A 72,089-nucleotide genomic window follows, 5' to 3' on the forward strand; every position below is an offset into this window, starting at 1 on the left:
TGTAATATCTGGAGCTGGGGGAAATTAAATCTGAAATCTTGCTCTCCTCCTTGGTGTGCTCCCAGCATGTGCACGTGCACACGCACGCACGCACACACACACAAATAAGCTGGCCCACAGTAAACCACGGCACATACACAAACACAAATACACAGGCACACGCAAGCACGCACGCACATACACACACACACACACACACACACACACACACACACACACACACACACACACACACACACACAAACATATATGGACACAAACATATATGGACGGATGGACAGACAGACATACTGTACACACACACACACGCGCGCACACGCGCGCACGCACACGCACACACGCACACGCGCACGCGCACGCGCACACGCACACACACACACACACACACACACACACACACACACACACTCACATACGGACACACATGGTTAATCAGCAGCCCAGGGAGAAATCTAAGACCACATCTACACCCAGTGGAGGGAACCTGATACAACCGCCTCTCTTTTCCCCCTCCTGCCCGCATTCCCTCGCTTTCTCTTAATCATCAGTGCACACGATCTCTCTCTCTCTCTCTCTCTCTCTCTCTCTCTCTCTCTCTCTCCCCTTCCTCCTCAGATAGATTTGACTGAAGGTTCAGAAATCTTATGATTACACAGAAGTTAATGATGACTGAAATTGATCTCAAACAAGGACATCCGTGGTGTAAGGGGGGTTGGGGGGTTATCGTGAAAACATGAAGACTATATTATTTAGAACCCCCCCACATGCACAGTTCTGCCTCTGCCCTGCTATTTCCACAAGTCCTTTCAGTGTGCGGTGACAAACATAACCCTACTGACTGGTGGAAAAATAAATCATACTTTCAAGTGAAGACAAATGCCTTATCCGTTGGGAATAGCTGGAGGCTATAGTCATAATGTCTCTCTCTCTCTTTCTCTCTCTGTCTCTGTCACTCTCTCCCTCTCTCAATCCAGCTCTCTCCACCTCTCTCTCTCTCTCCCTCTCTCTCTCTCTCTCTCTCTCTCTGGGTAGGGAGTTTCCCTGGACTAGTTTTAAGTGTCCACCCAGCCCAGCCCAGCCCAGCTCAGCACAAAGCCAGCTCAGTACAGAACATTAAGCTCACAGCCATTGCTTCTTTTTCTCTTTTTTCTAAAGCCATATTCCATGATGTGGACGCTAGCTAGCAGCTTCAGAGAGGGAGCCACCCGCTGCTTGGCCGCCATTTTGAATAAACAAGAGAAGTTTCCCTGATCATCGGGCCAAACAGCTCTTAGGAGTGTTAAAAGACGAGAGGCTGTTTTGAGCGCAACGCACAAGCACAAGGTCATTGCTCGTGTTCAATCTTGTGACTAGGCCATAAAAACATGGATTTCCCAAATAACTGCCCTGAGTTCTTGGACAGAAGTCAGACAAGACTGGCTGGGCTCATGGCAGGCCAGCTGCAGAGGTCCATCTCTCTCTCTCTCTCTCTCTCTCTCTCTCTCTCTCTCTCTCTCTCTCTCTCTCTCTCTCCTCTCCTCTCTCAGTGCTATCAGATTGCCACTCCCCCTCCTTTAGCCCATTACACAGGCCTCTTTATGCTGTGCTAAAAGCTGCTCATGTTCAAACACTCCTGGGAAAAGCTCCTTAAAACACGTCAGGATGAGAGGCCCTGTCTGGTAAAATATTAATAGGAAGTTAATTGGTTGTTAATGGACTGGTGCTTGGGTCGGAATCGCTAGCCATTAGATAGGCCACAGAAACGGTCCCATTCAGGGGTGTCAGCTTACTGCCTACAAGAGCTAATTGTTTTCCGGTCACTGTGAGCGCGGGTTTGTGGTAACCGAGTGTTAAAGTCATTACTGATGTCTGACTTTTATGTATGGGCTCGTGCGGCTTTATTGTCCCTTGTGCCCATGTGCCAACCACATTTCCGTGTAAGCTTGGCATTGTGGGTATTCGGTTACTGTCGTGGCACATTAGCTTTCGTCCACCATCAGGCTGTGGACCGTCGCCTTTCATGCCATCTTAGATTAGAGGAGTGGAAGGTTCTAAAGTAATCCCCTCCGGTTATCAGGATATAGTCCAGAGTTGTCCTTTGTTGATTAACCGAGGGTATAGTTTTAACTTTGCTGTTTGTGGGCGGCATGTTTGTGCTCTGTGGTTGCTGCTCTGCCAGGGGGAAGGGGAGGGGAAAACAGAAAACCTCTTCTGCTACAGTAGGCATGTAATATTGATGTGGAACAGACTTGGAGGAACACAGAAATCAAATGGAATCTAAACTCAGGCCAAATGTTGACATCAACGCATACATTTTTGATCATTGCAAATACACAAGATGCCTTTTCTTTTAAAAGGAAGCCTCCGGGAACACGCAAAGAATATATTTAGAAATGAGTGATATTTCAGCGATACCCTAATTCCCGTTATCCGTTCAGCTTCAGTTCATTTATGAGGGACGACAGAGTACTTGTTCAAAGTGTTTGTTCGGGAAGTGGTACTTAAAATGGCGGGTTGGAGGTTACTCAGACAGAATGCTTTTTGCAGTTGGAGCTTTTAAATGTTGCTGTGGAACTGAAATAGACCATCTTTCAAAGTATACTGTAGGCTGTTTGCTAATGTTGGCCTGCGGACATATGAAGCCAAGCATTTTGTTCCACATCTCGACTATGATGGATGGACCGCAAAAAAAAAAGATGAAAAACTGGTCTGCTAAACTTTTGACTATTACATGGTATGATCTGACCTTAATAATTTTATACAAAATCTAAAACATTCAAGAGCTAAAGTATAGGGTAAATCATTTGTTTTTGTTAAAATAAATGTTAAATAGCTCTATATTGAGAGAGTAATCATTGTGTCATCATTGAGTGTTTGTTTGTTTAGCTCTTTAGTAAACAGAAAATTAATTTTCAGAATTCATACAGGATACAGGATAAACATGGAGTGACACAGAGACATGAGCAGACAAAACTGGAACTGGAACACTACTGTATAAAATTGAAGCTGATGGATTTTGTGATCATTAAAGAGCTAATCTCTCAAAACAGATTCTGCTAACATCAGAAACTGTCAGCACCACTGCCATTAACATGTAGCGTTGTCGTCAACGGAATACATATTAGCACCCGGGGAGGAAGTGGCCTAAGAAAGGGGAGGAGCCAAACCGAGTTCCTGTTTCTACACAAAAAAGGAAATAATTCCCCCGTTTTTTTAACGAATGGTTTCCCAGATTGTTAAAGAGCTGAAGGGCCGAGGAGACCCCTGTTTCTGAACAAACACGCAATAGTAATGATCACTATCAGAATACAGTGCTTTAACCTTTTAACAAAAAACTTTGTTTTAACCAAAAAATATCACTTACCCTGCCTTTAATGCTGTATTTATTCAGGAGAATTATTGTACTTATTATTTGGCAGTTCCAAATGCCTGTAATTCAATGGCAAGCTGTTTAAATGCTAAGTGCTTTTGTATCCGATTACATTACGTGGCAATAATGTCAACACATTCAGCAGACAGTGACCTGCTGAGCTGGAATGAACCACTGTTTGCAGACTACACTATCTCCACTAGGTGGCAGCAAAACACAGGAAGGGATTTTATGACCAGCAAACAAGCCTCTTTCTTTCACAGGGGCCATTACAGCAGTGGTTTTCAAACTTTCTCATGTCAAGGACCCCCAACTTGACACTTACCAGCCCACGGACCCCCATTTAAAATATATGCCAGGGACCCCCATAAGATAAGATTTTTACGGCTCTAGCTGTGATTCTCAACCATTTTAATTTCAAGGACCCCCAGTTTGAAATGCATTAGGCTATGGACCTCCATTAATGGCATTTCTATCTCTGGGACTCCAATTTATATTGTAAAAGCAATGTTAATTTAACTCTGAGAGTGTACACATGGAACCAAATAGACCCGTTAGGGTCCATTTGTAAACTCTCAGAGATACAGACCCGTAAGGGTCCATTTGGTTCCTAACTATCCATCATTTAGCTGGGGACCCCCTGGAACTCCCTCAAGGAACCCTGGGAGTCCCCGGACCCCACATTGAGAACCAATGCATTACAGTACCAGGCCTCCCCTCCACCCATGAGCAGTCAGTCAGCCCTCTGTGGTGGGTAATCGGGGTACTGTGTTGGAATCTAATACCGTCTGGGTGGAGAAAGAGATGAGTGTGAACCTATAGGAGGCAATTTAGTAGCAGAAGAAAGGCCTGTCTGTTTGTTTGGTGCTTTGCTAAACCTGCCTGTTCGTCTTGTCTGCATCGTCGCCGGGAAGAAACACAATCCACTGTGAACTCACTCAATTGTTTCTGAAATGAATCCAAGACACAGAGAAGCAGAGACATGACTGTATTATAATTAATTGAGCATTAAAAAGAGACATCTTACTGTACCATGCCGTGTGGAAAGTGGGTCATAGTGAGTGTGTGTGAGTGATTGAATAATGCATTTCAATCTGCTGACATTATTTACAGCCAAATGTAAACTTGTACTATGAATAAAGCTATGTATAAAGCAGGATGATCAAACTAACACATAGGCAGTCTCTTAGCTAGACCTTTATGATTTTCTATAGGTAGCAAAAAAACAACAGAGTTTTCTGAAAGGCAGTACCTAGCGATAGATGTATGATACACAGAATATAGCACTGGTAAATAACACTTGAGTTAAAGTGTAAAAAAATAAAATGCTGTAAAATGTTCATCGACAGAAAAAACATGCTAGAAATATTACACTCAAAAGAACAAACAAAACAAACAGTAAGAATTGGCTTCTGCTTGGAATTGGAAACCTAGTTGAGTTTTATTTTGTTTGTGAGCTTGGACTTTGAGTCAAATCTCTCTGGACAGAAATGGAGAGAAACCTAAACTAACATGACTGGTTGATTAAATCAGCTGTCCTGTTAACTGGAGAGATCCACCTGTTGACCGAATGGCCTTAGCTAGGCCTCCAAAATTCATTCATGTATCTATAAAAGTAAAGTGTTCCAAGAATGGACATCCACTTGCCTTTAGTGCCAGCAAACCAATTGTTGAACGCCACCATCTGTTTGCACTTACAGTCCAAAAGCCCAGTGCAGAGGTTATAGTGCTGCACAGACTAATTTGGGAGCTGTGGAATAGGATCACATAGAACGCCTTGTCTTGTGTGTACATTTTTAGAGTCTACAAACAACCCATGCAGTCACTGTCAAAGGCTGAATGCAACTCAGATTGATGTTGTAGGCTAATAATGCATGTTAACAGCAGTGAAATAGTTAGTGTGAGAAAGTTGTTGAGAGTTGAGAGGCTATTAGATTACAAGAGATTAGAAGAATGTGCGCTGCCATCCAAATATCCATCTGTGCCCTCTAATTTCATCGTCTACGAACGTGAAGAAGTGATGTGATAAAGGTTAAAAGTCCACCATGGCCTGCTGATACCCAGGCCCGGTAACGTCGGGTGACATTTCACCGCACCACTTTAACCCCTTCCCTCTCAGGTTTATCAGAAGTGGTCGGGGGATTATCTGTACAAGTGACATTATGGGACGAAGACCTCGGTTTTCCATTAGGCTGTTTTGTGGAAGAAGATGGGCCTGACCATGCCTGTGAGGATCTTGGGAACGTGAACGCTGACAATCTCAGAGATCATCTCTGGGAAGCTGACGCGCGTCTGGAAGGACTGGGCCTGGAGGAACAGATCGTAGGTGAACTGGTGAAGTTTCCTCACAATCTGAAAAACACACACAGAGAGAGAGAGAGAGTGTGGGGGGAGGGAGAAAGAGAGAGAACAGAGGTTGACATACAGTATCTTTCAAGTTCACTTGTCCCAAGATGGGCACTTTGAGCTGCAGCAAGTATTATATATATATATATATATATATATATATATATATATATATATATATATATATATATATATACATATACATATACATATACATATACATATACATATATACATATATATATATATACATATATATATACATACATACATACATACATACATACATACATACATACATACATACATACATACATACATACATATATATTTAAACATACAACCACGTCATATAACTACATGTAAGAGTGTCGTAACCCACCCACAAATTAGGGGCAGTCAAACTACAATATTGCAAAAATATTGCACCATCTTTCAAAATGTCATCATCATCAACATCACTATCAACCATCATCACCATCATGATGAGCTAGTCCACCGCCACAACAGTCATCCTCCTGCCAACAGCATTGAAGGCTGGATGGAAACGGGAATGAAGGAATATTTGTACCTGTTTTTACTAGTCACACGGCACTCACACTTTACATTTGGCCAAATGGCAACGGCTTGTTTTCAAAGTTCAGAGGAAGGGATTCTGAAGGAATATATTGAGCACCTGCTTATTAAAGTGGTTCAAGCTACTAATTGCACTTCTTCATGTTCTTCTTCACAATCTTATCAAGTGCATTCTTCTCTCATACCAAGTTTGAAGTACCAGCAAATAAATAAACTTTTATAGAACTCGATAAAAGTTCTATAAAAAACAGTATCATCAGACTCATTTTCAATCAATACCAATACCAAAGGCAGAAGATGCGCTGCTGGCCTTTCTTACACATCATTTCGGTATTAAAATGAAAATTTAGACGGTTGTCATAACGGAGCCAATATATTGACCATTGAGCAGATAACACTGCTCTGGGGAGCTGGGCAAGCTAGTACTACCACTACTACTACTACTACTACTACTACTACTACTACTACTACTACTACTACTACTACTACTACTACTACTACTACTACTACTGTTACTACCACTACTACAACTGTTACTACCACTACTACTACTGTTACTACCACTACTGTTACTACCGCTACTACTACTGTTAATACCACTACTACTACTGTTACTACCACTACTACAACTGTTACTACCACTACTACTACTACTACTACTACTACTGTTACTACCACTACTACAACTGTTACTACCACTACTACTACTGTTACTACCACTACTGTTACTACCGCTACTACTACTGTTAATACCACTACTACTACTGTTACTACCACTACTACAACTGTTACTACCACTACTACTCGATACCGATATATGCTTTTTCACCAAAAGTCAACTAATTGTCAGGTAACAACATCACATATCTAACAAAATAAAATAGCTATAATATCAATATGATATCTAATAAATGTAATACAATACAGCGATGTTGTTAGGTTTTCAATGAAGTGAGTCCTGGGACGCACTGGTGGTCATTTGAATGAGTCCCACTAATCTTAGATTAGATGTTGGCCTATTTGACAGTGCAGAAGCATAATTGCCTTGATGCCTATAACATTAATGAGCGTCAACGAGCGTCAGCTGGACACACACACACACACACACACACACACACACACACACACACACACACACACACACACACACACACACACACACACACACACACACACACACACACACACACACACACACACACACACAAACACACACACACACACACACACACACACACACACACACACACACACACACACACACACACACCTGCCCTCTGCAGTGCTCTAATTTGAAAATGACTGGAGTCTGTCTCATTTCTCTGCAAAAGCCCTTGAATATGATGGAATATAAATAAGGTATATATAAGGATATATATAAGGATTACTGTGATTATGGTAAGCTCAAATTTCATATCACACACACCATACAGTAAGAACTCCTGTAACCTATTAAAAAAAGGTAATACAATTATATCTTTTTTCAAAAACCGATACCGATATTTTCCGAAATTACATTTTTATGCTAATATCTGCCGATAATATTGGACCTAGTTACTACCACTACTAATACTGTTACTATCACTACTACTACTGTTACTACCGCTACTACTAGTAGTACAATTATAACTATTATCACTACTACTGCTACTATTAATGCTGCTGGGAAAAGTGTCTTTTTGCACCTGAGTGAGAATAGTCACGAGGAAGCTATTCTGCTACACCCTCAGCCCCCCGCCCCCAGCCCTCCGACTCCACAAAAACTTGAACGATGTGGACCATGTGGACTCAATAAAAATGTTGGCATTGAAAACAAGGCTGGCACGCAGACAGAAGCACGTTTGAGCCCCTTGAGTAAGGCAAGCCGAGCAAGTGGCCGCGCTGATGGCTACGATGTCAACTTAGTACCGTTTCAAACTGATAGTATGGAGGGAATCAGTTATACTCTGATATTCTGTATTCGGCTCAGCTTTTGATATCCCCACTCTGGTCATTCCTTTTTATGGCCGGTGGGGATATGTTTTCTCCCTGCTTCTGGTCAGACTAAATTAAATACATGCAATTCCTTTTGGGAAATGTAGACTGTCTGATATGTTGGATATTTATGTTTTACAATATCACAATTTAATAATGTAAGTGACCCTGTTGTTGGAAAATTTGTCAAACTTTGTCAAAATAATTATAAAATGTTTTCTTTAAAAAATAACGAAGATATCAGATCTATAAGCTCACGTTGTGAGATCATAGAATGGCTATTTTTGCTAATTATTGTAGGAAGAAGTATATTAAGTGGTTAATTATTTGTATTTTTTTTACAAATGGAACCCTAGTATCTAATGTGTGCAAATAGCATTATTGGCTATGGAGTCCTGGGTGCTTGTCTCTACCATGCTACACTGTAAGGCCAGGTATAAATATAATCATTGGCTCTTCCACATGTAAACGTGTTTGGCGAATGAAACAAATTATTCTCAGTAATTATACTGATAATAATAATTTATAGAGTAGGTGTAGAAAATGAACACCATGACATCCCACGAGGCACTGGTAGCAAATAAACAAATTACATAAAAGGAGAAGCCGGCACTTTCTAGCTGTACAGATGCAAATGAACTCAGACCCAGATGAAGACTTCTTTTGTGAATTATAATTTATAATGTATTAAAAAAATACTGATAATATGTATTTGTATAACAAAGAACCTACAAAGGAATAGCATAGTCCCTAGAGTGTACACTTGCATGCAAATACAGAGGGACCTCAAACTAAAAGCATGTTAAAAGGCTAATGGCTGTTGTTGTTTGTTTATTTTTAGATTTTTTTTTTTTTTTGCATTTCTGATTTATAGTGCAAAGAGACGACACAGAGGATGGGAGAGAAAGGCGATGATATGCAGAAAAGAGCCGTGGATCGGTGTCAAACCTGGGTTGGCTGCAGTAAGGACTTAAGTCTTATTTATGTGGTAAGTGTTCTTGCCACGTGAGCCACTGACGAACCCCCTTAAAAAGCTACCTTTAAAACGGCGAAGAAGAAATTGTTATAAAGATGACACCAAGCCTGCCTAAACTCCTCTGGTATGGCATTCCAGAGTCATGCCAGAATCAGGGTATCAAATATCAAAGATCAAATCACCTTTGGTCTTTAGCTTGGACTTTGGAACGGGTGGTGGGAGCACCCTGACAGCTCCGGCTAGGAGTGAGACCGGGCGGGCTGAACCAGAAGCAATCAGCAGGGTCTTCACACTCTATTCTAGAAACAGGCAGCCAGGGAAGACAAGCTAAAGCCGAGGTAATGTGATCCCCTGACATGCCTTTAGTCTTCGTCAGCACTCTTGGCTGCGAAAATTCTGCTCAAACCGGGTCTGGGCCTGTCACTTGACAAGAGAACAAAACATTACAGCAGTCAAGTTGGGAAAATAATGTAAAAGGTTGTGCGAACCTTGTTAAAAATAATTTAAGAATCAATTTATACTTTGTGAGGTTCCAGAGTGCAAGGAAAACATGCCTGCACTAGCATTTATCGTGTTACTTGAGGTTTAAACATGAATCAAAGATTGAATAATAACTACCCTATAGAGTCAGAAAATTAGAATTACGTGTGTGTGTGTATGTGTGTATGATATGAATCCTATATTAAAATTGCCTTGTGGGTGGACGTTGGGTGGACAGTGGACGGTGGGCATCACAAACATAACATGCCCATATATGGAGACTATTCTGGCGTTATATAACCCTTGCTGGTGTCACTGATGATGTCACGCTCAGTGGTGGCTTATCCAACGGGCTTGAGGTGCTGAAGCACAGGGCACCAACCTTGGGGGGGTGAAAAAACAGCGTGAAAAAAAACAAAAAACGGCTAAATGTAGAAGCAGCGGCTGCTAAAGGAGCGCTACAACATTGAAACGCGCCGGTGAAGCGTATTTTTTTTCCACACAGAATGCTTAAAAATGCTGGCAGAGGCTACCTGCCAGCATTAGAAAGCCCCTGGCAGTGAATGTGTTAACCAGGATAGCTCCCATTGATATTAACTAGGCCAAGACAGGCTGCAGCACAACAAATAATAAACTAGCTGTTTTAAACACACAAAACAATAAACAGACTTGAAAGAGCATACATCTCCACCATGAGGTATGTCCTATCTCTCCCCACCTGTCTGTCTGCGTGGTGCATGTGATGGCAATGTTTTGGGATTGTGTGCGAGTATGAAAAGGCACAGGGCAATGGGTGTGATATAGCAAAGGATTATGGTAAAGACTAAACACAGACAGTGACATAACATCCAATTGACGGTTATGTGGCCCTTCTCATGTATTTGTCTCCTCAGTGGAATGGTTATCCGCAACCCTTAAGTCAATTAGCTCCATTGTTAACTTAAAGGCAGGGTCAGTGATATTCTTTGGTTAAAACAAAAAGTATTTTGTTAAAAGGTTAAAGCACTATATTCTGATAGTAATCATTGCTATAGAGTGTTTGTTCAGTAACAGGAGTCTCCCCGTCTCTCCAGCTCTTTAATAAACATAAAATACATTTTCCGGTAGGTGTCAAAATCTCAGCCAATCAGGAGAAAGTACCCATTTTTAAGCTTAATTTGTATTCCAGTGTTACAGTTCCAATTTTGTCTGCTCATTTCTTAGTGTCATCACTTCCAATTTCACTTGTTTAATCTGTATCCTGATTGAGTTCTCTATCCTGGTTGGATAATATTGGAAATTAAACTGAAACGAAAATGCACTTTCTGTTTAATAAAGAGGTGGAGAGACAAGGAGACTCCTGTTACTGAACAAACACTCTATAGCAATGAGTACTATCAGAAAGAATATAGAGCTATTTAATTTTAACCAAAGCAAATCACTTACCCTACCTTTAAAGTCCTACATAACGAGCTGGCTGAATAGCAGCTGGACCTAACCATCAATTAGTTGAGTTGTAGGTTCCTTTTACAGTTCCCATGTTGTTCTTTGCTATTTTACCTGTCTAGTATGTTGAAATTGTACGAATGTATTTATTATTGATTATATCTTTCTGTATGTCTCTGCTCACCAAAACACATGGCACTCAGTTTACACACACATATTTGCAGTCAAAGGACCACAATGTAAATAAGCTCTTGAGCTTTTTCTGTGTTTTATACTTTTGACAAATACTGTATATGATTTTCTGTCAATTAAAACATCAATCAATAAATAAAGGATCTAGTTAAGGTTAAGGACAACATCAAAAGCACAAGTGGTGCTTGTGGTTTATATGAAGGGGCTGTATGAAATCATTTCAAAAGTTAACTCTGGATTTGGCCTTCAAACATGTACTGTTCTGGCTATATTTACAGTTGAGGCATTTATTGTTTGTTGCTGGATGACGTCACTAAAGCATATGGGACAGATGGAAAACACAAAAGTGTCTTATGCGCCCATAACAACAATGGGGAAGGATCATTTCAACCATTTCTATTGGACAGCATCAAGGCTGCACAGGCTACGTCTTCAGGAAACATCTAAGTGTTGACGGTGTCATGACCCAGCATCTGAGGGCACCTTAATCCATGCTAATAATAAAAGCACAAGTGGTCAACGGCTTCTGCAAGGGATGAAGCACAGCACTAGATAACCCTTAAATTCAGCATACTAATGAAAATGAGCAGCTATCTTGACCCAGACCATAATTGATTTGTATTGCATTTAATTTCTGATAGCTACAGTCTTATTCTATTTTTTCCCCCTTTTTTTTTTATGACATGTAACAGTTATGTGATTGTTTTGTGTCATTGTGTGTTGTGCCTGAGGACCCCCTGGAAGACGAGATGATGCATCTCAAGGGGTTTATCCTCCAATAAAAAAATGCATTATTTTTGTTTAAATGGCATATAGACTACAGACTGGCAGTCGAATGAAGTCGGTACGACTCTGGAGATCAGTCTATTGGAAGGTGTGGAAAAAAGTAGATTTCTGTGCACCTGAGCCGACACCGACAGATGGCAACTATGGTGCTAAAAATAGCCCATGACTTTATGTCTTTTTCAACAACAAACACGTGAACATGTAGATGCTTAAATCATTTGAGAAATTATAAACATAACTACTGCACTGCAGGGTGCTTAGGGCATGAGCACAAGGTTATCTGTATTTAGACTATTTTGGTGTCGTTTTGGAATCCCACAACACCAAAATAGTCTAAATACAGTTAACCCTGTGCCCATGCCCTAAGCACCCTGCAGTGCAGTAGTTATGTTTATCTTTTGTATTTAATGTTAATTAAAACTAACGCTTCGTGCCTGCACCAAGCAGCAGCGCAATGCGCACACGGCCACATCATTTTGCTTCAACTAATGATCAATATAATGTAGTAAATTGATTTTACAGACCTTTTTCACCTTAAAGAAAATCAGCAGTATGTGCTCGATTGTGTTTATATAAGATGTTAGTCTTTTCAAAAACAATGATTTGAGCTGCGCAATCAATGCCATCCGCTACAGACCACACAGTGACAGCAGAATTGCGGTGGAGAGCTTGCCTTAATAATGGTGTAGCTTCCCTGGGCAATTGAAAAGGCTTTCAGAAAGTTTGCTACCGTGCATTAATGTTGTTATTTGGCTAATTGGCTTGAATCACCCAACATATAACAGCCTTTATTGTAAAATATCAATTGAAGTCTTATTATAGTAGCGGGAGGATTTCTGTCCATTATTTTCCATTAAGCTACAGTGATAATATTATGCATATCTTGCATAACACTGCATCAGCAACAACATGCTAATGTGAGCTTTTTGTGCTAATGTTTTCCCTAAACCTTGATTGAAATGTGGATAAAATCCTTCAAAAAATCTTGCACAGTATAGACAATTTGGAAATCAGCCTGTAGTTATTTAAAATAGATAGAAGAAGTGGTCCTGCACACTGTCTTCACTTACAAAGGTTTATTTAATTAATTAATGTTTCGCTCAACTGACCTTCATCGGGTATCTCATGCCTGATAAGATACCTGTCAGAATAAAAATATATGTAACATAATCAGCTGCTATTTGTTTTTTTCTCCTTCATTTTAAGGCAGGAAGCCTAGGGCAAAGAGAGGGGAAACATGCAAGACGTACATGTAACAGGATTTGATTTCAAATTCAGGTCCTCATGCCCAAAGCATACGGTCATTAGCGCACTAACTGGCTGAGCTACCAGGCAACCACAGCTGCCAATTAAAAGAAAAATCGGATCAATAAGGTCCGGCCCATTTACCTTTGTAGGAGAAAAAGCACTGAGCTTTCAGTGCTTTATCTACTTCCTGCACAGTAGAAGGTAAAAAGCTAAAGCGAAGACCACCATTTACAGGGACACGAGGACAGTGCTTCAAAGTGGCAGACCAGGATGTCATTAGTCATGAACAGAAACAGTCTTTCATAATGCACAAAGGCAAGGGTTTGAGAGATATTACTTACAGAAGGGATTTAATGGCTTTCCAAAACCTCTTTGCGTCATTTAAATTATAAGCGGTGACTGACATAGAACTCAGACTTATCCTTTGTGATTAGATACTGTATTACCCTAAAAGCACAGTGCGCTGTTGTTTATTAAAGAACTAATTCAATAACTCAATTCAACTGTCTAGACTCTAGGTACCTCTGCATGTACTGTATATGAGGCATGGTTGAGGTATTAGCTGTTAAAACCATATTTCGGCGCTGGTTTAGAATCAGGGTATACGGCAGAGGGGTGTTTTGTGCGTGTGAAGTGAACTGTTGGGTCCATTACCGGCTGGAGGGAGTCCAGCAGCTGTGTGAGCTGAAACAGCCTCTGAGTGCGGGTGGTCTCCCCTCCACTGTGGCTGGCCAAGCGGTCCAGCTCCTTAATGTAGGAGGTCCGCAGATCATCGAAACATCGCTGGCTCCTCAACCCGTCTACTGGCACTGGGGGAACACAAAATCCAACTGTTTAATCCCTGAGAAGTTAATCCTGCACCATCATCCAATCTACATTGTACTGCCGGGGTGGGGTTGTTCTCGGGTATAAACCATGTATGTCCAAAACTATACATTTGTAATGAAATGAAAAGAAGAAAACCCTGTTCCAATTGACCCAATGGACTTATGAGATATCGTCAGCAGCAATTTTTTTTTTAAAGTATATAAGATAGGGCTTAAATGGTTAAATACATTTGTAAAACCCCACACTGAGATGTAACACATGATCAATAAAACAAATGATGATGAATATGGAGATATGCGGTTTCCACCTGACAGTAAGGATTTCAATCAATGATATGAAACAAAATCAATACACAGCCATGTTATTTGTTGTTGTTGCACAGGAAAATAAGATAAAACATAACGTTGTGTCTATTTCCTCACTGCTTCCTATTCAGGTGTTTTAAATAAACATATTTATAAAACATGAATGTAAATGGTAAAACATACTTTAGTTGTATATTTTTGATGTATGTTAGAATTCATGGTCAAATAATACTTTAAAACTGAAGAACTTACTAACATACCATCAAATGATGCTCCCCAGGAAATGTATTTTTATTGTATTTCATTTTAATACATTTGTATTGTATGTGTATTTTGATACATTTACAGATTTGGGAATGTTTTTAATCAAAATACATATTCATAAACATATTGATGCCCATCCCTGTTGACGGGCTCTCACAAGTAGACAGTTTGCAGAGCTTAGCCCTTTGATGACACAAGTGCAGTTAGGGACTGAGTGAAGAAGCAAGATTTTAGAGTACAGTTCCATGCAAGGATTTCCAGTATATACCCTGGAACAGTAAGACCGGGAAAGCATCTGTGTCATTTTTAGATTTATTTGGCTATTGGCTACACAGATGCGTTCCGGGGCTTAATGGAGTACTAGCTACAGCACTGTACAGTACAGTACATCCGTCCAATTAACTGTGAGCTCTTCCTGATCCCCAACAGCCTGCACCTTCCAGCCAAGACCACCAGGGGATGATACCTGTGTGAGTTGTGTAACCAGACTTTTCCCTCCAGACTGCATTCTGATACTGCAGTGTCAGATACTGTACAGTAGTTTGTACAGAGAATGTGCTTGTGCAAAAAATATTCATGCATGGAGGTGCACCGTAGCTGCTGTGGCTCGGTGTGTCCCTTCTGCGATGCAAACAAACCACCATAGCAGTTTGTTGACTTATTCATTAGCTATCTTTAATGCATATAACTGCTAGAGTGTGACTGCTTCAGTCTGCCAGTCAGTGACTGGGATAACAAGCCATCCTGTCCCAAGGTCACACAATGTTTTCTGCAGCTGGTGCTGAATCATCCTTCAAACATTTTGAAGTTGATTACTTTCTCAGCCTCTCCACAGGACCACAGATACTGAGAATCCCCGTGATTAGCAGTAATTGTATTGGCGTACTGTATGTGTTCGTCTGATATGCAAAATAGAAAAGAAAAATTGCAACACCTAGTGCAGGGGTCTTCACTGTTTTTCACGCCAAGGACCCCTTAAGCTGAGAGAGGGATGAAGCAGGGACCCCCCCTGTATACATATTGGATTCATGGTAAATGTGTGTTTTCAGACATTTAACGACTTAAACCCTCAATACTTTGTGAACTTTGGCTCCGTACTACACAAATGTTAAGAATGTTATTTACATTACAGTACAGATGTTGTTTAAACAGATGCTATAGGTTCATTGTTTACTTGCTATCCTAGTTTCTTTGAGGCACACCTTGTTCTCTCTGCACTCTACGTACAGTATGTGACTATTTACTGTGTTGTTTGTTGACTAAGGTTCAACAATTTCAGCAATACTGCAATAGGAATAGGAAACGTTTGGTACACAACCCACAGGCGTTACTGAACATTTGGAAGCATAATTCAAAATCTGAAAAAAGTTGGACGCAACGCTTTCTGTACTTAACTTAATGTATCAATACCAAAATGCTATCCCATAAAAATGTGATTATATATCTTTCAGAAAGGTTCATGAACACCTCGACAGATACCAATTGGCCCAAAACTGACCTGCACCTGACACACCAATGTTATAGTTCAAATGCTCTGATGTGGTCAAATGAATACATAATCTTAAGCCTTTTTGTTGTTGTTGCACAGCACACGTATTAACCACTTAGACCCTCTATACTTAGCGAAACAGACCTGAGTTGCAACTGTACTTGATACACGCTTTTTTTTCACTCTAGTCTACACCAAATCTCTTCACCGAAAAAATCTACCCAACAAGACGGCAACACCAGCAACAATGGACATTTATGAATGGACTGTGATAATGATTGAATGTCAGACATATGACCCTCTTGCACTGTAACTGTAAATGCAAATCTGCAAACACAAATTAAGTTTAAAGGGCAAGACCACTTTGGTAGAGGTTTGGGTTGTGTAGTTACCTTGCCATGATGTAACTCCAAAGGTGGGCAAGAAATAAAAAATAATTGCTCCATTGATTAGAAATGGAGCAATTATTTTTGATTTCTTGCCCACCTTTGGAGTTACATCATGGCAAGGTAACTACACAACCCAAACCTCTACCAAAGTGGTCTTGCCCTTTAAAACAAAGAAAATAGCGTTGCGATGCTTGTAGATTGGCTATTTTGGGGGGATGCTGGGGTTCAACTGGCTAACCCATTAAATCCGGAAAGAATCCGTTTCATTTTAAGATGTCTTTGGCTATTCAAAAATAGAAGATCTACAAGCTCATAGCACTGCACTGGGTGCCGCGCTACGAGCTTGTAGATCTGCTATTTTCTTTTAATCTTAAAAATTTGTGCAAATCTTTTGAATATATATAATTTTTTTAAAGCGAACATTTGTAACTCAAATCTTTGCTTCTGGGGATTCCACAAATGACTTCTAAATCCTAACAGTTTTATTTTTTTTAAACTCATGTTGCTATAATATCAGAGTGGTTCTCAAACTTTTGTCACGTCAAGGACCCCCCAAAATGATATGTATTTGTCCAGGCCACCCCCCCCATCTAATTTCTTTATGTTCAAGGGACCCCCGAGAAGCAAAGATTTTAGTTAAAAAAGATATACATATTCAAAGATGTGCACACATTTTCATGATTTTTATCCAAAAAATAGCAGATCTACAAGCTAAAAATCACACCCAGTGTGAAGTGGGCGGTGTGGTCACAGTGGTCATCACAGTGATGGAAGTGATTCACTTAAAAAAAAAACATTAAAATGTTTTTTTTAATGTCCATACTGCTATTCATAGGGCTGCACATGTGTCATGTGTTTCGCTAGCCAATCACAGTCCTGAATTTGCAAAGTCAGCCAATCACATTACAGCTCGTGGTGATGACACTAGCTGTAATGTGATTGGCTGACTTTGCAAAAGTATAGATTTGCATTGACTGTGGAAGGGTTAGCGTTGTAGACTGCGTTGTAGACTATTGGCCAATCACGGTGCAGGATTGGTCAGTGTCCAAACCTCACTTATAGGGGGCCCCAAAAATCTGATATGACACACAGATGCTCTCCCGGTCATAATGGGTTAAGGCATTTACACAAGGACTCACTGATGCTGAAGAGGAGCAGGGCCTTCATGCACAGGTACTCGTCCTGAGTGACCCTCAGCACACAGAACCTCTGGGACAGCAGCTTCATTCTGACACAGTGGTCGTACATGCTGGACACCTGCATCCGCTGGCTGAGAGACACAGAGAGAGAGAGAGAGACAGGGAAATCATTTGGGGACCCAGGCAGTGGTGTAAAGTAACTAAGTACATTTACTCAAGTACTGTAGGCTACTTAAGTACAGTTTTGAGGCATGTTTACTTTACTGGAGTATTTCCAATTTTCAATACTTCTACTTCTACTCCACTACATCTCAGAGGCAAATATTGTACTTTTACTCCGCTACAATTATTTAAAAACTTGAGTTAGTAGTTACTTTGCAGATATAAGTTATTACATTATAAAATACATTAAGCACTTTAGCCCTATTTTATACCCAGGCTATTTGAAAAATAGATCTACTGTACAAGCTTGTAGATCTGCTATTTTCAAACATTTTAGTACTTTTACTTTTGGTACTTTAAGTACAATTTGATGCCAATACTTTTGTACTTTTACTCAAGTAAATTTTGAATTCCGGACTTTTACTTGTAACAGAGTACGTCTACGTTGTAGTATTGATACTTTTACTTAAGTAAAACATTTGAGTACTTTTTCCACCACTGGACCCAGGTGATGGCAATTGCTCCCCCCCCCCCCCCAGTGTAGTGGTTCTCAAACTTTTTGGTGTCAAGGACCCCACAAATTGATATGCATTTGGCAACGGATCTCCATCTGAAAAGGTCCTGTGCCAGGGACCCCCAAAAAGAAACAAGACTATTCAAAATGTTAAAAAATATTTTTGAATAGCCAACATACAGTATAAATGGATAAAGTGGTTAAAATGATTGTGATGCTATGTTAACTACTTTTGCTGGGGACCCCCTCTGGAACCCCCTCGTTCGCATTTAATCTCAAATTCAGTTCTTTTACGGATATTTTGTCCACCTCTGAACATTCATCTGATTTTAGTGGGTGCATCTCAAACCACGCCTGTGACCATCCATCTTCATGTAATCTCTCAAGAACAGAGTCTGAGCTGCGCTACTGCAATGGAAAAAAACAGCAGAGGGTGCTGTTTTTTCCTTTTTTTTTGACGATGAGTTCCCAGATTGATCTTTATGTGACATGTGACACACGTTATAGACAGTCAAGGTGTGTACTTATCTGCAAACATGCATTCATTAACTGCAAACATGCATTCATTAGCCACTTTCAACCTGGTGTCCCTATTTTGAGCATGTTATTATGGGCGGACATTTTCAAAGACATTTTCAAGGCATAAATGTCAGATCTACAAGCTCACAGCGCATCGCAATGAGTTGTAGATCTGCTATTTTCAGAGAGAGAAAGTGAAAAAGAGAGAGAGACGGAGAGAGAGAGGAGGAAAGAAAGACAAGGATGGAATAGATGGACAGAGAAAGATGAGGGTCAGAATGTGGGGCAGGCGTCTCCATTACCATGCAGGCCAGCAGCAGCCAGCCAGCCCGGAGTGGCAGGGGTCTAATGCAGACAGAAGGAGTGTTTTACTAATGCTGCATGAAATATCAGCCAAATTGTAACCTGCTCCAGGGGGCCTGCCCTGCGCCCCTCTCGTTTTAGCATTCCGCGCAGTCGACTTCTCTCCCCAACGGCCCGCTCTGCACTCAGCGCAAGTCGCTGATAAGACGCGGTGGGGTTGCGCTTTATGTATATATCATGTAAACGGGCCGTCGCCAGGCTGAACCCTGTGTTACGCTCGTACAGCCACCGTGTGACAGCGCGATAAAAAGACACCTGGGATTGTAGGGAGAGGTTTGTGTTGGTATGAAACGGACAAAATGTGTCTATTTCTCAAAAAGCCCAGGAACATCTCTGCTCTTATTGACCAATGATGGTGTTCACACGAGATTTTAGCCTCTGCCAGCAAGGGAGGCAAAGGATTTTTTTTTAAATATATGCAACATATGTTTATCATATATGTGACATATTTTAAATTGGCCACCTGCATATACGTCTCTACATATATGTACATATATATCCATATATGTGGAAATATATAAGCTATATATGAGACATATATGTCCTGAATATGGCATATATGCAGCATATATTCTGCATATACTTGCCATATATTGCCAAAAAAAAACGGCCCCCCCTTGCCCCCCCCCTATAGAATCGCCACTGATGGTGTTGCAGTGATAAGATGTTTGTCTACTGTAGCAACAGCAGGCAGATGTGAGAGCAACATATCACCTCACGCTATTTGCTCTCTTTAGATGAGCTTTTTCCCTTTTTTTTTTAATGTTCTCCCACGCCTCCACTTATATTGGCAAAGCGGTACAAACGTGACGCAAAGCTCAGTGAATATCAGTGAATACCACAGAGATCACACAGAGATTGGGCACTCGGCACTGCACCCCCCCCGCCCCGGGTCACATCGGACACACTCACACACACTCCAAGTTTGAGGCCGTTCGTGCGGACAGTGCCCGAGTTATTGGCCGGATTCTCCAGAAACGTGCTTGATATTATGAACTTACTCGTTGAAGACCAGGTCCGGGGCGAAGTAGAGCATGTCACCGTTGGTGAGCGTGTAGGACCTCCAGCCCAGGGCGAAGACCATCACCCCCATCCATGACGACTGGATCACCGACATCTGGTCGTCCACGTGGAGTTCACGGAAACCTGCTCAGGGTCAACGACAGCGTTTGATTTTATGATGATATGCTCTATTGCCGTGTTCACACCAAAGGACGCCTTTATGTAAAAAAGCTTCTATTTTCAATGTTATCTCTATGCAAATTGGCGTTTTAAATTTTTTCATGCGCGTTTAAACGCCTAAATGTAAAGGCGTGCTTTTTTTCTCCCCAGACCCGAGCTTTGAAGCTTTTGTTTTTGAAGCCTAGAAACTGTTGGCGTCTTGAAGCGCAATTCTAGCCAATCAGAGCACAGCAGGACCTGAGTAGGCGTGGACTAGCAGCAGCGGTTTCCGAAATAAAAATCTATTTTTTAAAATAAAGGTTGTATGGATATTAATGGTGATTTGGCAAGAACATTGCATAGATATGGTCGGAAATAAAAGGATATGTGACCAACAAGTCGTGAAAGCAGATCTGCTATTTTTTTGGGAAAAATCGTGAAAGAATTTCCAAATCTTTGAATAGAGATTTTTTTAAACATTTCTTAACTAATGTTACAACTTCTGGGGGGGGGCCCTGGAACAAAATAATTTTAGATGGGGTCCACCAAATACATATCATTTTGGGGGGTCCTTGACATGAAAAAGTGTGAGAACCACTGATATATAGCAACATACCTTTTTTTCAAAAAACTGTTAGGATTTAGAAGACATTTGTAGAATCCCCCGAAGCAAAGATTTGAGTTAAAATGTATATATTCAAAGATTTGCGCAACATTTCCACGATCTTTCCCAAAAGATTGCAAGAGCTTGTATATCTTCTTTGGCTATTTTTCAATAGCCAAAGAAATCTAAAATGACAGAGATGCGTTCCCGGCTTGAATGGGTTAAGAGGAATTTTAAACTAGGCCTATTGTACATTCTGGTCAACAAAGGGTTCTGGAAATGTTTTACGGCCAGCTGTTCTATGGCCAGATTCAATTCTATGGAATATGTTTTGTATGGTTCTTTATAAAGAACCCCTATGGTTCTTTGTTATAGAACCACCCTATTCCATCTAGAACCTTCATCTGTAGGTGTGTATGGTATGGATAGATCAGGGCTCAGTGTCGCCTTTGTCACCTGAGTTAAACATGAACATGTCTCCCTCTAGTGGTAAGCATCTGAAGTGGCAGGTTTAACACAGCATGGGATATTTTCTCCAGAAGTGCAGACTTGCTGACAGTGTGTCTGATTCTCACTCCAACACTAATCCCTACTAAATGGCCATGACTTCTTCATGGCTTTGATCCGTGTGGGGTTTGAGTCACAAGATTACCTGGCAGGCACTTCTAGAAAAGTTTCTTATCTGATAGGCAAGGGCTAGTCTTGCTAAAGGCTCTTGACCTAATGACACTGACATGACCTGATTCACCTGGCATTGGGTTTTGTGTGTGTGTTATATTTACATTGCCTTGCTCCCGGTGAATACGATGTATTAGTAGTTATGCAAGTGTACACTGTGTACCTTAAGTTTATTTATACATTACTGCACAACTCTGTTGACATATAAACGGACTACACGGTAAAAATCCTCAGTGTGTGAAAGTGTACAAATCCCATAAGGGTCCATTTTGTTTCAGCTGGTGTTAGTTAATGGTACCCGTAGCATTATGATGAGCCATTAGAACTAGGACACCTAGTTTTGAAAAGCACTATAAACGTCTATTATGCATCTATGACGTATGAGTACAAATTTGGGCAAGGTTTCAACGAGATCACAGCCCCGTTGCCTTCCATAAAATGACAGATAAATTTCAAATTATACACACACACACACACACACACACACACACACACACACACACACACACACACACACACACACACACACACACACACACACACACACACACACACACACACACAGCTAGCCCCTTGCAGAGCCACAGCAAAATAATTAACATTAGTTGGAATTTACTGGACATAACCATTGATCCTACATGGCTTTCCTAGGTTCCAGACTGGTTTACCTGGCAAGCCCTTTGCCCAGCGCACCACATGAACCAGCTGCCTCTCTCCCAACTCGTTGAGGCTGCTTAGCAGTGATGAGGAACAGTCTGGCAGGAATTGGTTGTGTCCCGCGTTGACCACGGAGGGTTCGATGATTCGCAGGGTGCTGAGCAGGGACTGACAGGAACGCAGGCTGGGAGTGGGTGCTATAGCCATCACCTGGCACTGTGCTGCAACCAGGGAGGAAAACACCACAATGTCAGACTGGCAAAACATCCCTCCATCAACAAGCTAAATACAACTAAATGAAAAACTAAAACTAAAATCTTTTTTTTTGTTAACTCAAATAAAAAAAAACATAAAAAACTTTAGAAATAAACAAAACGGAAACAATATTGTTTGCATATCAAACCAACTAAAAACTGCTGTAGCATGAAGAGGCATTGGTGCAGTTGATGAAATTAATAAAAATCCATCAAATGTTTTTTTTTTCCTGAAATGAGCAAACCCACTCTGGAAACTGAAACTGAAACTAAACTGAATTTAACAAAAATCACAAAAACTAAATACAAATGAATGAAAAACGCAAACCCCTATAATGACCTTGGTGAGTACAGAAGTTATGCATACAGCTAAGACAGGACAGCTGTACTGCACCGATACAGGCGGTGGACTAGAGCTAAGGTTACTCGAGAGAGAGAGCATGCATCTACTTTAAATGGAAGCTGGCTGAGGATTAAATTCATATGTGGATTAGTGCTGGGAAAGCAGCAGGGTTTTACTGAAGATACAAACAACAGACGCCAGTTCTGAAACAAAGTCTGAATATTAAATGATAGATGGGAAGAACTATAAATTGGCGTGTGTGATCATGTGCCATTGTTCACATGTTGTATCCCTTGTCAGCAACAAGTATGATTAGTGTTGCCAGATCTGGCAAGAGAAACGAGCGACCGGGTCTATGAAAAGAGGCCCTAAGGAAGCCACTCTCTCTCTCTCTGCAAAAAAAAAGGCAAAGTGACAGATGCTATATCTGTGCTTTTCGTTATCATCTCCATCTCCAATATCCCTCTGGAGTTCTTTGGATCAATTACATAGTTTATTAACCCATTCAATCTGGGAACGCATACACATACTGTGTCTTACTTTTAACTTTGCTTCTGGGGGTCCCTGGAACTAAATATTTTGAGATGGGGGTACATATAATTTTGGGGATCCTTGACATGAAAAAGATTGAGAACCACTGATATAGCAACATACGTCTTTTTTTTTCCTTTTTACTGTTAGGATTTAGAAGACATTTGTAGAATCCCCAGAAGCAAAGTTTTGAGTTAAAAAATACATATATAAAAAAAATAGCATATCTACAAGCTTGTAGGGGGTTAAAATGCGGGGTTAAAATGCAGTGCATTTGGTCCGGTGTATTTTGAGATCTTTATCACAATTAGATCCATATATAGATAACTAAGTACATTTACTCAAGTACTGTACTTAAGTACAATTTTGAGCTATTTCCAATTTTCTGTTATTTTACTTCTACTTCACTACATCTCAGAGGCAAATATTGTACTTTTACTCCACTACAATTAATTGAAAACTTTAGTTACTAGTTACTTTGCAGATATAAGTTATTATATCATAAAACATACCTCTGCTGTCCATCCCGAAACTGCTAACTCCAAAACGCTCATTGTTCAGGAAACGAAAAAACAAAATATACGTTTTTCAGAAAATGAAGAAAACCTTATATTTTTAAAACAAAGCAATACTACCTCGTCAAAGTTGGTATAGTGACTGTATATATTGTGAGATACTTGCATGTGTCATTATATTATCAACACTTTACCCAAATCGCGGGTAAATCAACACTTTACCCAGCGCGAGTGGAGTTAGAAGTTTCAGACGAGCAGAAATCAAGCTGAAATGGAGTTAGGTGTCCAAACAACAGTAGCTCCACTCGCTGCTGAGAGAGGTTTCAAAAGGGTACAGATTCCCAAAAGCTAACAATGGATCTCCAAGCTCACGATGCATCACAACAACGTGTGAATGAATGCCCTGATGCTTCATGACACTTATTATATAGGCCTACAACAATAAACAGGACTTTAAATATTACAATAACTTCTGCTAAGAGGTAGTAGAACACTAGCGCGACAGAAATGCTATGAACGTCTTTCTTCCTATCACAATGCTCTCCTCATTAAACACTTAATAGATTTTAGAAATATAATTACTTGTTTTCATAACATTAGCGTCAGTGCTGTTTGATAAACAGGTACACTGCATAGTTTTAACAGACTACGGGGAGTCTGTTTACGTATTGTTCCTCCTCGTTCACTGCGCACCGCGCACTGCTAATGCTGTGCTGTAGCACTGTGTAGAGGAGAGGGGGGAGTTGTTTGTTTTTGACGGACAGTTTGAGGATCCAATGGAGTTGGGAGTTTTCGTCTGAGGCGCTTTTTAATACTTTTCATTGGTTCAAATGTTTAGATTTTTTACACAGATGTGAAGGGTGTTCAATAGCGTCGATTTATGAAGAAAAAAAAAAAGATGAAAATGGAGTTAGCTGGTTCGTCCTGGACGCGAACAGTCTTCTCCCGGGTGGTTGAAGCCAGAAGGCACCAAGCGAGCTGAGACAGAGCGCAAACGTCGAGGCACAGACGGCTGTGTTGTTGACGGACAACGGATGATGAGAAACAAAAATACAACGGATGCACGAAAATAAATATTCACTACTACGACTACTTTTGTATTTGACATTTTTCAATTTCTCTAAATATTATAAACTTTCACATATCGCGTATGAAAAGGCTACTATGGGCTACAGTGAAGTCGGACCGAATGACTGAAACGTTTTTTCTTTTTTTACTCTTGGTGTGGGGATTATGTTATGAAAGAAGAGAAATTGCAACTGCTATAGTCCATGGGAAACCATAAACCTACATCTAAATGAGTTGCCATATTTACATATTAACATTGAAACTCCGCAAGATATTCCTCTACACTTATTTAGTGAGAACATTGCTCCTCCTGCTGCTGAGAGCATCTCAGCACTAGCATTACTCCTGCCTGCCCCTGCCGCCAGCCCCGCCCCTCGCCCCCTTCTGGCTTCAACCACCCGGGAGAAGACTGTTCGCGTCCTGGACACCGACGATACATTAACCACTTTAGCCCAATTCTATACATAGGCTACATAGGCAATGCGACACGTTGTGAGCTTGTAGATCGGCTATTTTCAAACATTTTAGTACTTTTACTTTTGGTACGTTAAGTATGTTTTGAGGCCAATACAATACAAACAGAGTATTTTTATATTGTGGTATTGCTACTTTTACTTCAGTAAAATATCTGAGAACTTCTTGCACCACTGAGTATTGTCTCATTTGGCTTTGAGGCCATCGATCCAATGTCCTTCAGCCTCACTGACTGGAAAGGCGCTGCGTTTTATTTTATGTTTATCTGTGAAGCACATCTGCATGACGTGGCCGGATTTCACACTTAACAATCTGCACATTGCCTTTGAATTGTCCCCCGCCCTGAGGTTGAATCCATTCCTTTAGTCCAGCTCTCCAAACTTTATGCCATTTAATTTCCCACATGTATTTCATGACATTGTTATCAGCACGATAGTTAAACAAACTCCAATTCAATCCCGCAAATCTATTTTGTTGGTCATGTCACTAATCGGTGAGTGACTACTGTGTGGAAAGGCCGGTAAATGCAAGGTTACTTGTGTTTGACTATGGAGCTCAGTCAATCTTTATTGTCATTGTTTTTTAGACAATGTAAGGCAGTGGTTCTCAAACTTTTTCATGTCAAGGACCCCCAAAATGAATGTATGTATTTGGCTGCAGACCCCCATCTCAAAATATTTCATTCCAGGGACCCCCCAGACGGAAAGGTTTGAGTTACAAATGTTCGCTTTAAAAATATATATATATTCAAAGATTTGCACACATTTTCAAGATCTTTCAAAAATAGCAGATCTACAAGCTCGTAGCGCAGCACTCTGTGCCGCACTATGAGCTTGTAGATCTGCTATTCTTTAATAGCCAAAGTATAAAATATGGATAAAGTGGTTAAAATGATTGTGAAGCTATATTAGCTAATTTTGCTGGGGGCCCCCTGGTATCCCCCCAAGGACCCCTGGGGGTCCCCTTACCCCACTTTGAGAACCAATGATGTAAGGAAGCAAGTCCAAATAAGCATCTATACTACTTTAGAAACAAGCCCAAAGAAAACAGCAACCCGCGAATACCAATATTTACAAAATGACTTGCAGCAAAACAAGCCCAAAGTCGCTTTTAATAAGCAGACTTGGCAACTTGTGTGTAGAATTCCACAAGCAAGTCACATGAAACATGAGACTCACACACGGCTCACACACTTTTCAAATGCTTCTGTCTCTGAAACGCAGCAGAAATGAAAGCGGAAGAATATATTTAAAAAAAAAAAGAAATTGAATAAAATCAACTTGTGTCAAAAATTTTCACGTCTCCTCAGGCATGCCTCAGGCACGTCTGGGGAGACGTGGAAATGATGTCAGAGGTGTTATATAATTTAACCCAGTAAGACCTGAGGCCGATTCCGGAAATGCCTTCAAAATCTGTGGTTCTCAAACTTTTTCGTGCCAAGGACCCCAAAAATGATATGTATTTGGCCGCAGACCCCCATCTGAAAATGTGCCAGCCCCCCCCCTCCAAACACTTTGAGACACTATTGAGAACCACTGTTCTAAATATATACAAGCTCATACAGATATACAAGCTCATACACAATCGATGAGCTTGTAGATCTGCTATTTTTTGGAAAATCGTGAAAATGTGTGCAAATCTTTGAATATAATACATATCTTTAACTCAAATCTTTGCATCTGGGGGGGGGGGGCTATATAAATAAAGTTTATTATTATTATTATCATACGTTTTTTCAGAAAACCTTTTTTAGAATCGGCCTCCTCGGGTCTTAACGGGTTAAGTGGTTAAGTAACACAACAGACCTTGAGCCTGTGTGCCGCTGGTGCCAGGTTCCTCCATTGCGGGCCTCCTCGCCGCTTCTTCCGGTCCCCACACAGTCTGGCTCTGCTCCTCTTCTCCGCATCTCGTCTGCCCGACTCCCTTCGGTCGCCGGCCTGGTAACCAGCCGCCGCAGACAAATAGGAAGCAGGAGCAACACGCAGGCACATGCACAAAAACCAGATGAGTGGAAGAAAAACAAAGTAAACAAAGCAACGACTCCAGTTCTTTTTTACTCAGAAACTGCATGAATGGAGAATAAGCGACAAGGAGCCCAACTGAAGAGAATTGAGTGGCCATACATGGATATGTAAGTGAATAATACTTTACTTAACCCATTAAGACCGGGAACGCATCTCTGTAATTTTTTGATTTATTTTTTTCTATTCAAAAATAGCAGATATACAAGCTCATAGCGCGGCATTCGGAGCTTATATATCTGCTATTTTTGGGAAGAATTGTGGAAAGTCATGGGTCTTTGAATGTATATTTTAATAACATTTGTAACTCAAATCTTTGCTTCTGGGGATTCTACAAATGTCTTCTAAATCCTAACTAATGTTGCTATAATATCAGTGGTTCTCAAAAATTATATATATTTGGCCGTGGACCCCCGTCTCCAAATATTTTGTTCCAGGGACCCCCAGAAGTTGTAACAGAGTTAAAAATATATAATCAAATAATTGCACAAATGTTCACGAAAATAGCAGATCTACAAGCTCATAGTGCCCCCCCCCCCCCCGCATGACACATTTGGCCAAATTATGACAGTTGTATATGAGCTGGAACATTTCATTAGTTAAGTTCACATCCACTGCATCTGAGGTATTTGAACATTGTGACCACACACCCACACACACACACACACACACACACACACACACACACACACACACACACACACACACACACACACACACACACACACACACACACACACACACACACACACCTTTGAGGCTCATCCCCGACAGGAAGCACCTCCTCAAGCGACAGGAAGCACAGTTTTTCCGCCGCAACTTGTCGATGGTGCAGTCATTCCTGCTGGCGCACAGGTGGTTCTGCTTACCTGGGGACACACATACAATACATACACAAACACAGACACAGACACACACACAAACACACACACACACACACACACACACACACACACACACACACACACACACACACACACACACACACACACACGATACCGGGCCCCTCTGTGTTAAGCATGGCCTCTTTGTAATGTGGACCCAGACTTTGAAATATCCTAGCTCTGCCTCTGGATATGTCTATGATTTTCATGTTGCCATATTTGGTTGCCGTTTTATGAAAGCAATAAGCCACGCGAGGCTGTGGTTTACAGTGATTTTAGAACAGCTGGGACCCCTTAGCGGTTCTAAAAGCCCAACAAACCATGGCCTCTTGGGGCTTGTCGTTTTAATATATTTTTTTAGAGTGTAGTACCACATTCTCCCACACACTCGGTGACTGTCAGACAGGGCACTGTGACCTCAAGAGCAGTTATTTGTTATCAGTTCACTCACGCCCACATGATGTTGCTTATGAGCATTAGCAGCTGGCATTGCTAATGCACTGCCCTCATCCACAGGACTGTGTGTGTGTGTGTGTGTGTGTGTGTGTGTGTGTGTGTGTGTGTGTGTGTGTGTGTGTGTGTGTGTGTGTGTGTGTGTGTGTGTGTGTGTGTGTGTGTGTGGTGGGTGGGTGGGTGTGTGTGTGTGGGTGGGTGGGTGGGCGGGCGGGCGGGCGTGCGTGCGTGCTCGCGTGTGTATGTGGTGGGGTCATGTTTTAAACACTTAATTTCCTGCATGCTGGTGAAATCGTTATCTAATCTACAGTTCATGTTTTATACTGTAGTAGCAGACACTCAATCCAAAATGCCATACAGTACAATGCATTATTGATACTGATACTGAACCGACTTCCAAAGATGACATGAGCAAGCAAACTGAACTGCAACCACAACATAGCCTCAAATACTTTGACCATCGGATAGATAGGCTACTGTATATGCCACAGCAGCAGAATGTTGGGAAGCCTGAATTCTAGATTCTAGAGATTGTGTGGTGTTGTTTGTGTGTTCGCAAATCCACTCTGAAAATCAGATATCATTTCTGAGCGCTCTTGTTTCAACACCATATCGCTCTCGTATCTGTTCTTTTACGAGTGGCCAGAGTAGATTATAAACTTTCATCTTTGAAATGCATACAAACGAACATAAAGTCATCACATGTATAAACTTATTATTACTGATTATTACCTTTTTACCTGTCTAAATCACACATTATATTAACTAACCCTAACCCTAACCCTTCAGCTGGGGCCAATAACCCTGTGGTATCACCCTTGGATCCTCCACTGAACATATCCCAATGTAAACAGTTTTTAATAACAAATACAAGAATAATTTCCCCAACTGCACATGAAGAAGTTTCTATGCAAACTCTGAATGGTACGCAATGTCTGCCTTGTTTCATTTAAAGCCATTTAAAGGGTAATGCATTTGTTGTAAAACTCTTGACATACGCAGGATGTTGTAAACCAAAACGAGTGCCGACACTTCCCCTGCCATCCTAGGAGAAAATAAAATTGCGAATGGTGACACAACGCTGGAACAGTACAGTGAATATTATAAACATGCTGTTGGCGCTGTAATACTGCTACATGTGGTCCAGGTGTTTATATAGTATTTTACAACAGCTTTGAAGCACCAGGAAAGGCAGGTGGGTTCTCGGTTTTGAGGTGCCAAGCCCTGGAGAGATTTGTTAACTAGAACCTTGAAAATAGATGCGGTATATAACTGGGAGTTGTGTGTGTACGCGTGTGTGTGTGTGTGTGTGTGTGTGTGTGTGTGTGTGTGTGTGTGTGTGTGTGTGTGTGTGTGTGTGTGTGTGTGTGTGTGTGTGTGTGTGTGTGTGTGTGTGTGTGGAGGGGGTGTGGTTGTAGGTGTACATTTCTACACACCTGCAGCGGCCCTCTTGAAGAACACCTTGCAGCTGCCACAGGTGACCGCACCGTAATGGCACCCTGACGCATCATCACCACAAACCTGGCATACTCTCCTGTCGGACAGATACACACTCACACCTGGATACAGGGCATCGTACCTGGACACACACGCGTACGTGCACACAGACACACACAGACACGCACACACGCACACACACACACACACACACACACACACACACACACACACACACACACACACACACACACAAATACGTTTATCATTGAAGTGCTACTCCTGGTATGCAGGGTAACAGGATAAACAGGGTCACTGATTTTTGTGGGGGACAAAAGAGTTGTTGGAATCTATTAATACTCTGAGCAAAGTTCAACAAAGGGAGATCTGGAGCACATAGTCAATTTGGCAGTTTTTTTGTCTGGTGTTTTGCACCATAAGAAAATCGCCAAATTGACCGTGTACGCCATAACAATTTGTGTATTCAGATCACTGTCCCATTTCACTGGTGTAAAACAGTGGGTGAAATTCGTTTTTGTGCAAGCTCCGTCATTTTTGTTGTTTCCAGAAAGAGAGAGAAAACTAAGTAGAAAGGGGGGGGCAAGGGTGAAAATAAATTTAAAAAAACAACGGTATCTACATATTTACATAGCATATCCACCCGGTGCAGTATGTACATGAGGTCAGACATAAGGTGCATGAGCATAATATACTGTACCTGATATAGACATTAAGATGATGCAATGTAACTTTACTGGCACGGAAGTACAACTTTGTACACACTAACAAAGGTAGTACTCCTCTGCTAACAAAGAAAGATGCACAGATGGTCCACGGTAAAATCCACCACGGCCAGCTTAGGGTTTTTTTTTTCCCTCCCCAATTTAGTTATTGCCAATCAGACTTCCCAAATGGCTGTTAGGCTAATGTTAGCCAGGGTCAGGCTTAGTTATAATGCGCACCATCTGACCAATTCAGAAGAATAGGCCGTTGGACTATGGCATGGCAGTGTGCCATTAGGCACCGGGGAGGATTTGGACCCTAGGAAATATACCCCTAGCACCACTACAGATACACACGTGTTAAATGAACACTGGATTTTTACTGTGTGTACGTGCTACAGATCCAGTGTGATGAATTTAGAACAGACAGACAGACCGCATGGTGATGGATGACACAGCATGGGGATTATAATAAGTATCAGATTTATGATGCTAAGTTTATCCTCTATCCTCTTCTAGTTGCACATTTACCTAATAGAGCACCGAAGTCTACGGAGCCCCTGAAGGAACATTACTAGGTAGATTGTTTTAAGGGTAGGTACATTTTTTGAATGGGTCACTTTATTTTTAAAAGCTGGCGGTTTATGTTTTGTGGTATGGGGGAAAAAAATCATATGTTGGCAGAAAAAAAGAGGCTATAAAATTTTTTTTTAGGGGGTGGTTTTTAAAAGGGGAAGGAATTTTTCTTTTTTTTTCCATTGTTTCATCTTCAAAGTTTTTTTTTTCAACGGCCGGGGGTCCACAGGGGTCCCCGTGGCGGGGGTGGCGGCCAGGGGTCCACGGGGGTTCCCGTGGCGGCCGACCCGTCCGAAGGGCCACCCTTCCTGGGTACCAGATGGGACGAGTCCCCTCCCTGCCCTGGAGGTGCGCCTCGGAGCTCCGGGCGGCCCGTGGACCGCCTCTACCCGGCGAGCCTGGGGTCCCCTCTTCCCCCCCTTCTGAGTTGCTCCGGGGCTCGGGCAGGGACAGCGGGGGACCCCCCCTGGAGCTCGGAGGCACACCTCCAGAGCTGGGAGGGGGCACTCGTCCCATCTGGTTCCCAGGAAGAGTGGCCCTTCGGACGGGTCGGGCAGCTGAGCACCATCCCTGGATGTTCCATCAGAAATGTCGAAAATTCCCCGTGGACCCCTGGCCGGTCCACGGGGACCTCGGTGGAACCCCGCCGCCACCCCCGCCACGGGGACCCCTGTGGACCCCCGGACGTTGAAAAAAAAAAACTTTGAAGATGAAACAATACTTGAAAAAAATAATAATAATAACCTAAAAAAAGAAATGAAAAAATATATATATTTTTTGAAAAAAAAGAAATCTCCTTTTGAAAGAAAAAAAACACTCACTTTGAGAAAAAAAACACTCACAAATAAAACTTTGAAAATGTTTTTTTTTCTAAATAAAAGAAATCCTCCCTCTTTACAAAAATGTCATTCTCTAAAAAGATTATTTTATACACCCTTTAATAATAAAGCAACTATAACAAATAAATGTTAACCCCCCCAAAAAATTCCTTTCCCTTTTAAAAAAATGTCACCCCCTAAAAATATCTATTTTTTCCTGCCAACATGATTTTTTCCCCCATACCACAAAACATAAACCGCCAGCTTTTAAAAATAAAGTGACCCTTTAAAAAAATGTACCTACCCTTAAAATAATCTACCTAGTAATGTCCCTTCAGGGGCTCCATAGAAGTCTGACGTAATTTACACATCCTACCTGGTTTGCGGTTTTCCACCCCCGTTCTGAATTCCCATAGACGTGTTTAATATCGCGAAAAATAAGAACTGAGTTCCAAAAATAATATAATGATCTCTTGAATCTTATGGATATGAAGCATCAACTGACGGGGAGAAAACGCTAATGTTACTTCCACCGAATTAGTTACATTTTCGCCAGAAACAGACTGTATCAAATATAAGTGACTGACTGTCATAAATGATACAGAACCTCCTCCCTGACAATATCGCCGAGACAGTTTGTTTATTTTTGGAACACAATTCTTATATGAGACGATTCTAAGATGACCCAATGTTACTCTCCATAGAGAAATTACCTTACGAACCAGGGGATGAACGAGTGACGTCAGGACTTCTGTACTCTATAACTGTGTAAATGCAACGGATAATGTTAATCATTGGACTGATTTTGTAGTTTGCTTTCCAGGTCAGCTTGACAACTACTGCAGGGTAAAAGCATGGCAGGCTCTGACATGACCTTATGGGTGCATTCGGAAATATGCACTGAGAGCACTGTGTGCTCTGCTCTCTGGCCGTTGGTAAACGCTGTGCAGTCGGTGCTTTTACCGTTCAGAAATACAGTGCACTAAGCACCAGGTGCATAACCTCAACCGAAAAACTGTCTCGGAAAATCTGCCTAGGATTTCATGCCCCTTTAAGCCCTATATACTTTGTTGCACCGCCTCGCACGACAAATAATGACAATAGCCGGTCAAAAGTACAAGCTTATTGTGAGCTTGTAGATCTGCAATTTCTTTCTCTTCAAAAAGAAAACAAGAACAAATAATTAGGGACACCAGGGTTAATGCTATTAAATACAAAATGTGATTGGCAAGCATATTGTTTTGTACAATATTGAGTCAGCTTATGTTGACCATGAATTCAGCCCGTGAACAAGGTGGTCTTTGGAGTGGCTGTGACTCTGTTAACTGGGCATCAATCAAACAAAATCCGGTTCATTTTCTCACATTCTTGGCAGGAAATCTACAGCAGGTGCTTTATCTCTTGTTTACAGTGACACTTATAGAAGAAGTCTGAACGTGTGCAAGGTTATAGCCAAAGCAGAAATGAACTAAACTCATAAACGCTAGCCGGAGGAGAAACAGACTTTGATTCAGTCTAGTTCTGTGTGAAACACTATTTGCCCAAGGCCATAAGGCAAGACAGTTATGGGAGTGCAATTGATTTAATGTTGACCGGGGTGAGTGCAATGTAGCCTACCATGTCTTCCTTTGCAGATAATGTTCTCTAAAACTCATCACATTTTGCCTATGGATCTGACTAGGCACAGCAATAGGAAAGGAATGGGAAATAGCATAGTATGTAAAGTACTCTTCATATCTCCATAACTAAGGGTCTCCTGTACAACCCTAAACCCTTCCATTTACGGTAAGTCTAACCAGGACAGATAAGGCTTCCCTTAATGGCAGATGAATGAATCCCTTAAAGCAGTGGTTTTCTCAAAGTGGGGTCCAGGGACCCTCAGGGTTCTTTGGGGTTCTAAATGAATGGACCCTTACAGATCTGCAACTCTACCGTGCCGTGTACAGTGTACACTCTCAGAGTTACGGGGGTCGTTGAAATTAAAAGAATCACTGCCTTAAAGCCCCCTCCAAACGTAGCGTTGTTAGCCTGTGTGTCTAATCACCTAAACAAACAAAAGCCATGTCCCCATCATCATTGTCATCACAACATTCAATTAGCGAATTGTAATGACTGTATTATGTGTTATAGAAGGATACAGGACCACATTGGAAATAAGTGTTTCATTATGCTTGTATGTGTAAATCCTGGGTCTAAGTTGTATTGTGAGTACCTGTAACTTTCTTTTACCAAAATGAAATGAAATCAAAATCAGGAACAGTGGGCACCTGAGAAGTCTGGGCAGCGGGCACCTCAATGTGAAATTGGCTATTTCTTCCTGAATGTGGAAAAAGTAAAGATTTAAAGTATGCTTTGGAAAATGGTCTGAACTAAAGTAAAGTATACATGATTTAAACATGCACTGTGCATCATTATCAGACCTAAATGTACCCTTCAACTTGTTTTAAGCCATAACGACTGGCTATCCACAGGTTTTGTAGCAATTTGTAGCAATCGTTGAAATATTACGCCATAATGTCAAATGTTCAAGCATGTTCAAATCATGTACCTTATGTCAGACCATTTTACAAAACAAATATGTATTCTTTATTTTGTTTTGGAACAATTAACCAATTTAACATTAAGGTGCCCAAACTTCTCAGGTGTCTTCCGGTTACCATTATAGAAAAAACCCTGGTTAAGGGTGCTGTAAGTGAAGTGTTTAAACAAGTGAATTGGAAGTGATGAAACACAAAAAAAGGAAAAGACAAAATTGGAACAGCAACACTATAAAAATGTAAGCTGATAAATGGGTTCTCTTAATTGGATGAAATTGGTGTAACCAATTAACCAAAAGCACCTTGTAAGTTGTGGCCAGTAGGACTGGAAGAAGGTAAAGTATACCTAGGCTACCATAATTGATGATGTAAAGGTATGGAATTTGTACAATACCATTTTACAATATACCAGTAGACTAACAGGCTAGCCTACATAATCTAAAAACTAAGATTTCTTGCAGCTGCTAGAAAATAGACCACTTTGAATTAACTGGAGTGGACCATACAATTGTATTAGAATATAAAGACTGCATGGAAAAAATCGTATAGGCTATATCAGATTCAGATTTGTACTGGAAATTTGTATAATATTTTATTATTATTATTATTATCATTTTTACCTGGTCATATCAACCCAGTCAACGGCTTCTCTCTTGACAGTAGAGTAACTGTATTATAAATATAAACACATATAAATATATATATATACATATATAATAAATAAATACATATATAAATATAAATTGTATCATTGTTATTATTATCGTCATTTTACCTGGTCATATCGACCCAGCCAATGGTTTCTCTCTTGACAGCAGCAGAGTAACTGTCATGCTGACTTGGAGGGAGGGTCGTCTCTCTCGGGTAACTTTCCACTTGGTGCCCGCGGTGTCCTCCCGGTCCCATCATCATCATCATCACCCCCGCATGCTGTCCCGCGTCAGACGGGACAGCGACGCAGCGGCAGTGTTGTTGCCCGGATCCATGCGAGGAGGAGGGGGAGGAGGAGGAGGAGGAGGGGGACTGTCCATAGTAGTTACAGTGTTTACATAACGAATTACAACCGGCCCCCGGCGGACCGCTTCGCTCCGGCTCGAATCGGTCGCCGCCGCCGCCTATTAACGTGTCGCTAACGCACCACGCGCCGCCCAGGTCCAGGTCGTCAGCAGCGCCCGGGTGACAGGGGGGCAGCGCCGCCGCGGAGGTGACGGGCTCGTCGCCACCGCCGCCGCCACCCGCATTCACGAAGAAGTTGGACTCCTTCCAGGTGTACCGGGCCACGGTGGGGGGTGGACGCGCCGCGCTCCGTGCGCCGCCGCCACCGTCCACTTCGCTGGACCTCAGGAGATCCATGCAGGAGGTCAGCTGGTACAGGTCACCAGGACTCACCCCTAAGAACGACCCCGCGGAGCCGCCGCCGCCGTGACCCCTGAGTCTGCTCGTCGGTGCCTCTTCCTCCGCTGAGCCTGAGGCCATCATCATGATCGCAGTGCCAGCCGCCGCCGCCGCCGCCGCCGCCGCTGCGTCGGTGGAACATGTTGCCGCCGGGACGGCGTTGTCCTCAAACGCGCCGTTATAATTAGAGCACATAGTGCTGTCGTTGTGCTGCTGGGCGCCCAGAGCCAAGGACACGGACACTGCGTTGGAGAGACTCTCACAAGTGTCTCCGTTCGGAGGACCGCGTTCCTTTATCACTGTTAGCAAAGTGTCGGGAACTTTATCCAACTCGACGGCCGCTCTCGACCGAAGAGACATCTTCTTCTGAAGCTTCCCCCCTCGCTTATAATTTTTTTTATTTAGAGTGGCATGCGAGAGAGAGAGAGAGAGAGAGAGAGAGAGAGAGAGAGAGAGAGAGAGAGAGAGAGAGAGAGAGAGAGAGAGAGAGAGAGACAGAGTGAGAGTGAGAGAGAGCAAGGGAGAGAGAGATAGAGAGAGGGAGATAGAGAGAGGGAGGGAGAGGAGGGAGCAATAAAACGTTTCCCGGGGAGTGAGCTAGCCTTCGCCCAATGAGAGTTCGGTCATGTGTTTGTCTGTTGCTCTGTAGAATAAAACCAGATCCAGAGTCCTATTACTCCAAAGAGCCACCTTTGGGACGCGGACCAATTTTTATGGGCCACGAGTAAATGTCAAAACATAAAAAAAAAAAAATCAAAAAACATTCAATTATTTTTCAAAAATAATTTCATGAATAAAAAAAATAATACAAATAATAAAAAAAGAAATTCCACATATTAGAAAACAGATGTTTAAGAAGTAGTGAAAATAGCTCACAAGGCGGTGTGAAGCATAGCATTGTGAGCTTGTAGATCTGCTATTTTCACTAGCTTGGGTGCCGCCGTGCCGGGCAAACGTCTAATTTCACTTTTGGGTCTTGAGAGGCCAGGAGAGGGAAGTCCTGAACTGTCCTGAGTAGGTCTACTGCGCCACTTCATTCAGTGGCGCAGTACTTCAATGTCATCACTAGTGGGCGCATTAAACTATATGTGAATGTTCTCTACCTCAGTGGTTGTCAAACTTTTTCATGTCAAGGACCCCCAAATAAATATGTATTTGGCTTGCGGACATGAAAATATTGTGCACCAGGGAAATTTGTGTTGTTAAAATATTTAAAATATCCAAATTATTTCCACATTTGTTCAAGAGTTTTTTGAAAATAGCGGATCTACAAGCTCACAATGCATACACAGTGGTTAAACTGATTGGGATGCTATATTAACTAACTTTGCTGGGGACCCCTTGGAACCCCCTCAAGGAGCCCTGGGGGTCCCAGGCATTGAGAACCACTGAATACCTAAGTCTTAATAAATAAATAAAAATTAAAGTAAGCCCAGTGCTGTATTGATTTATCCCGTATCAGTGGCTTTTAGAGTGTAATTTTGGCTTGTCCTCCAAATGAGATAAATGACTACCGTAACTTGTTCTTTCAACTGGATCCCCTCACAATATTCAATGAGAAGGGTCCATGGAGAGTCTCATTACCTCTGCAAGCAACGCCTTCATTCACTCCCCAGGTGAATAAGGCTTGTAATCAATGAGGTGTGAAGTAAAGTGGAAATAGAGGGAAGACGGTACACTGTCACTCACGACATAGGCCTAGTCTCACTCTCAAGCCGGACTATACAGAAAGAGAACATGACCATGGAGGGAGACTGGCTATTGTATGCCTCTCTGTTTTGGGACGGACAAAATCTCACGAGATCACACCGTGCGCCATGCCTCGGTCTCGTTACCTCCAAGCAACGCCTTCATTCACTCCCCAGGTGAATAAGGCTTGAAATCAATGAGGTGTGAAGTAAAGTGGAAATAGAGGGAAGACGGTGCACTGTTAAGCGACGTGCGCGTCACGTCATTGAAGTAGAGTGCAAGAACATACCAAATGAGCATTGCATGCCTGCTCACAACATAGTCTCACTCTCAAGCCGGACTATACAGAAAGAGAACGTGACATCACACCTTTGAAAATAATCAGCATGTGGAAGTGCCATTCTCAAACCCAAAAGTAGAAAGAGTGAGTCGCCATGCTGAATGTCTGCTTCGGCCGACTCAGCGCAGTTCGAGTTGCATCCCGATAGGGACAGAATGGTAAATCATCATGTACCCCGTCAGCAAAATGATGGATACCACCAAGCAGAGCGTTGTATTAGAGAGTTGCGTCACCTCGGGGGAAGAAAACAGCGCCGGTCACGTGGCTCATGTAAACTCGAAATAGTGACAAACGCTCATATACTCCAGTGCATTCCATAAACTTCCGGTTCAGGGCTTTGTCACTATTCGCCAAGGCTCTGTAGATGACTGGTCCAATGAAGTGAACGGAGGTGACACAACTGCCCATAGATATAGAAACCTAGATACCTCATTGGCCTCTGCAGTTCATTGGAGCGACTGGTATCTCAATACAAGGCTCTTCCGCAGGGCTACTTGACTACTGGCCAATCACAGCACGTTGACTACTGGCCAATCACAGCGCGTCTAACTGACTAGTTGCTGCGCGGCTGTCTCTTAAGAAAAGACCCGCCCCACCTGCCTCTGATTGGCCTACCGAACACCCCCCTTCTGTGACGCACACGGAAGTTTCCAGCTTGCCCTGCTGAAGCGGAAGGAAGTGGAAGCACGGCCGAGATACGCACGCCTCAGAGCCGAAGGAGGCGTCTACCTTTATATGTCTATGGCTCTGCCACCAAGGTTATAGGAAGACCCACCCATAGACCCACCCTACCTGTGTCTGATTGGCTTCCTGGCAGGCATAGTTTTACTGAGGTTAGGGTTAAGGTTAGGTTTAGGCCAGGGGTGTCAAACTCATTTTGGGGTCGGGGCCAAATTGCTCAAATGGTGACTTGATGCGGGCCGAAACCAGTTGCGGACGCGCATAGCAGCCACTCTCTACTCCTCCAGATGAGAGACGCAACTGATATATACTTCTCCATACAACAGTGTTTTACCGGATTTGTGATGCTGTTGAAAAAGCGCTATCTCCATACAGGTAGAGTTGAATGGTGATGGTCCTCTGTATGCTAATGACCTTGGCTGTGGCTTCACGGCTTGGCCATTGTTCTCATAGAACAAGTTTGTCCAGTATTCAGACCCTGCCTCAGTGCATAAGAAGTTGCTGTCTATTTTTTTTCTCTCCAGAATTGGCCCGCGAAACACCACTTTGACAGGGCTGCAAGGTTGAGGTTAGGGTTAGGCATAGTTGCAAAAACTACAATATCTCACAGCTAACAGGACAGTGATGAACAGAGGATTGTATTGTACAAGATATCTGAAACCGGTTATTAATTAATAATTTATTTCCAAGAGACCAGATCCACAATTTAACACTTACCAGGACCCTGGATGTTATTTCTGTCATTAACTGATTTTCATGACTGTATCCCACAAAATCAAATAGGCTAATCAACTTGATACTAGCTATGTGACCACATAATATTGACACTTGAACACCCTTTCTGTCTATTTCACAGTGGTGCCAAACAACACTGTAAATGATAGTTATGAATGAAGGAATATGAGATAACAGGAGCATAAACCTGCAAAATCACACAGGTTTGTAAACTACTGTAAAGTGATGCTGTAATTTATGTTATGTTTCAGCAGAGCCTATATTTAGGATTAGGAATGGTTCTCCAAAGACGTCAGAGTCACTTTTTCATTGACACCGTTTTCAGATCAAATGGCACAAAAATGTTATAATTATAACAGTGTCTTAACAGTGTTTTAACCTGGCTGCACAGCCGGGAATTATTAAAACATTCCTACAAACACAATCAGTAGCTATAGCCTACATTTCCACACTCATTCTGTCTGTCTTAATTTAACCACTTAACCACATTTTCTAAAATATTTCAAAAACAGACGATCTACAAGCTCACAATGTCGCAGCGCAGTGTGAACGCGTACAACTGCTATTTTCGACAAATATTTGATTCGTAAATGTTTTTGTTTGTTCGTTTTGTTTTTATTACATTACATGTCCAAAATTGCGACACCAGGGTTAAAGTGGTTTAGCATCTCTCTCCCCATGGAGGTATCTGCTCCTTCAGGGACTCCCTCCCCACAGTAAACTCTCTCACATGGACTCAAATTCATCGATGCGCTGCTGGGTGTTGCCCTGGCGAATCTGACGGAGCGTCTTGTACTTGTCGCGGCCGTGTTTGACGTTCTCAGCGTGGATCAGGTCATTGGGCGTAATCTTGCTCTCATCCATGGCCGCAGCCAGCTCTGTGCTCAGGACCTTTGAGAGGAACACACACACGTACACACGCGCGCGCACGCACGCACGCACGCACGCACGCACGCACACACACACACACACACACACACACACACACACACACACACACACACACACACACACACACACACACACACACACACACACACACAATATGGTTCAGAACAAGATTTTATTTAGCAGTACTGTAACTTTGCACACCTATGGAATTTCACCTGATTGATTGCTCTCTATGTTCACACAATCTATCAAAAAGGGAAGCATTAATACAGTACCTATGGGAGCCCCTGGGGCCCAATTATCTTCAGCCCCCCCCCCCCCCCCTCGCACTACCTAGAATGGGCAGTTGCAATCACACTACCCACGTTGTAAGGCATTTAGTGATTTAAAAAAAGCACCTGTAGACATTTTGATTTATTGTCTGCCTACAATATTTACATGATATTTGCCGGAGGAGGGACCTTAGTGGGGCTGTAATAGGAGGGGCCGTGTACTGTGTTGGCTGAGGGGCCCACGTATTTGAGCGTTAACCTATGTACATTTTAGTAAAATGTTGTTGGCCCAGGGCCCCCCAAGGGCCCTTGGTAGTCAAGGGCCTGTCCTTATTGCCCCGGTCTATAAGATTAGAATAGTATTTATAGAATATAGAATATTGCAGAAGTAGCACAATAAAAAAGGGAACTTGAGCTAATAGCCATTCTTATCCATTTTTATCTTTCAGTTCCACTATTTCCACTCATCTGTTGGGGTTTTCTACGAAGTATTGCCTGTATTGGAGCATTCACATTGGAGCAGGCAATCAGAGAAAGTGCACCTGGTCTGCATCCCAATAGCATATTTCACTGAGAAATATTAATACACAAAAGACGGCTCAGGAGACTCTCCAAAATGAAACTACACAAAATCCCCCTTGGGGATACGTTTTATATTATTATATTCGCTTCTTTCCTCAATGTTCGGGATCTCTTAAATATTATGTTTACTCTAGTGATAGTCTATTGATAATATATTGGTTCAATATGGCGATTCACCCTCACAGTTAATAATTACCATTGGGTGCTGTCAGTCATCTGCTTGCTTACTCATGTAGTTTCCATTATTTTCATTTCATTTATTTTATAAGAATAGCTGTGTTCATGTTCTCATATACAGTACTATTATATTGATCAGACTGACTAGCAGATGAGCTCTCGTTTAGACTGTCATGAGAAGCTACAGTATATTAAAAATATCCATAAGCCAGTTTGACCTTGCAAGGTGTTGATATCTAGAGGGAACAAGCTGACCTGTTACTGGACACTTGTGTGTACTGAACACGAAAGGTCTCTGAATAAGATAGGGAGGATACATGAGATATACTGGAACAACAACGACATAGATGCTGATGCTGAATGCTCATATGATTGTAACACCTTGTGATAGGCAGGTTGAGAATAGTCATGTCTGCCTTGTTAGGCAGAGGAAGTGGCAGAGGATGACTCTGAGACTATAAAACACCTGCATTCAGATACATTGGCTGGCTTATTCTTTTATATTTTAGAAAATGTTGCAGAATAGTATATGTTCACTTAGTTAGTAATGCGATTCTATGTATTTGTGCTGTGGGTAGTGTAGCTCTTGATTGTATTATTTATTGCTGTACTACTGTCTACCTCTATGTATTTTGTTGTAATGTTGTTTGTCTCAGACCAAGGACCACAATGGAAATAAGTCGCACGACTTTCTTGTGTTTGGATCCTTGACGTTTCTCCGATGAACATGATGTAACATGTGTTCTTACTGTATGATGTCTAATAATTAAAATCAAATCAAATCAAATTGGCTAGCTTATATTAGCTTAGTTTAGCTCTATTTTTTTGTCAATGTGCACTTCATAAATCGCTATCTTGCAAAGACCTGTCAGCCTTTATTGTGTCATCTAGAGTGGTGATTAGCAATAGTTATAGTTGCATTGTGGTGCTTATGTAAAAGTACTAAATGTTCCTATTTCATATTGTCAACATACTGAGACACAGCTTCACCTGGGTAAAGGTCAGTGGCCTATATATCTTTACCAGCTTGCTCGAAGAACTGCTGGTCTATGTTTAGACGTAGATTTCTCGTCACTTTCTCATCACTTTTTCCTCATTGGCTGGTCTTGGTAAATGGCCAGCCAATGAGGGCTCAATGTCCTCTCAGAATATGGCATCTAAAGACCTACAGAGCACGATGCAATACTGTGTTCGGCCACTGTATATATCTCTAAGGTAAATCTGTGGCACTGTTTCTCACTCGGCCAGTGAAAATCTTTTTTTTCAATGTTGCCATGTTTTGTGAGAGACACAAAACATCATCATTATATTTTTTGCGGCCAGTGGAGCCCCAGCAAACAAAAACACACACACACACACACACACACACACACACACACACACACACACACACACACACACACACACACACACACACACACACACACGGTCCACATAATATGACTGTGTCATTTCTTGTTTTTAAATGATTTGAGGTTTTGGAAAATCTGTGGCCTATTCATTATTTTATTGTTTTATTTTTTAGATTTGGGAAAATCTTTGCCTATAACAGTGATAGCAGGTTGGAAGTGGTTAACATTTGCCAAAAGAACAAAGCCTGACCTTAAGGCTTCTCCTGAGCCTCTGGTTCTTCTGCGCCTCCGTCATCCTCTCCTCCTCACTGCGGTCTCGGACCATGCCGGGTAACGTCAGCTCAGCGCTGGCTTCAGCGTTGCTCTCGTCTGTCTCGTCGTGGTCTTGCATGTGACAGTTCACTGTGTCCTGGATGTGGACACCCATGAGTTTAGCCTTAAGCTCATCTTTGGTTCGCTCCAAATCAGCTTCCACCATCACGGCCTGTTAAACACAGACACACACACCACTTGCAGTGAAGCTCTATGGTTATATATATTCTGGCCCAGTTTCAATAGAAAAATATTAATTTATAATATTCGACGGGTCAGAAACTTTCTGGAAATTATGGAAAATGTGGCCCAGTTTCAAGAGAAAAATCTTCTTTATAATATCGGGAAACTTTTCTTTTTTTTTAGCATACACATAAGGCAATGTTAGGCCTTGGGTCAAGTTCCGGTTAAAATCTCCCCATTTCATGCACTGTGCGTTCAATGTCCTCTATCACATTTAGGCCAGCATCCCATTTAGTAGGAATTCAGTAGAATTACTGCATGCATTCTCACATCGCATGCACAGTGCATTCTCACATCACGCGTGCAGTGCATTCTCCCAATATGCACATTGCATTCTCCCATGACTCTCAGCATCTTGCACACTAATGCAGCGCTACTGAACCCACACTACTGCACTGTCTGAGCAGAAGGACTACCTGTTTTCCGATACGTTTACATAATGATGCGAAACCTGCAGAGCTAGTTCAGGCAGACGACTCAAAGTAGTGCCAACTGAGGTGATCAGTCACATGCATGCTTCACCTGACTGGCACGGGGTAAGGAGAGGACAGGCGTTCTACGTCATGACATGCGCCATAGACGCACTGGGTGGCAAACGGGAGCCGAACGTTCGATGGAATGCATTGAAGTCAATGAGAGCCAGGTGGACAAGCTTATGAATAAATTCTATCTTTGAATGATTGTGACCTTTGTCAATTCATCGCTTCAGGAAAATTCAGGAGACATATCACACTATGTTTTCTGAAATTTGAGGTACTGTATTTAAAAGAGCACAAAGAACATTTCTGACTGGGCAGTATAAACTCTCATTAACTTTAATCCATTCCACCACACTTCCAGCTCCAGTTTGCCTCCTAGTACCTGACGACCGGTGACAATCTGCCAGCTGGAATTGCAAGACCAAGAAAGTGACGTATTTGTCCTTGCCTTATTTACATGTCCTTGGTTTACCTGCTCATTCCTTGCTCTGCTATCTTGCTGCTCTGCTGTACTGCATGTTCTTCTGCTGCCCACGTCTCTGTTTCTATGTTCCCCTTTGGGAGTTTAACTATTTCCTTCCCTGTAGTATCTATTGGGCAGATTTTATTACAAATATTTTCATGCTATACAGGGAATTAATACATTTAGACAGCGCCTTGACACCAAAATATGTACAGTATATATATACCTATTATGCTCATAGATATTTAAATTGATTTCAATCCAAGAGGTTTCTGACTGAGCTGGGGTGAAAATATTGTATATGACATATTTCAGTTAAGTAACAAATAGTAGCCTAAAACAAAATATTGCTCAAAGTTATGCTAAATAATTAAACATACTGTAAATTAGCATGGGATTCGTTATAAGGTAAATTAGACATACATAGAGACATTTATGGTGCTTCTTGAGGACGCATGTAGCCCTTTATTTATCTGCATCTATGATTGGTTTTCAATGTGGTTTTCAATGTTTTTTTTTATTTTATAGTTTTTCATTATATGTATTGCATTTATATTGTTGTACATGATATCATCAGGGTGTCCTTGGAAAAGAGAGCTTGCTCTCAATCATCCTCTCTGGATAAATACAGGTTAATCAATGAAATTAAGGAACAAAAATACATAGACATTACATGGAACATTTCTTTTATGTAGGCGCATGTAAATGCACGCTTCCAGAGCGGTGACGCTCCAGATGAATTAAAGATGAGGCTCTTGCGGTAGAGAACAAAACAAACAATACCATTGCTCGTGGTTCCATCATCATCTGTTCACCGAAGGCAGGAACAAACACGTTTCTAAGCCATCATCACAGATGATCACATAAATTTCACATCACATTTCTATAAAATGACATTTTCATGCTGATGATGGCTTAGAGCTGAAATCTGTTCGCTTTTGCCCTAAAAAACAGAAGATGATGCTTCCGTGAGTGCTGGTATTGTGTTTGTTTTGTTGTGGTGTGTGCACCCCCCCCCCCCCCCCCCCCACACACACACACACACACACACACACACACACACACACACACACACACACACACACACACACACAGAGGTGCTTTTAACACACAGCATGTTTTGGTTGAAAAGTCTATATTCTGATAAAATCCTTGTTATAGATAGAGTGTTTGTTCAGTAACAGCTGGGTCTCTCCAGCTCTTTAGGAAAGAAAGAACTAAATCGGCCTTGTGTCTCATTCCCCTTTAACCCTGGAGATTTCACTGTGCATAAACACAGAAAAAACACGCACTGGCAACTTCTCAGTAAAGTTCCCAGTGAACATTGTTGGGTGTGACTTCTGTTTTACCCACCGTTTGACTCCTCATCTTTAATTCATGTGGAACATCACCTCACACTCACCCTCTGCTGCCACCTCTTCGCCTCTTCATCCTTCTTCTTCTTGGCTTCCTCCAGTAGAGAGATCTTAGAGGTAAGCTCCGCGAGCTCAGTGGCCTATAAGCACACGCACGCACGCAAACACGCCCACGCACACACATGCACGCACCCACGCGCACGCACATGCACACACGCACACACACACGCACACACACACACACACACACACACACACACACACACACACACACACACACAAAGAGGGACTTGGTGTTAGTTATAGATCTAAGATCAATATTGTGTGTGTGTGTGTGTGTGTGTGTGTGTGTGTGTGTGCGTGCGTGCGTGCGTGCGTGCGTGCGTGCGTGCGTGCGTGCGTGCGTGCGTGCGTGCGTGTGTTGACTGTGTTTCCATCGCTGTGGTCCCTCTGTGGATAGTAAACATGACCTCATGTGTTTTTTTGAATGTCACACTGGGTTTCATTCAACTGACTAGTAATGCAGAGTGCTACTTAGTAGCAGTGGTGGAAAAAGTACTCAAATGTTTTACTTAAGTAAAAGTATCAATACTGCAATATAGAAATACTCTGTTACAAGTAAAAAACAGAATAAAAAATTACTTGAGTAAAAGTACAAGAGTATTGGTATCAAAATGTACTTAAAGTACCAAAAGCAGAAAGTACTCATTGTGCAGAATGTCCCATTTCAGAAGTTTTCAAATGTATACAAATCTTTTGAAAATAGCAGATGCGACGCATTGTGATCTTGTAGATCTGCTATTATCACAAAGCTTGTAGATCGGCTAATTTCCCAGAATGTTCGCTCCAAAATAGGGATGCTAGGGCTCAGGTGGTTAAGAGACAGTATTCATGCTGCTCTACAGAATGCTCCCAGTGAACAGGAGGAGGAGCAGAATCATTATGCTTCTTTGAGCTGCTACACACAAAGAACCTTATAACCACTTAATAAACTAGACCTCTGTTGCCTCGGTCCTTGGACTGCCTTTTTCGGTCTACACCAAATCTCTTTGGCAAAAATAGTCGATCTAAACTCGCACAACGCATGTATTACCCCCAGAATATGGATGCTGCTGGGGTTCAAGTGGCTCATGGCATTGTTGTGGCACAACTGTTTTCCATTCAACATGTCACTATACTGTACTGCTCCAGAAACTGTCTCTTTGCAACCTGGAGACATCGCTCCCCGTCTGTTCAAACGTTAGGAGAAAGCTGCTGTTGGATGTATATGTAGACTAATATTGAAATATTGATTACAGGACTGTTTCAAGGTCTTGGGCTGGGCGCCGGCTTCTAATATATCACACAACACAACAGGATCAGGCCAGGAAACCAGGTCAAACATATAGTGTTGCCAGTAAATACCCCTCACTTTAACAGACTGAACTAAAGGTAAACAAACCCTACCCTACCAGGCATGGGTTAGATCTATTATGAAGATCAAGTTTGCCCGTCTGTCTGTCTGCGGTGGGCATGCAGACATGTCTACATGGACTGGACATGCCCCGGCATCAGCACAAAGCGGCTCCATGACCTATCGTTTAGCTCCACCCTTAGTTAGGCCAACGTGTTCCCTGGAGGATGAACCCTACCCATTTGAGTGAGCCCTTGACTTTTTGTCTAGCACCACCCTCGAATAGCATCGTGCCATGATGGCACCAGACCACATCTCATTTTAAGACCAACACACTTGCACGCGTGAATCGTAAATTGTCACTTCACTGTCATCTGGGGACCCCCCCCCCCCCCCCCCCCCCCCCAATATCATATGGGGGGGAGGAGATGCACAAGAGCCTTGTTGCGCCAGACAGGAGATAGGGCCGGCTTGCTCTTGTTTTGTATATTGTGACACGTGACATATACCAGTAAGACTCCCTAATCGGGAGATAAGCGACCGTAGGTCACATGTATACAGAAGAGGGCTGTAACGGCGATTGGTTCCTAGTTGTGTGGGCAATGTATAGTTTTGTTTGGTGGTCTAAGAAATGTGGTGGCAGGCATGTTGATGACATGAGTGTAGACATACTGTGTAGTGTGTAGCAATTTGCGTGTTTTTAGGGGCAAAACTGTAGGAGTAGTGGGCAAAAATGTGTTGTGAAAAGCGGCCTGAAGGTGGCGCTAGAAGAGGGCCATGTGAGAAATTAGGGGTGGGGTGTCCGCGTTGCCTTGGCGGACGAATAGGTACCGGCCGCGGCTCTCCCGGACGCTCCTAGCCCGAGTTACGGCATTTTATGTGAGCTGCAGTGGCAGGGGGTCCTCCACTGGGGGCGCCACCACTTTTGCATCCGTTCTGGAGCACCAGGAGTGGGTGGTCCCCGGGAATGCCCCGTGAGCAGCCCCGTTGGGGTGGTCATTTGGTAATTAGTCCACATGTGCTCATTTTTTACACTTGGGGGTCCCCGAGGCAGCTGGGGGTCCCTGGAGCTCCGGGGGTCCTTGGAGGGTGTAGTTTGGCAGGTAAGGAGTGTGTGTGCAAAATCTGGCATGGATCGGGGCAACGGGTGCGGAGATATGAGCAGGGCAAAAGTGTGACGGGACGTGTGTGACGGAGTGACGTGACGGACGGACACCTGGAGCAGGTTTCTATAGTAAATGCGACCTACGGTCGCAATTAGTAGTTGTTGTTATTGTTGTTGTGTGACTGCGCACCACGTTGTCCTGGTTCTGCAGCTGGTTGTCAGACTGATCTAGCAGAGCGGCCTTGGCCTCCACAGCAGCCCTGCGGTCCATGTCCAGCTTCTCAGCCTCGTCCTGGGCCATGGTCCTCTCCTTGTCCAGCTCCAGAGCTCTGCGCGTCTGCTCCTCCAGCTCTGAAACACACACACATGGACATGGATGTACATGTCATGCGTATGCACGCTAGGGTTGGGCCGAGAAAGTAATTTTCACAATTGCAAGAGAAAATATCGACATTATCAAGCGTCTACACATCGGCATAACAAGTGTTTATGAAATTAACAACCACTTAAGCTCTATATACACAATAACTGAGCAAAATCTCTGTACGTCCGTCTGTTGTTCACATCTCAAGAACCGTACACTATATGGGCATAAAAGGGACACAGACAAACAGACAGGTAGGCTACAACAGGTAACTCTGACAATGGGTATATTGGGTAATGCATAACCGGGTGGTGCATGCATCCCCAACTTGCATCGTTCCCAACTTGCGTGGTCCCTGAGTAGCGAAAATACCCGATCTACGAGATCACAACACGTTGTGATGCAATGCGTTGTTTGCCATTTTCACCTACAACGACATGCCCAAAAAGGGACACCAAGGTTACATTTTTAGGCAATTTCATTTACAAAGAATGCATACATAATTTATTCTTAAATATTTGAGTGGAAATAAAACATGGTTGCTTTTTATCCTGCGGGGTGGAAATAACGTTTTACCATGTAAGTGACCTACTAAATCTAGAGTGCAAAGAAAGCCTTCCATTTGCATACATAGGCTAAGATTATTCCAAATGTATCAGAATGGTGGGATCGTTTGTTTTATAATCTAACATTACGTTAAATATCGCAATAAAATAATTGTAATCAAATAATTTATACAGCCTACTGGCATACAAATCATTCCTAGGTAACACTATTTAAAGAGGTGGTGCCATGGTTTTGCACTTTTTCTGTTTGTCATGTGTCTATGAGGTTGATAGAACTTCATTAAGCCCCCTGGTGGTGTTCTTATGGTGTTTTATGTCTTCTCTGACTATTTTGAGTTTCTACCTGGAGGCTGAAACCTTGAGGGTCAAATGTGCCAATAGAAAAACAGCCCTTTAGTGACATAATACAGTGACAAAATATGCCCTCCCCCTCATTATCATAACACAACAGGTGTGGGCATGAGGAGGAGGAGGGAGTAGGACAGGTTGGTGGTGCTAAGGTGGTGGAGGAGGTACTAAGGTGAGAACCAGGTATACTTAATGAACTGGAGGCGTGTCCACATAAAAACATAATTTTAACAATTTCTGTACACTTTTCCTCCTAGTATAACCATAATACATGATGATTATGTTTTGGGGGAGGGAAATCACTGAAAATCACGGCACCCCGTCTTTAACATCCCCATAAAGGAGTAAGTAAAATCAAATAGATATATACTCACAAGGACCCACACAAAAACATCTGGCAAGCCGATCACATTATTCCATTATAAACCTTGTGCTGAACCCTGAACTCAGAGCTACTTCATTATCCCTAAGACATCCCGACTCTGACCTTTAACCAGACACAGAAACTACAGCAGCAGAAAGAGACATTTGTATTCAGATTGTCGTCAGACCATCCTGAGCTCTCTTGGTCTGCTCCTCAATCTGCCTCAATCTCTGCATCAGCTCCATGGTCTCCCGGGCAATCTTCTCAGTTTCCTTCTCAGCATTCTCTCGCTTCTTCTTTTCACTCTCCAGCAAGGCCCTGAGAGAAGGATCACGTGTAAAGAGAAAACTCCATCGAAAAATATAAAGTATGAAAACTGAAAGACAGTTCTCTCTTTTTGTTTTTATGGGTGAGGATGTGCGAACTGTCAACGCAACGGTAACGAGCACAGCTTGAGCTCCGTCTAACCTTCTCACCTTTCTATCTGACGTTTGTTCTTCTCCTCCCTGGCCTGGGCCTTCATCTGCTGAACCTCGATGGTGTCAGGCTTCCGTCTGCGCATGTACAGGTCATGGTTCCCAATGCACAGCGCCAGAATGCGCTTGTTGATGCGGAGACGAGGGGCGTAGAAAACAAAGTCCTTGAACGCAAACACAAGTCCTGTAAAACATCTGGGGCCATCCCATGAACTTTAACACCAAGTTTTGCTTCCTTTCAGGTTCTGAAGTGTACTCAAACCATGACTCAGCAATTCTTTGTGCTCATGTGAACAGAAACAGAAGTGAACTCAGATCCCTCTAAAGCGAACCGAACTTGGTCCAGAGTTTGGTTCTTTTGTGGTTCTTCTTTCGGAACCAACTGAAAAAAACATTTTTTTCTTTAACATAATACGTATGGACATAAAATTGCAGATTCATGGTCTAAGTCAGCTATTGTCAAAGAGTCAGCTATTGTCAAAGTGGAGTACTAATACCGCCTGGGGTACGTGGATCGATTTGCCTTCCCAAACAGTCCATTTGAAACAAATCTAAGTGAAGCGAGTACAAATAAACACTAGCATAAAAACAAGACAAAAAGTTGGGTTTGTTTCGCTCTCTCTAGCTCTCTGTGTCAGTCTCGCACGCAGGCATGGCGCACGCACGCACGCACGCACGCACGCACGCACGCACGCACGCACGCACGCACGCACGCACACACACACACACACACACACACACACACACACACACACACACACACAGTAACCTTGCATCAGTTGATGCCCTCTGTAACAATATATTACATATTATATTTTTATAACCACTGGTCTAAGTCCACCTCAGAAGCTGAAAGGAATCAAATGTGAAAACACATTAATCTTTCAGCAAGACACTGTATATTAGACAGCAATTTGTTTTTCTCCTTTAAATATAGATTTAAGCTTACCCATGTCAACAAAACAGCGATCTTAAACTAAATTAAACGCATTATAAGCAATTCACACTGCAGTTCCCAGCTTTATTTTGCTACTTTAAGTTATATAGTTACATTGCTATCTCTAAAAGTGTCTGACTAGTAGAACGTTCAAAGTAGAAAGTTATACACAGCAGTTCAAGTTATTTTTCTATAGCTGTTTTAATCACTAGCGTCCCTATTCTGGGGCGAAACATTCGGTGAAAATAGCAGATATATATATATGAATATAGGATAGATAGACTCCTGGGGGTCCTTGGCCCCAGCGATTTCTCAAGTTGCTCTTCACTTAGGCTTCTGTGGTGTAAATTACCAGGCAACCAGCCTGATGGTATTAGAGCCTATAATGCCTAAAAGAATTGCAAGCTTGCACACCTGTTTCCAAATGTGGCTAATTTACTTGCAAATGCTTTAGTTGCATTGTATTTAGTGTCTTTGTTTTCGTAATTTATTCTCAAGGCAGCACACTTTGTAAATGAAGGTTTCCCCCCTGATGTGCCCCCGAGTAATACATAGAGGCTGGAGTGAATGGATTGAACTGTAAGAAAGGTTTGCAGTACCGGCGCCTTCTTGTCGATTGGCTTGATGACAAACTTCTTGTCGTTGAAGGAGATATTTTTGATCTCGCTCCAGGGAAAGCCGATCTTTGGGGTCATTCTGGTGAAGCAGAAAGAAACAGACAGCGTGTTTAAAGAGCTCTGTAACACTGGCTCTCAACATCAGAGGTGGGGAGACCACCAGCATTCCGAATGGACCCTTGTGACCCTTTAACTTGGAGAGAATACAAATCCACTCTCTCAGACTTAAATGAACACTGAGAGAGTTTGGCGTTCCAGAGAAAACTAATCTTATCAAATGGGGGTTCCGTGGCCTAGTGCATATAAAACTGGGTTCCAGACAATTTTAGGATCCATTTTACGGTTCTGGTACTCACATACAGAGCCCTAAATGGTCAGGCACCTGCATATTTACGTGACCTTCTGCTCCACCCATGATGTGGCCCGTAGGTCTCCGAGATCCTAATCCCAGGCCCTGCTGGTTGTGCCTCGCACAGGATTAAAGACTATGCGTGATTGAGCCTTTGCTAGTTTCGCCATAGGCTACATTATATTTAACAGTCTAGGTTCCCAGACTGTTAAAGACTCACCTGTTCAAACAAGCTTTTACATACGCTGTTTGTTATTGCGACCGTAGGTCGCATTTACTATAGAAACCTGCTCCAGGTGTCCGTCCGTCACGTCACTCCGTCACACACGTCCCGTCACACTTTTGCCCTGCTCATATCTCCGCACCCGTTGCCCCGATCCATGCCAGATTTTGCACACACACTCCTTACCTGCCAAACTACACCCTCCAAGGACCCCCGGAGCTCCAGGGACCCCCAGCTGCCTCGGGGACCCCCAAGTGTAAAAAATGAGCACATGTGGACTAATTACCAAATGACCACCCCAACGGGGCTGCTCACGGGGCATTCCCGGGGACCACCCACTCCTGGTGCTCCAGAACGGATGCAAAAGTGGTGGCGCCCCCAGTGGAGGACCCCCTGCCACTGCAGCTCACATAAAATGCCGTAACTCGGGCTAGGAGCGTCCGGGAGAGCCGCGGCCGGTACCTATTCGTCCGCCAAGGCAACGCGGACACCCCACCCCTAATTTCTCACATGGCCCTCTTCTAGCGCCACCTTCAGGCCGCTTTTCACAACACATTTTTGCCCACTACTCCTACAGTTTTGCCCCTAAAAACACGCAAATTGCTACACACTACACAGTATGTCTACACTCATGTCATCAACATGCCTGCCACCACATTTCTTAGACCACCAAACAAAACTATACATTGCCCACACAACTAGGAACCAATCGCCGTTACAGCCCTCTTCTGTATACATGTGACCTACGGTCGCTTATCTCCCGATTAGGGAGTCTTACTGGTTACAGCTCTTTGTATTGTGACCTGTCTGTGGTTGATTGGCGATTGTCTTATTTTGTCTTTTAATTGTATTATTGACATTTACTTCTGCTTTTAAACTTGTGAAGCACTTTTTGACTTTGTGTCTGTGAAATGTGCTCTAAAAATAGGATTTACCGTTGTTTTGTTAGTGAGTCAGGATGGAAGTGACTGTGGCAGTGCCACACAAGAGAGATGCTGCCATCGCAAAAAACAACGACTGCTCATGTGATATCACAGTGCTTATGTTGTTAAAGGAGTAAGAGTCAATGACATCCAAGTGGGGTCAACCACACGCACACTTCTTTGCTATTAGAGGAAGCCTGGTCAATGTTCCGTTGAAAGTTGCACTCCATGCAAGCAGAAGATGCAAATGTGCGTTAATTGCTCCTTCGCTCGCATAGAATGGAAATGAACGGGGGGCTATTTATTTTCTTATTTGGTCTGCTCGCTCGCTCTGTTTTGCTGTGGTTTTTCATGTTCATTATTGTTCTGCAGTGCTTTTGTTATCATTTAATTTCTGAATTTGTACGCTTTTGAGTGCCTTTTATGTCTTTAAATGCCTTTTTATGCCTTGAGTATAGCTTCAAGGATAAAATATTCAAGGTGGTTCAAGATTCAAGCTTTGAAATATATGAAATAAACAAGGACTGTGAAGGACTGTGACTTTGAACAGCAAAAAATACTTGCACAGAACTACCACAAATTCATAACATTTACGCCACTCGCTGCAAAAGCAAATGGTAAAGCCTTGACACTAGCCACCCCGCTCAAGTTCTGTTCTTTCTCCTTCCATCTAAACAACGTTGCGGACGCATCAAATCACACAGCAGCCATCTCAATAACAGTTAATTTCCACAGGCTGTCAGGTTGCTGAACAGCGGACGCACCCATATGAACCACACATTGTTGTTGTGTAATACTGTATGCAATGTTATCGTGTAGGAGAGACGGTAAGTTGAGCCACTGGGTAAGATGAGCCACAGCATGTTTCAAGGAATCCAAAAACGCATGGCGCTGATTGGTCTAGGACTGGAGAAGTTGAGCTTATATTAAATCAATGAGAAAAAAAAAGATAATGTCTTATTTAATACATTGCAGTTTAAGAAGAGAGTGAAAAGTTGTTTTCCGTAAATGACAAAATCTTATTCCAAATAGTTTATAGAATCAGAACAGCTACTCAATTTATCCCAAACTGGGTGTAAGTTGTGCCAAAGACACAACTTGAATTTATAGGGGTGCACAAGAACAAGAATGTAGTGTGTCATTATTGTACTGAAAGTTGGCTGTGGCAATGTGTTATAACTAAAAATGTAAAAAGTTTGCACTGCATCTTACCCCAATTCCTTACAGTATATCGTGTACATAATATGCACATATGAGTCTATGTAGGTCAATATGTGTTTTGAAGGTTTTTGAATGGTGTGTCCAGAAGTATTTCATTGTATTACAACATGACCATAAAGTTGAACTTGAATCCACATAGTGATTATATTGTGTGGACACACTAGGTCAGGAATAAATCCTAAAATCGGGTATTTTCGCTACTCAGGGAATAAAACACCTCCTCTGTTTTAGTTTGGGTAGTGAACCACTTTAAGCTGTCCTACTTGTCTGTCTTGTCATAGATGTTGAGGCCCAGCGCGTCCACCCCCAGCCACAGCTCCGATCCTTTCTTGTTCTTTATGTTGAAATAGTTCACTCCATACATCTCCAGGTCCTGGGCTATCTTCAGATACTCCATCATGGCATCTTCTCTGTACAGGAGTTTATGGAGAACAGTAACAAATACATTTTGTATCTACTCTTATTCACTTATAGCAGGCATGCAGTACCACCAGTGATCGGTTCTTTGTCTGCAACACTGTACAAACCTAGTCAACAAACACCAACAGAAATGTATTGTATTGAGTTAATGCAAGATTTACGCATAATTTGTTTCATATTCACAAGGCGCATACATTACCAGTCAGCTAAAGAGCCAGGCTAGATAGTGGGCAGCAGCAACGCAGCACCATACGGCCTACAGTACTACTACTACTACTACTACTACTACTACTACTACTACTACTACTACTACTACTACTACTATAAAGGTTAACCACATGAACCTTGTTCTATGGGCAAAAATAACAAATCTACACTGCATCACAAGTTGTAGATCAGCTATTTTCGGTGAAGAGAATTAGTGTAGAGGGGGGAAAAGGAGAGGGCATAGACTAGTATAGACCCCTGGTCCATACGAGTCTAGGTCCCCTGGTATAAAGGGTTTAAGCGGTTAAATAAATAAAAGTACCTGAGTACTCCTTTGTGCTCTTGGTGCCACACTTTGATTCTTTCCTCCCATTCATCTTTATTCAGCTTGTGCTGTTCCAAAACCCTGGTGTTAAGGGAGGAGAAGAGATGGATCAATCGGGACCATGACAGCCGAGAGAGACCCAGTGAGACTGACCCCGGGTTAATACTGATTGTACCGTGGCATCCATTTGAAGGAGCCTCAAATGCACTGTAAAAATCCTGAGTGTTCATTTAATTCTCAGAGTCACAGGTCCGTTGGGTTCCATTTGTAACACACTCCAGTTAAAGGTGATATAAGTGATACAGTATATTTTTTATTTTGTTCAAATAAGTGTTAAATAGATCTATAATCTGGTTGCTATAGTAACAGTGTTCAGTAACAGGGATCTCCCCGTCTCTCCAACTCTTTCGGTAAACAGAACATTTTCAACTAGGATACCATTTAGATCCAATCAGGAGATATACCGCATACGCTAGGATGCAGGATAAAATATTTTAGTGAAATTGGAAGTGATGAAACAAAGCAAAAATAGCAGACATAATTGGAACTGGAACACTGCAAAATTTAACCTGATAAATGGCCTTTGTGGGGTTCTCTCTCCTGACTGGATAAAATTAGCATCCCAACCTGAAAATGTATTTTCTGAATCATTACTGAATTTAGAATAGTAATCAAGTTAATGCTTTAACTTTTTAGCAAAAAAAGTGTTTTCCCTTCCCTCCTTTTTTTTATTTATTAAAAAAAAAAAAAACATCACTTATACCCCCTTTTAATTTAACTCAGTTACCGGTCAGTTTGATTCCATTAACCCTCTCAGACCTAAATGAACACCTATAGTATTGTTGTGTGTACTTCACACCTCTGTGGCAGCAGCTTCTCCTTGCTGAGGTAGCCGGGCACATGGTAGTCCTTCCTGAAGGCCCCGTGTTTGGTCTGAACGGCGTACGAAGCCAGAAGCACCGCCGTCTCTGGCGGGCAGTAGATGTCGTCGTTCAGAATGCACTCTTTCACCTGTAAACGTGTGACCAGAAAAGGTGAGCAAAAGCAAAAGAAGTCCTGATGCAATATGTTATCTGTGTGTGTGTGTGTGTGTGTGTGTGTGTGTGTGTGTGTGTGTGTGTGTGTGTGTGTGTGTGTGTGTGTGTGTGTGTGTGTGTGTGTGTGTGTGTGTGTGTGTAGTCACTATGTTATGTGACCTGCATAAAAGTTCAGCAACTCAGGACGGGCCCATTAAGTTCAGAGACTTCACACCTAAATGTTACATAATTTGCCTCTTACATACCTGTAGTATATGAACCTGTAGCTCCTGTTTCTAGCCTGCGGTAGTTCAGTTGCAACTGCTTCTGCCAACCAGTTGCCAATTGAATGTGTGTCTGAGACTCATGTAGTGAGTCATGTAGCCTAAAGGAAGTGAATGAAGACTTTGAAGGAATTTAATGAACATGTTTTTGAGGTCACATTGACTTTGACCTCCTACTTCTAATCAGTTAATTATTGAGTCCAAGTGGATGTTTGTCATGAAATTCCTTCAAAGCCTCCTGAGATATTGTGTTCACGTGGTTGGGACAGACGGACGGACTAGACTTAAGGACGGACGGGTGCCATGTGCTAATATTTATTTATCTGACCTGACTGTTTGCCAAACTAGTGCAGCAAATGAATTCTGGGGCAAATATTATAATAATAATAATGGTAATAGCAGTGACAGTGTCTGTCTGTCTGTCTGTCTGTCTGTCTGTCTGTCTGTCTGTCTGTCTGTCAGCTGATAATCTCTGGCACCACTCGAGATTAGCCACTTAAACCCTACAGTACTACTACTTACTGTAGTTCATTGGGGTCCCTCAGGGCTCTATACTCGATCTGCTCCTTTTTCCCCTCTACACCAAATCTCTTAGCCAAAAATCTACAAGTAGATCTACAAGTTCACAATGCCTTGCCGTGACGTGTTGTGAGCTTGTATAGATCTGCTATTTCCGACAGACGTTCACCCCGGAATTCACACACACCCACAGATCCACCTCCACTAACCTGCAGGAAGAAGAGTCGCTGGGTCGCCTCCTGGATCAGCTCCTCCGCCACCTCCTCCGGGTAAAACTTGGCTCTGAACTTAATGAGTAGAGGGTTCTCCCGCTTGATATCCTGTGCCGTCACCTGGGGCCGTGGTCCCCCCGGACGCATTAGGAGGACACATAAGAGTAGGGCAGTGTGCTAATTAGCCTCGGAGGAGTGACACCAGAACACATGACCAAAACCATAACAATCTATGACGTCAGCACAATGCAACTGGGGATTACAAACGTGACATAAGTCTCCATGGAGAGAGTTTCTCTCACCCTCTTGTTGAGCTTCAGCCAGGTGGAGAAGCCCTTGCTGTCCTGGTACTGCAGGCCGAAGAACCAGGTCTCCCTCAGCCCGATGGTCTTTACAATCTGAACACATGGAGCATGCACACGCATTTAAATGTGTTCAGAGCTTGTCTTGGTGTTCTGCACGGTAACAGGAAAGGTGGGCACCAAAAACATTCTGGGGGGCACAAGGGAAAACTGGGCACCCCGAAGAGTGGGCACTTTGGGGGAAGAAGAGTGGGCACTAGGGAAATCTGGGCACAAAAACAGAGTGGGCACCGGGAAAACTGGGCACCTCGAAAGAGTGGGCACTATATCGAAATGTGGGCACCAAAACAGAGTGCCCGCCTTTTATTCTTCAGCACACTTCTACAACAATTCAGCGTCTATCTCAAAGTCACACTGTGTAACGTTTTCAACTAAAAGATTTTTTTTTCACTGGCATATTTTTCACAAAAAACATTCCACATAAATGCGTGACCAGACCACTTCTCTAGCGTTGTCTGCCCTAAATAACATAGGCACTCAGTGCTTTGGAACTGCAAATGTGTTTTTTTTTCCTGGAAATGGAGCAAAACCAGCAGCAAAAAGAAGCTATGAACAGAAAGACTCCAATTACAAAATTACACAAAATTACACTGTATGACTTCAAGCACTTCCCAAATAGTGCGTCACTAACCAATGTAGACTATTTATAGTACATGTTCATTGGTCTGTTTGTCTCCCTGGTTGTCTGTTTAGAAGGGACTGGACAGTGTACCTGGTCAAACAGCTGCTTGCCGGTTGTGCTGGGCAGGATGGCAAATTCCAGCTCAGCATCCATCGTGGTGACTCGGACATTGATCTGCGGAAGAGGAACAGGAGAGTGACAATATGAGAGATTCAGCCATCTGTGTCACTGAGAGGTCATATCTCATATGTCACATGTTCAGACTGACAGTCCAAATCAGATTTTTGGCCTATCCAGATTGGCTTTATAGTTTCCAGTTGGTTTAATCAAGTCAAAATAACAGTGTGGACAGTCAGTCCTACAGATCAGATTTGAGAAACAAATCAGATTTGCCTGCGGTCTGAACAAAGCCTAAACAGACATGCAGATCAGTAGCAGAATGGAAAAGTACACTTCTTTAATGATTGTAAATGGGGAGGTTCTCTGGTAAAGTAAAAGACCAAGGAGAAATACAATGTGTTTCTTACATTCTTCTGTTCAACCAGCAGCATCCAATCACAAGAGGTTGGTGGGGACTACAGTCAAAACATGAAGCCGATATTGTGATTTAGTCTTTGGCAGAAGTGACAACATGGGGTCAATTCCCGAGGCACATCAGTGTTAACCGTAAGCATGAGGGCACAAAACTAATTAGGGATAACCAGGGTTGGTGATCACATTACATTAGATTTCACTATAAAATGAAGTAAAGCAGGTGGAGGAGAGATCATATGCTACATTATTCATACTATCCCAAATAGTTTGAAAGGTAATGTAATAATAATGAACAGATCAAATATAAATCAAATAAAAGCAATGATACATAAATCATGCAGTTGAGCGTGCCACTCATATGACATAATTGTTTTTTTGTTCATGCAGCTAAGGAAAAAAATTAGAATAATTACATAACAATGTAAATAGCTCATGGGAAATCTAGGACACAAATGCAACAAATACAAAACAGCTGACAACAGGGCATAAGTGATAGCCACAGGCACTCTGCTGTAAGAGAAAACAAGCCGTATTACAGGATGACACAAACAGTTGCTACAGTACATTAACCACTTTAGCCGTATTTTTTACCCCAAAAAATAGCCGATCCACAAGTTCACAACGTGTCACATCGCAGCGCGTTGTGAGCTTGTAGATCTGCTATTTTTGGGGGAGTTTCCGGAAATATTTCGCCTATGCCCAAAATAAGAAAGCCAGAGTTAAAGTGGTTAAATACAGAAAAGTCCTCAATCTCACACAGAATTCTACAGCTGTAACATAGCTGTCTACACGTCAAAGACAGTTAAGGTGAGGTTAAATCAGTGTAATGAAAAGCAGCTACTCACAGTAGACATTTGTATTTCTTTCCTTTTTTTATCTGTTATTTCTTCTTTGAGAGAGTTGTTCACAGTAACCTATTCTCCACGGAGTCATATGAAAGTGCTTGCAATACCTACTGGGATTAGACTGAATGAAAATGGGCCATTGTATTGTTCTGCAGACTTTCTCTTGGTTAATCCCACACCAAGCCATGTATGTCACAAGAGCGAGACATGTCTGATCTGAGACCAGATTGCCCCTCACGTTTCTCAGATCATGTGCGTTTATTGCTGACCCTGGATCAGTTTCCCCCCTCTTTGTAGGCTACATAGGGGCAAAATGTAACTCACAGCTGACCCCCATTCCAGAAGCAGTTAAGGATGCTAGAACAAATGTAGTACTACTACTACTACTATTATCATCATCATCTGCTGTAGTAGCCTACAGCAGAGGTTCTCAAACTATGGTTTGGGACTCCAAGTGGGGTCTTTTTTCATTGACAAAAGATGAAAAAAAAGTATCCCTCTCACTTAATCTGTTTTGAAAAAGCATATCATGTGAATGCATTTTTGTATAAAAACTGTTTTAATGAATTTTGAGTAGCAATTACTTTTTACCCCAATTTAGTTGTTATGCCAATTGATTCCTCCCACTCAGTGGTGTAAAGTAACTAGGTACATTTACTTAAGTACTGTACTTCAGTACAATTTTGAGGTATTTTTTACTTTAGTGGAGTATTTCCAATTTTCAATACTCCACTACAATCATTTGAAAACTTTAGTTACTAGTTACTTTGTAGATTTAGATGTTTACTAGACCATACCCGGTCGGCGCAGCGCATCCGTGGGGGGATATGCGCACATGATCTGGCAACCCGGGAGGCAGTTCGTCCCATAGCTGGGCAGCCCCGTAACCATGGCGACAGTGTTTGACACAAAAACGCTAATAAGAAGCTAAGATTTGATGAAATTGAAAAACGGGCTTCACAGTTGCGTTGAGATGGTAATGGTCAATGGCTGTGTGCAAAATCAGAGCAATTGGTCCAGCCAGTGAGGAGAACCGGGTATCTTCACTCACGTACTCACCACCACTACAGAGGTTACTAGAATTATAGTATGATGATTACCAAACATACATTAACCACTTAAGCTCTCTATATATTTCGGCTGTTTAAAAATAGCAGATCTACAAGCTCACTATTTTCAAAAGATTGTTATACATTTTGAAAACTTGAAATGGGACATTCTGCATAATGAGCGCTTTTACTTTTGGTACTTAAAGTACATTTTGTTGCCAATATTTTTGTACTTTTACTCAGTAAATTTAGAATTCTGGACTTTTACTTGTATTTCTACATTGCAGTAAAAAATGTGAGTCCGCACTGCTCCCACTGCTTGCCACTGCTGTTGTACTCTACTGGCTCACCTGTCAGTGAGTAACTCCCACTGGGAGGATATAGCGACTCTGTCCTACTCCTCCCATTCAACACTCGCCGCTGACACGTGCCGCCCCAGCCTGTAGAAGAACATGCAGTGACAAAAATCACCCCTCCCCGCCTGGCTTCCCTCCCCTGAACACGACCAATTGTGTTTGTGTAGAGTCTATTTATACTATGCTCAGCAAGCTGGATGCACCACGGTGGATTCAACACCGAGGTTTTCGACATGGGGTTTGACCAGGAATGGACAGGTTGCCAGGTGTGTGTGTGTGTGTGTGTGTGTGTGTGTGTGTGTGTGTGTGTGTGTGTGTGTGTGTGTGTGTGTGTGTGTGTGTGTGTGTGTGTGTGTGTGTGTCAGCTTCTAAACCCTGAAACCCCTCTCAGAAATTGTAAAGTAAGTAAGTAAGTAAGTAGCCTTCATTGGAACCAATGGCTGAGTGCCAAAGCAGGGAGCCATTAGCCAAATTCCAATACCCACATTTCTGCCTCCTCCGTATTCCAGCATGTGCGGTGTTACAGTGAAATTGGTAACCACATTTTTGGGCACAAGTGCAAACATTTGCATGATATTTGGCAAATGTTTGACTCTTGTTTCTCTTCTCTTACCACAGTGCTTCCTGGTTCTGGGCAAGGAATTTATTTTAAAAGGAAGAGACGCCGACGTCATTTTCTCTACCCTGCACTTCCGGTGTAAGTCTGCCACCCAGTGCGACAAATCTGTCTAGATCCAGCACCATATTGATTCTTTCAGGCGTTTTTAATTTCGCAGCACAGTTAATAACCACGGTAATGAATGATAAAAAGTGTCTCTTATCCATGTTGATGTTCTCATTAGCTGTCTCCCTAGTGCTCCCATCCACTCTCTTCACCGCTTCCGCATATGACAGTCCCCTCGTTTCTTCTCCAATTCTGTTCACCTTCACCTCCTTCACTTTTCTTGGACATTGCGCTGATCTGGCATAATGTTCCCCACTACAATGTAGCTTGTTCTTGTTCTTTACACTTCTCCTCGCAAATGTCCTTCCCACATCTCCCACACCTGTTTCCCCCACATACGGCAGCAACATGTCCATACTCATGACATTTGAAACATCCAAGTGGTGCTCTCTCAAATGGCCTGACCCTATAACACACATAATCCAAATACACTCCGGTAATACCTTCCCTTCAAATGTCAGATGCACAGACTTTGTTTTACTCCCGTTCCCCTACTCTAAACCGAGTTAGCCTCTACACAGTTAGCTGGACACACACCAACAACTTCCAGAATGTCTTCCTTCACTGATAGAGGCACTCCACTGATCACTCCACTCCTCTTTTCTCTTCCCTCGAGCTGAAAACAACTCGCTGGCTATTCTCTAAACGTCATAATCCTAAATGCTTTATTCATCTGCTCTTCGTTCTTGCACTCGATGATGACCATCCCCGTCCTAGTGATCCTCACTAACTTCCTCACTACCTTCCCAATATTTTTTTCCCACAAACTTTTCAACTTCACGTGGATTACTGGACATGCTGTCTTTCTGTTTGTCAGCTGTCATCGCAACAACAGACTTCTCTTTCCCATCTGCTGAACCACTTAAATCGTCGACTACCTTTTTTCACTGACGAAAACTAAATAAAAACGAAATAAAAACTAAGCTATGATGACTGAAACTAAGATTAAATCTATTGACAATTTTGTCAACAAATAAAAACTAGACTAAAACGTTAGTGAGGGACGAGTGGAGAAGAGATCCAGTAGAACTAAAAGACAAGTCATTTTATGCTTTGTTGCGTGCGCTCTGAAAATAGCAGATCTACAAGCTCACAACGCGTTGCGCTGCGACGTGTTGTGAGCTTGTAGATCGGCTATTTTCAGCATGCAACCAAGTGTAAAATCAGCCATTACGACGCCATCAAGGCCCGCCAAAATACATTTTAGTCGACTAAATCAACTGTAGATTTAGTCGACTATAATCTTATGATATTTAGTCAACTAAAACTAGACATACAGTGAAGCATTTCTGATGACTAAAATATGACAAAAACTAAATTGAATTTGGTTAAAAAAAATTGCTGTCAAAATCAACACTATCAGACAGAGTGTGACAGAGACACACACTGGAGCACAAGGAACGTATTTTACATTATTTACTCAGCAAACAAAATTGCAAACATGACGTGGATCCCGTGCAAACAGCCTCACGCCTCATGGTATTTACCAGGTCTGTATGCATGTCATACCTTTTTGGATACAGATGACAGTTGGATACAGTTTGCTATCTTGTTTGCTGATTAAATAATCTATTTATTTATCTAAGATGGATAGATCTGTTTTAATTTAAAACATTGTCTTTATTTATTTACCAGGGACAGTGCACATTAATCAACATGTCAGTTTTCACGTCCATGTAAATAGCCAGAATTAGGCAGAAGCACATTTTCATCTGTCCCTGAGCCGGCTGTTAAAAAGTGGTGATAAAACTATCCATACAAAAACAGACATATCAAGATACAATATAAGACAAGTAGACATAGTACACAAGACAGAACAATTACAGTAAAGTATGAGAAATTACACCAGTGACAAATGGAGCTGATAATTACCCATGATTACAAATGTGGTTTGCTTTAAAGCCATCTCTTAAGGTTGAACTTGAAGGTCAAATAGTTGGTGGTCTCTCTACTTCGGTAGGGAGACTATTCCAGTGATGGGAGCTAGGCTCTAACAGAGAGGTCTGTTTCACCAAACACACTACCTACGTCTGAATGGTACCTCTGGTAGTTGCCCTTGTTGCTCTGTCACCACTTTCCATTCGCTATATGAACTGTTTCAGTGGTGGAGGTGCAAGCCCATTTAAAACTGTTGCGTGTGGCCATGACACTATTATTCATTGACTCAATCACTAACCCCTACTCTCTTCCTCTCACTCAGGCTGGCACACCTGCAGCTGATCTGTAATTGCTGCCGCCCCAATCAAGGCACTATAACGCCAGCCAGCTTCAGTCCTTCTGAAGAGACAGAACCAGCAACATTTCAGTTCCCACAGCTTTGTTTTGTTCCAACTAAAAAGCCTTTTCTTTAAGTTAGTTTGTTACTTTAGTTTGGCCTGGAGATGGCCGGCAGTTCCCTCTTTTCGTTTTTAGTTTAGTAGACTTGGTTTTGTTAGGTAGGGAGGGGGGAGTAGCTTCGGCGTCCCTATAGGGGGTGGCCTGGTCCCCCCCTCCATTCTATTTAGTTTGCTGGCATCTCCAGGCCTCCTTTTGGTTCATTCATGATTTGGTATTTCTCATTATGTTCGTTCGTCATTTGTGGGAATGTGGGAAGTAAATAAAAATGATTTAAATCTTTGCAAATCGTTTGGTGTCCATTTTATGTTGGGGTCTCCACTTCGAGCCGTTGGTTTATTATATTACTGTGTGGAGACCGTAACATAAACCTTAAAAATGAGACAAGCATGTGCAAAATGTGTATAGCTATCAAAATGAAATAAATTAAAAACTATATGGCAATGGTGGTAACGATTGACTGGTATACTATGAACATTTTTGACAACTAGTTTTGTGATAGCTATAGGGGCATCGGCTTGAGCTTGTTAGTCGCCAAGACAGCTAACCATCTTAGACTCATCATAGACCCTCTGCTTAAAAACTCACAGAATGGCTTTTGCCCAGAGCGCACAACAGTCCGGCAGATAATGGCTCTGAGGAGGATACTGGAAGGCATCACTGACTTCCAAAAAGCTTTCGACACCATACACCGCGGTGTAGGCCCAGAGAATGTAAATGAGTTTACATTCTCTGGGTGTGAGGAGAATCACATATGAAATAATAGACTCCGGTCAGACAATCCTTTTTGGAGGCTTTACTGATGAAGCTCAGGGTACAGGGTATGCAGTTTCGTATATGTGTGTGGTCTCTAATACAGAGAAATATAAAGCAAATAAACAACACAAATTCCAACGGAGCACTAATTAACTATATCTTCAACACCTGGCACAATCAGGTCAAACACAACGTCACAGTGACCTCCTGCCAATAGAACACTAATTAACTATATCTTCAACACCTGGCACAATCATGTCAAACACAAGGTCACAGTGACCTCCTGCCCATAGAACACTAATTGGCTATAGCTGCAACACCTGGCACAGTTACCTCATTAACTAAACAAATGAAATAAACTCCAAATTGCATCTTACACAATATATATATATAGCCTACAGTTAACGTTGATTCATACATCACAAGCATGAGTAAACAGTCACATTATGTATTTAAGCAGCACTTCAACTTACTGACATATATAACAGACTCATTTAACCAAACATCATGACGCAGTGTTAATTGTAAAGGAAACAAACTTTGGCACATTAGAGCAATAAGCGTAATCTACAACTCAAACATAGTTCCTCACCTGCGTCATGCACGCACACAAACAAAAACAAAAACTTAGAAAAAGACAGAGCTCTGGTCCTGTTGTGTGTTGCTCAGGGAATAGACGGGGCCGAAAATGGAAAATTCTGTAACCCTGTAGGCATTTTTGAGTAAAAGTTGGCATCCAGCATTTTTTCAAAGTTCAATGTGTCCCCAATAAGAATCCACTGGATGCCAGTGAAATAAGGGTCCCAGTTTTTTTTATTCCTCCGCCAAAGAAGATATGGTTTCACCACCACTTGTTTGTCTGAGCATCTGTTTGTAAGCAGGATTACGGAAAAACTACTGCGCCAACTTTTATGAAACTTGGTGGAAGGGTGTAGCATGGGCTGATGATGAACCAAATTAACTTCCCATGCCCCTCGGCCATAAGGGGGCGGGGCAATGGGCGTGGTCAATGGCAAAAAGACACCCAACTACCAAATGGCTTCACATAACGCCACAAAACTTTGTAGCAGGGATGGTCATCACCTAAGAAAGAACGGATAAACTTTACACATCCACTGGCTAAAAGAGGGCACGGCAACCTAACAGAGCCCAGCACAGCCCACCAGAGCCCATTATAGCCCATTATAGCCCACCAGAGCCCAGCAGTCCGGCACATTCCAGCACACAAAGTCCAGCCCACTGGGAGAATAGCCTAGGGCATGGGGGTAGTTAAATGACTGTAATAGGCTATACAGGGCTGGGTCCAGCTGGAATAGGCTAGACTAGAATGTTCTAGGCCTTACTAGACTCTAATAGGCTCTATTAGGCTGTACTAGGCTCTTGTCAGCCCTGTAGCCCCTTTGCACTTGAGATTAACCACTGTGTCCACGGGCAATAGTTTTTCAAGGGTTTGTGTCCACCGGCAATAGTTTTACATGAAAATGTCTAGGCTATAGTATAGTACTGCCCTGTACAACGTAACATAGCCCAGCACAGCCAGCCAGAGCCCATTATAGCCCACCAGATTCCAGCAGTCCGGCACATTCCAGCACACAAAGTCCAGCCCACTGGGAGAATAGCCTAGGGTATGAGGGTAGTTAAATGACTGTAATAGGCTATACAGGGCTGGGTCCAGCTGGAATAGACTAGACTAGAATGTTCTAGGTCTTAATAGACTCTAATAGGCTCTATTAGGCTGTACTAGGCTTTTGTCAGCCCTTTAGCCCCTTTGCACTTGAGATTAACCACTGTGTCCACGGGCAGTAGTTTTACATGGGTTTGTGTCCACCGGCAATAGTTTTACATGAACATTTCTAGGCTATTAGAGTCTAGTAAGGCCTAGAACATTCTAGTCTATTCCAGCTGGACCCAGCACTGTATAGCCTATTACAGTCATTTAACTACGCCCATACCCTAAGCTATTCTCCCAGTGGGCTGGACTTTGTGTGCTGGAATGTGCCGGACTGCTTAGCTCTGGTGGGCTATAATGGGCTCTGGTGGGCTGTGCTGGGCTCTGTTAGGTTGTACAGGGCAGTACAATACTATAGCCTAAACATTTTCATGTAAAACTATTGCCGGTGGACACAAACCTATGTAAAACTTTTGCCCATGGACACAGTGGTTAATCTCAAGTGCAAAGGGGCTACAGGGCTGACAAGAGCCTAGTACAGCCTAATAAAGCCTATTAGAGTCTAGTAAGACCTAGAACATTCTAGTCTAGCCTATTCCAGCTGGACCCAGCCCTGTAAAGCCTATTACAGTCATTTAACTACCCCCATACCCTAGGCTATTCTCCCAGTGGGCTGGACTTTGTGTGCTGGAATGTGCCGGACTGCTGGGCTCTGGTGGGCTATAATGGGCTCTGGTGGGCTGTGCTGGGCTCTGTTAGGTTGTACGGGGCAGTACTATACTATAGCCTAAACATTTTCATGTAAAACTATTGCCGGTGGACACAAACCCATGTAAAACTATTGCCCGTGGACACAGTGGTTAATCTCAAGTGCAAAGGGGCTACAGGGCTGACAAGAGCCTAGTACAGCCTAATAGAGCCTATTAGAGTCTAGTAAGACCTAGAACATTCTAGTCTAGCCTATTCCAGCTGGACCCAGTCCTGTATAGCCTATTACAGTCATTTAACTACCCCCATACCCTAGGCTATTCTCCCAGTGGGCTGGACTTTGTGTGCTGGAATGTGCCTTACTGCTGGGCTCTGGTGGGCTATAATGGGCTCTGGTGGGCTGTGCTGGGCTCTGTTAGGTTGTACAGGGCAGTACTATACTATAGCCTAAACATTTTCATGTAAAACTATTGCCGGTGGACACAAACACATGTAAAACTATTGCCTGTGGACACAGTGGTTAATCTCAAGTGCAAAGGGGCAACAGGGCTGACAAGAGCCTAGTACAGCCTAATAGAGCCTATTATGGCGGATTTCCTTTGGCATGGTACCACACCACACCACACCACACCGACCACCACAGCAGCGGTTTCCACTACAATGAAGTGGGTAGAGTGGTGTGTAAGTGGTACTAAACTGGTGCCTAAAAAGTACCCAGTCCTGGGTAGGTCTGAGCTAGGCCAAGCTGGGCCACATGCACAGGTGATTTGCATTTGTATACAGGACAGTTGGCCACTCACCTACATTCCATTGTTAGGCAAAATTTTACATTACAAATGAGTGTGAATGACCGGAGTCTGCTACTCATACCTGTGGATTTGAGCAGGGGTACTTTTGTGTAATGGAAACAGTAGATAATTTGAAGCGGTGCGGTTCTGGTCTGGTATATGCTGGACTGGACTGGTCTATAAGCCGTAGTGGAAAAAGGGCTTTAGAGTCTAGTAAGGCCATTAAGTAAGTGGACATTAAAACATAGACTTAGATTCGAGAGCTAAACTTTTAGGACTAAAAGAGAAAAACAAATTGTAATGCCTTACCAAATTCTTGCATAATTTATGCTAATAAGGAAAGGTAGCATGATTGCACCATGGTAATAGATGGATTTCTGGACATCATAAACATGGACTTAAACTCTTAGATTACCTTTATAAGTTAATTAAAATCTAAATTATAGCCTTTTCCCATTTTTTGGCAATTAAGTTGCTCATTATGCAAATTTCTCGATATTTATGCCTAAACCGAGACTTTTACAGCTTGGCATCCGGCAGAAATGGATTCAGCGCCTAAAGATCATATAGAAACAACTCACTTAGTACTTTTACTCAAAAATGCCTACCACATTGTTTTCCAGGGGGAATTTTCCATTTTCGGCCCTGTCTAGAAGCTCTGCTCACTGAATGAAGCTCTGCTAGTCTCCACGCTGGGCAAGACCTGGGATGTTGGTTGTCTAGGAAGTGAAGAACCGGAAATGGTTGGATTTGACGGAAGTACCGCCCAAGGAAATGACGTTGATGCTTTACAAATCTGTTAACATTCTCCGTGAATGAAAGGAGTGTTGTGATTGGTCAAAAAAATATTGTTTCCGGGGGAAACGCGCACGACGGAAATCCTACCCACTCAGCACTTCCTAGACACTCGCTGCTTTAGGTCGTGACCAGGCTCTTCTTTTCGCAGATGAGTGAGGCTGGGACCGAGGCTAGCTAGTCTCTGACTCAGCCTTGATTGCATTCAGGTGTGCCAGTCATAATTGGATCATAATTGGATACAGGTGCGCAGCAAGGCTGCAAGGCTTTTGTACACTGGGCCTATGGTGTTGCCGAGAAGATGGTGCAGACGATAGCGGCAACCTATGGTCAAACTCAAGCCAAGGTTCTGAACATTGTTTGTGCCAAGTTTGGTGCGGATCGGAGCAATGGTGTGCCTCGCAAGTCCGGATGTTACATTTGTGACGTCCACCGTCCACCATCAACCCACCCTCTACACAATGTTAATACAGGATGTGGTTAAAGGGATAGTTCACCCCCAAAATGACTTTTTTTCTATGGAGACTTAAATTTATGGATATTCTTTTGTTTTTGTCGCATTCCTAATCCAATAATTTGATGTGCGGCAGTGGTTCCGGTAGGAGACACAAAGAGTCTCCTTTGTGTCTCCTCCGGAACCGCTGCCTACTGGTCCGCTGGTCATCAAATTATTGGCTTAGGAAATGCGACAAAAACAAAACAATATCCATGAATTCAAGTCTCTATGGGGTGACTAATCGATAGAAAAAATGACATTTTGGGGGTGAACTATCCCTTTAAGACTGATAAACAACATTTAACTTCCCACCGGATTAATTCAATATTGTTTCTCTTTGTATTGATGAGTGCTGTGAGTGTTTAGCTTGAGTAATGATGACGAGTAGGCCTACTGGATACAGGCAATATTTTGTCACAGTGTGCATTCAACTTGAGTTGAAGTAGCTACCTTCATCAATGTTTGACTAGTAAGCTTTTTTCCACATTGGTTGAACATCATGACACCTCAGTGGTGGACAAAGTCAACCCCAGTACTTTAGTCAAAGTATTGATATACTCCTGGTCAAATATTACTCAACTACACCTGAAAGTTGCTCATTAAAATTTGTACTTGAGTTAAAGTACAAATTGAAAAGTATATTATTTTCTTTTTAACATCAATGTATTGCTGTATTTAAAATAAAATACAAAAAATAAATAAAACCATTCAGACATTTTCAAGCATGCCAAGTTTCACGCTGATCGGTCTAGCGGTGCCGGAAAATCAGGTGCTCACAGACACACACACAGACGGATGGACGGACGGTCGGACGGACGGACACACGCGTATACATACAGGACCAAAAACATATACTATAGTCTCCAGCCTTCAGCCTTCCAGCCTGGCAGAGACAATTGTTATCTCCACCAGGCAGAGATATTGCAGTCAACTGTGTGTGTGTGTGTGTGTGTGTGTGTGTGTGTGTGTGTGTGTGTGTGTGTGTGTGTGTGTGTGTGTGTCCTCATTGTAATGCTATGTTAGTACTAGTGATGACAGAATTTCACACTACTTTTCAATGTGTTGTTCACTGTCCATAGATTTGTCTCCATATCCTGTCTACTCTGGTTGCATCGTAATGAAAGTCCTTTGTTATATCCTGCCCCCACCCCCCATTGCCCTGTTCCTTACTTGCACACAACCCCAAAACACTGAAGTCAGGCTCCTCAACTGTGGAAACTTCCAGTGGTGGAAAAAGTACTCAAATGTTTTACTTAAGTAAAAGTATCAATACTGCAATGTAGTAGTACTCTGTTACAAGTAAAAGTCCGGAATTCAGAATGTACTTGAGTAAAAGTACAAAAGTATTGCTATCAAAATGTACTTAAAGCACCAAAAGTAGAAAGTAGTCATTATGCAGAATGTCCCATTTCAAAGTTTTCAAATAATATAAATAATATCAAATTAATAAAACTCATTAAAAAATAGCAGATCGGCTATTTTCAAATGGCCGAAATGTATATAGGGCTGAAGTGGTCAATGTATGTTTTGTAATAATAATCCAAATCTATAAACTAACTAGTAATTCAAGTTTTCAAATAATTGTAATGGAGTAAAAGTACAATATTTGTCTCTGAGATGTAGTGGAGTAGAAGTAAAAGTACTCCAGTAAAGTAAAAGTACATCAAAATTGTACTTAAGTACAGTACTTGTCTGTACTTGGTTACTTTAGACCACTGGAACCTTCCCCCAGCTTTGATCCATGAGGCAGAAAAGTTTAGAGCTAGATTTAATAACCTTTACTTTTTGACAAAACTCAACATAACTCACATAGCTGCTATCTTTTAAACTGCTGGTGAACCTCCTATGGATACTCCCTCTTCCTCCTCCTCCTCCTTCTTCATCCCCCAATCTCTACTATCTCTCCTCCCTCCCTCTCTCTCCCCTCTTCCTTTCCCTGTCCTTTTCTCCGATGATTCAGCTCTCAGTCTCTCCTTGTCTCTCCCCACATATAATTCTGCAGCAATTATTGTCAAATGGGTTACCTGCAAACCTTAAAGGGGCACTACACCATGTTCAAGTGCAGATGCCTGCCCACCCTGTAGAGCTTGGTTCTGCTTGAGGATTCTTCCCCTTTTAAGGGGGAGTTTTTCCTTGTAACATTGCAAATGAAATGCATG

General features: G+C 42.3%; 2 protein-coding genes across 3 annotated transcripts; both read right to left on the reverse strand.

Annotated features, from left to right (window-relative positions):
- Positions 1 to 4,322: 4,322 nt before the first annotated feature.
- On the reverse strand, positions 4,323 to 36,926 carry LOC311033518 (progesterone receptor-like). Of its 2 annotated transcripts, XM_084041050.1 has the most exons (10): positions 35,833 to 36,926; positions 35,678 to 35,725; positions 30,404 to 30,546; positions 28,383 to 28,499; positions 27,415 to 27,546; positions 22,436 to 22,645; positions 20,326 to 20,470; positions 17,767 to 17,897; positions 14,007 to 14,161; positions 4,323 to 5,701 (listed from the first exon to the last, which is right to left on the reverse strand). In XM_084041050.1, exons 1-10 carry the CDS (start codon positions 36,810 to 36,812, stop codon positions 5,537 to 5,539), a joined length of 2,226 nt encoding a protein of 741 aa, XP_083897176.1. In that variant the 5' UTR covers positions 36,813 to 36,926; the 3' UTR covers positions 4,323 to 5,536. The 2 variants fall into 2 exon arrangements, with proteins under 2 accessions (XP_083897176.1, XP_083897177.1); XM_084041051.1 differs by lacking the exon at positions 35,678 to 35,725 and having other exon boundaries at positions 35,833 to 36,924.
- Positions 36,927 to 39,860: 2,934 nt separating this feature from the next.
- Positions 39,861 to 59,047, reverse strand: LOC311065322 (moesin-like). Its single transcript, XM_084085597.1, has 13 exons — positions 58,967 to 59,047; positions 58,195 to 58,290; positions 57,890 to 58,012; positions 56,721 to 56,872; positions 55,859 to 55,942; positions 55,173 to 55,319; positions 52,176 to 52,272; positions 50,640 to 50,803; positions 50,351 to 50,481; positions 48,712 to 48,872; positions 46,071 to 46,163; positions 43,422 to 43,655; positions 39,861 to 40,788 (listed from the first exon to the last, which is right to left on the reverse strand). The coding sequence occupies exons 1-13, from the start codon at positions 59,027 to 59,029 to the stop codon at positions 40,624 to 40,626; spliced, it is 1,710 nt and encodes a 569-aa protein (XP_083941723.1). The 5' UTR covers positions 59,030 to 59,047; the 3' UTR covers positions 39,861 to 40,623.
- Between the last annotated feature and the right edge of the window lie 13,042 nt (positions 59,048 to 72,089).

Source organism: Gymnoscopelus microlampas, assembly GCF_963454915.1.
Source record: "Gymnoscopelus microlampas genome assembly, chromosome: 18".
NCBI classification, from domain to species: domain Eukaryota; kingdom Metazoa; phylum Chordata; class Actinopteri; order Myctophiformes; family Myctophidae; genus Gymnoscopelus; species Gymnoscopelus microlampas.

Bases quoted from the DNA above. Each gene is read 5' to 3' on its own strand.
- LOC311033518 (XM_084041050.1), bottom strand. From the start codon at position 36,812: ATGTCTCTTCGGTCGAGAGCGGCCGTCGAGTTGGATAAAGTTCCCGAC. The intron at 22,646-27,414 runs GTCTGTTGTGTT...CCCTGGTTGCAG, and splicing joins CAGCGGCACACAGGCTCAAG to CACAGTGCCAGGTGATGGCT. The intron at 17,898-20,325 runs GTAAGTTCATAA...TGTGTCTCTCAG, and splicing joins CCGGACCTGGTCTTCAACGA to CCAGCGGATGCAGGTGTCCA.
- LOC311065322 (XM_084085597.1), bottom strand. From the start codon at position 59,029: ATGGATGCTGAGCTGGAATTTGCCATCCTGCCCAGCACAACCGGCAAG. The intron at 56,873-57,889 runs GTTAGTGGAGGT...ACACGTTTACAG, and splicing joins AGCGACTCTTCTTCCTGCAG to GTGAAAGAGTGCATTCTGAA. The intron at 50,804-52,175 runs GTACTGCAAACC...TTTGCGTTCAAG, and splicing joins CAATCGACAAGAAGGCGCCG to GACTTTGTTTTCTACGCCCC.